A 72,089-nucleotide genomic window follows, 5' to 3' on the forward strand; every position below is an offset into this window, starting at 1 on the left:
GTTGTGCAAGATTGGTCCTGAGCTAACATCCATTGCCAATCTTCCTCTTTTTGCATGAGGAAGATCATCCCTGAGTTAACATCTGTGCCAGTCTTCCTCTGTTTTGTATGTGGGACCCTGTCACAGCATGGCTTAATGAGCGGTGTGTAGGTCTGTGCTCAGGATCCAAACCCACAAACCCTGGGCCACTGAAGTGGAGCATGTGAACTTAACCACTATGCCACTGGAACCCCAGAATTTTATAACATTGGGATAGGGTGGAAAATCAGTAACAGAGGGATGTTAAGATATCCATCTATTCAATAAAAACACCTGAAACTAGATGGAGAATTTATGAGTATACATTTCAGAAAGTTTGGTTTAAAATGGCACTGGATCATGCTAATATCTCAGAGAAGACTATAAATGTCAGTGTATTTTATACTGTCCTCAGTCATGATGGTTCCCCTCATGCTTAAATTATGGCTATTTATTACTTAACAAATTGTAGTTTTTGAATGTCTTCAGTCTTATCTAGAGATGTAACAAGGATCCACCACCGTGAGCTTTTCTTTCAGGCATTTTGGAAACAATCCAAAAATAGACTCTTCGTCTTTGACTACATAGCATGTCTTAATAGGATAGTTATAATGGTAATTATTCATATTTATTGTATTTTCCTTAAAGATGCCTTAAATACATATTTCACATTTCATTGCTCTGTCATAATGCAGCATCATAAACTTAAAAATGAAACCACCCCTTGTTACAGCACAAGTACTGAATATCTCCATAAAATGGGAAATCCTCTTTAAATTGCGCCTTTTAAAGAACTATTTTTCTACATCTCTCTAGGTGCCACATTCTATAACTCTATTCTTTTCAATTTTGACAGCAAATGGCTTTTCATAAAATCTCAAAGTTGGAAGGTATATTAGTGAGAACTACATTCAGTTACCAGCAGCAGAAAACTTGACAAACAGCAGCTTAAACAAGTAAGAGCTTTATCGGGCCCTGACAACTTCTGTTCATCCTCTGAGCAAACGGCCTTTGTCTTCATTATCATTACGTGGCTACTGCACTTCAGGCCCCCGTTTGCATCCCAGGAAGAAAGAGAAGGGATGGGAGAAGGGCAACAGGCAGGAGACCTTACTAGTAGGCCAGCTGTCTGTCTCTTTTTTCTTTTTTAATTGAGATAAAATTCACATGCCAGAAAATTCACCCCTTTAAAGTGTATAATTCAATGGTTTTTAGTATACTTACAAGGTTGTGCAATCATCACCGTCATGTAATTCCAAAACATTTCCATCATTCCAAAGAGACACCGTACCCATGAGCAGCCAGTCCACATTCCCCTCCCTTCCCCTAGCCCCTGGCAACCACTGTCTACTTCATGTCTCTATGGATTTGCCTATTCTGGACATTTCATATAAATGGAACCATACAATACGTGGCCTTTTGTGTCTGACTTCTTTCACTTAGCATAATATTTTCAAGGTTCATTCATTCAATGGAAGTATCAATGCTTCATCCCTTTTTATGACTAAATAATATTCCATTGTATGGTATAACACATTGGTATATGGACATTTGGGTTGTTTCCATTTGGGGGCTTTTATGAATAATGCTACTATGAATATTTTTGTATGAGTTTTTATGTGAACATATGGTAACTCCATGTTTTAACTTTTTGAGGCACTGCCAAACTGTTTTCCATAGTGGCTTCACCGTTTTACGATCTCATCAGCAGTGGAAGAGAGTTTCAGTGAATCTGTATCTTTTAAAACCTTTTCTCAAAAGCCTCCTTCACCGCCTCCCCGGAGACTTCTGCTCACATCTCATTGGCTGAACTGGGTCTCATGGTCACTCCTATCTTCAACTGAGTCTGAGAAAGTGGGCATTCTAGCCTTTATGCCTCTATTGTAGAGAAGGAAAAGGATCTTTGTCTGCTAAAGAAGTGATTCTGATTATCTTTTCTGATAGGAAATCCCCTCTTCAAAACCCCTGACAGAGGGGCCTCCCACCTCTGCATGAACACTGCCAGGGATAAGACCCTTATCTCTTAAGGGAGCCCCACTCCACATTTGAATGGATCTCACTGTTAGTTCTTCCTGTGTACTGAGTAACATATCTGATATTTTCCCTTCAGAAATAATAAAACAAAGAGAATACAGGAATGAAAATGAAATGGAGTCATTAATAATGTAAATGTGATGTTCCAACTATCATTGCCTAGCTCACAGGAGGGTTCAGTAATCGTTTGTCTTTCTCCCTTCCACCCCCCCATCCCACCCTTGTCTTCCCCTTCTTTCTTCTGTAATGGGATGGCAAGGAGGATACATTTTGTTGTTCTGTTAAATTATACATTTCAAGGACATCAGGGATGGTGCTGTCTAATTGACTTTGGTCCACACCTGCTACAACTTCAGCGTATGCGAGCATTAATGATTTTTTTTTCCTGTAGAAGAGAGAGAAGACAATTGGTAATGGAAGAAACCATTTACAGACCTCACCAATGGATTATAAGCATGCTGGGTGCTTAATGAGTTGCTGAATAATATAACACTTCTTCAGTTCTTTGGCTGCCTCATGATTAAATGCCATAAATATTTATGATTTATTACTGATGCTTTGGATAGGATAGGCTTTGGGAGGCTCATGGATCACAGTAATTCGAAAGGAAAATAAGAAAATAAAACTATATAAAGCTGCTTATTTATAATGCTGCTCAAATGGGTTATGTAATTTTTCAGAAGCTGGTGGAGGTAAAGCTATCCAGCAGCAATACCATTTAAACAGCTTCTTTTATAATTGATAATACAGTTCTCATAAGAATATATTTACAATAAATGGGAGTTAAAGTTATCACTTTCTACTCAGAACACACTCACCTTTGAAGGTTTCAGTTAGGCTGAAAAATCAGAGAGCTCAGCGTTGCTTCCTGCAAGCACTTTCTTGCTGTATGTGCCAAGCAGGAACCAACACATGGGGCCCTTTCCACCAAAGTCTGATTATATGTCTCTGGGAACAAGGCACGAAAGTGTCCTCACCACCAAGCCCAGCTGCATGCAATGACCCACTTGCAAAACTTTCTGCTCCCAGTTTCCTTGGTTCCACTGGCTTGGAGGATTAACACCCAAGAAATGAACACTTGCACGAGGCACATGGCAGTACTGCATGGACAGCTGCAGTGTAGACTCTGAATTCAGATAACTGGCTTTGATTCCTAACTCCATGAAACTGCGTGACCCTTAGCCAATTATTAGCCTCTCTGGGCTTCAGTTTGTTCATGGAGTTACTGCGAAGATTAGACGAGTTAATACACGTGAAGCACTTACCAATAGCAAGTGCTCAATTAAATGTTAGGTATTAATCATCTCCATTAAAAGGAATCATAAGCAAGTCTTTTGACTTACAATATGCCTTAGAACAGAGTAGACATCTCTGAACATTGTGCTAGAAAGCTTATTTCTCAAACGTGAAGAAAGTTTAGCATATACAGCAAAAGAGAAGCATAAAATTTTTTTTTCCTGAAACGGGTTCTGTACCCTACTATATTATGGAGAATAAAACGATTGAGTTTGGCCTTTTCACATATCTTATCTCATTGCATCTTTATATCCATCCTTTGAGGTTGTTGTTATTCTCTTCATTTTACTAGAAATATGAGGAAACCGAGACCTTGAGAATGATTTGAAATGGTTTGCCCAGCAGCACAAAACTGCTCAGCAGCAGAGCCAAGATTTGAACCCAGGTCCTCCAGCCAATCAATATGTACACAAAGTGATGGCAGAAATACGTTGCTGTTTTGTTTTGTTGTTGTAAGAAAGGCAAGTTTGGGGATAGGGGAGAGGAAGGATGGAAGAGAGCATGTCTGTATAATTCTCAGTGAAGGAAAAGGATGGGTTCTTCTCGTGAGGGAGTCAACTCGGCCTGCCTGTCATGCAGATATCCATCACATAATTGCAAAACTCCTTTTTCCTGGGTTTCCAAACTTGACTGCTTTTAAATATAAAGCTCCCCTGATTTTGAGTCAGAAAGGTGGGGCACTCAAGCAAAATTATAGTTTCTTTTTAACTGATAGGTATAGCCTGACCAGAGTCTAAGAAACCTTTGCATGATAGACTGAAATATTTTACGATTGCATTTACTCCCACCATTTAAGTGGAGGATAAAAATTTCACAATTTCTAATCTGTTAATGTCAATGAAGAAAGCAAAAGGCTGCTGGAAATTTGTGAGTGACAGCTCAGTGCTCTCAGCCAGCTAACGCAGTCTCTCCCGCACACAGAGCTGCCTCTTGTACCAAGACGGAGGTCAGATATCCATGTCACTGAGGGAACATCATCTATTTCCTTATTTGAAAAAGGATTCTTAATACCTCATCACTCCCATATTTCCCTAGTTTTGCTTCAGACAGAAAAGGAATTAGATAATCATGTCACATACCAAGAAGAGAGTATTTATAATACCCACAAGTAAAACTTTTTCAGAACTGAATGGAAGGTCACTCAGTCTCCCTGAAACATAAAATCGAGACTGGAGGGAACAAAAACACTGGCAAAGCCACCCTAGCCAGCTACATCATGCTAAAAGGCCCCTAGTGAAAGTTGTAACTAGTCTAGTGTGTGAAGTCTATGGCGATGAATAGTAGTTATTAAACATTTCATATCTGCTAGACACGCTACTAAATCCTACATCTGGTTTACTCCTGTAAATAGCACCATGACGTAGAAAATATTATCTCCATCTTAGAGACGTGGAAACTGAGGTTTGGAGAAGATATGGAACCAACCACAGGCCACACAGACACTAAGTGGCGTAGCAGGGACTCATACCCAGGGCACTATGTTATCTCGGCTCACGCTGTTTTTAATTTTCTACAACTTCTTCTTTCTTTGGAATGTGACTCCCCTTTTATCATTGAGGAGTGTAATAGTTATCTATTGCTACATAGCAAATTACCACAAATTTAGTGGCTGAAAACAACACACATTATCTGTGAGTCAGGAATCTGGGCATGACTTAGCTGGACTCTCCACTTCGAAGTCTCTCACAAGATTGCAGTCAGAGTGTCAGCCAGGGTTGGGGTCTCATCTGAGGCTCAGCTGGGGAAGGATCTGCTTCCAAGTTCATATGGTTGTTGGCAGCACTTAGTTCCTTACAGATTGTTAGACAGAAGGCCCCAGCTCCCGAGGCTGCCCTCAGTTCCCTGCTGGATGGGCATCTCCATGTGGCAGCTTACTTGATGGAAGCCATTGAGGGAAAATCAGTAGAGTCTGTTAGCAAGATGGAAATTATAATCTATGTCACATGATCATGACAGTAACATCCCACCACCTTTGCCTTATTCTGCTGCTTAGAATACTCCTGCCTACAGTCAACGGGACAGGATTACACAAGGATGTGGATAACAGGAGGTTTGGGAGGTGCAACTTTGGTTTATCAGCCACAGGGAGTTATGTCAAGTGTTCCATGTTTTCCTTTATATTTCTACCAACTCCAGAAACTTGTCATAAAACTTCTTATCCAGGACCAGAGAAAGCTTTATAATTTTTAAAAAAGCATTAAAATCCCAACTGGGATGTTTATCTCACTCATCCCAACTGGGATGTTTATCAGTTTTAAAAAATATTATTATTTATTATTTCTTAAGATTTGGTTTAATTCTTATTAGTTGCATTATCATCTCGTTTCTGGAAATAAGGTTATTCCTTATAGGGCCTCAGGGAAGTGTGCATTTAGTAAGGTTAATAGGGTCATGAAACAAATATATGGCATCAGTTCTAAACCCTGCGTATGAGCTCTAGTGGCCTTCCAGCCCACACCCTCTTAGGCCACACAGACATTACCTCTGTGGGAAATGCAAAGGGAGAAGTCCTACAAAAACACTCTGGGACAAGGCTTCTAGAGGACTAAAGGTGCAGACGTACAATAAACAGAGAACAGAATACTTACAATGAGAAATCAGTTATAGAGGTTATAATTTTCATTGCTTTTTAGTGTCTCAAACCCCACTGTACCATTGGAACGTAGCCTGCCTGAATTATAGCAGCTTAAAAAAATCTTTTCATCACTATCACCACATACATATGTCTGTGTGTATATATATGTATGCATGACACCCAAAATTTAGCACTGTGAATTCTCACTGCAAAACTGTGTTCCTTCTCAACCCTCTTGACGTACACTGCATCCAAAAGAGGCATTGGAAGTCTTCCAGAGCCCAGTTCTGCTGGGGGGATGCAAACCCACCCATCTTCCATCTCCCTGTAATTTCTTCAATAACTTCGGCATAGAGTGACATTGGTTTACCAAGGAAAAGCTAACAGATTTTTGTCTATAAATAACTGGTTGGCAGGGCTGTGGTGACAATTTATATAATAGAACTCATGCTTAAATAATAAGGTAACAGCTTTGGACTGTGAATTTTAAAATGTTTTATTGAAATGTAGACTGATTAACAGGCAAGATTCTTTTTCTAATTATTTTAATTATAGGCTCTTAATGACAAGAAGCTGTAGAAATAAAAACACGTTAAAATTCCATTATAATGAAGTGGCACCTGGAAGCCCCAACTTCTCCAAAACAAGTAGGGGTAATCTATTGTTACCTAGAAACAATGGGTATGTACATAGAAGTTAAGAAGATATTCATGGGGAGAATAGGATTATTTATGACCCAATTTCTCTGAATGCAAACAGGATAAAGAAGGCATGGAGTGTGGTAAAAAGGACACTGGACTCAGAGTCAAGAGGCTGATTTCTAGTCCTGGCTCTGCTAAACTGCTTAGCTGTGTGTCCATTTCACCTCTCTTGGCCTCAATTTTTCACATGTAAAATGTGGAAGTTGAAGTTAATGAGCTCTAAGCCTTCTTTAAACTTTTATAATTCCATGATTTAATTACTCTATTATAAAGAATTATAAACTTTTAGGGAAAATAGATTGAGCACATCTGTCACTAAATATTAATTTATATGCACCCATAATGATGTCAGCTTTCAGGACATAGACAGGGCTTTGCATGGAATTTATCAAAACTGAATTGGACATTTATCCATGTAGCCAATACTTACTAAGTACTGTGTTCATGGGGATGAGTAAGGAGGCAATAGAGAAAGGATAGTATTCATCCAAATACCTATTTGCTTCTATCAGGGAAGGTCTCAGTAATAAGGTAACATTTGAAGGGAAATTTAAAGAGAAAGAGAACAAGCCATGCAGATTATCTTGGGGAAAAGCATTTCAAACAGAGAAAGAGCAAGTGCAGAGCTGTAAGGTAGGAGTGGGCTTGTTTTGCTCAAGGATTAGCAGGGAGGCCAGTATGGCTAAAGCAAAGTGAGCGAGGAAGAGAGCAATAGGAGACGAAGTCATGACGCTAGGATGCAGCTAGGTCATGTAAGGCATTTAAAAAAATTCATCCTATTCAAGCACTGGTGTGTACATTTCTATCTGTCTTCACATCCAGAAAATGATCAGCCATAGTCTCTGCAAATATGTCTCAATTGCACTCTCTCATTCTCTTTTTCAGGAATTCCTATTACAGCCATGTTGGGGTCACTCCGTCTATTTTCTCTGTTTTCTAGCTGACGCTTCATAGTTTTAATCTCTTTGTCATTCTATGCTACATTGTGGGTGAGTTTCTCAATACTATTTTCCAATTCTTTAACTATCTGTTCAAATATGTCCAGTCTAGACTTTATCCTATTTATTCTGATTTCTACTTCAATGACTGCATTTTATTATTCCTGGGATTTCCAGTTACTTATTTTTTTACATTTACCTGTTCTTGTTTCCTCTGATTTTTGGTTTCAGAATTTCTTGTTCATGTTTTTTATGAGTGCTATTCCTTCCTTTATCTCTTTGAGGATCTTAAACATACTTATTTTAAAGACATTTTCATATTAATCTCTTATTTTCATTTCATCTGGAGTAAATATATCTCCTGGTTATTTATATCTTTTGCCTCAGTTTTCTCCATGTGTTCTGAAATCTTGGTTTGAAGGCTTATCATGGGTGGGAGGTTTTATGTTTTCTCAGGCTCTGACAAATTTGTGGTTGCTTTATCCTGGACCTCCAGGTCCCAGTGTAGATATCAACCTCTTTCTTTGCTTTTACTTTTTCTTTTTTCTTTCTTTTTTTTTTTTTCCTTTTTGCAGTTTAGAAGCTCCTGTCCCGTTGAAATAAGAAAAGATTCAGTTACCAACCCAGTGGGCTGCTTGACCCATGTGCTTGCTTTGGGGTGAGATTCATTATTTCCTATCTTTCAAGATACTCAGCTTCATGTACTACACTGCTCCAGACAGGGGTCCATTGCATCCTTTTTTGGTCCTCTTTTTATGGCTGGAAGAGTCTCCAAATATACTGGTTTCACTCAGTGAAACCGGCCCTCTCTCCTGGCTCTCATAGCGTGCCTTAAGTCCCTGTTACCACACCAGATACTGACATTTCACAGCTATGTCCACTTTTACATCTAGCTGCCCATGGCTTCAGCCTTGCTTACGGTATTGTGTTTTTCTTTTGTTTTTGACCCATGAAAAGATTTCCTTTGCTTTTGAGCATGACCATTTGTGTTTAAATTTCCTTTAAAATATTTTTGTCTACCATCGTTATGTGTTTGGAGCCCTGGAACAGGAAGTGGACTTAAAAGTGTTAACTTACATGCCATGTTCATAGAGACCTCTTCAGGAGGAATTTGAGACACAAGATAGGCCTTAAGAATTAATAGGACCTGAGTAGGCTGGGTGATAGTGTAATGCCAGACCTGAAATGAGGGATATGGAGGACACAGGCAGCACAATGGGAGTAAACCAATCTGGCTGGCAAGAACAATGGCAGTTGAGACCTGGGGAATTCCAAAGTCAGCTCTGGCTGTCCCTTGCATTTCTATCACTTGCTATACCTCCTCTCTCATCACCCTCTTCCTTCCTTTGTAACGCCTGAAGGCAGAATCACGTAGTATATCTTATTCACCACTGTGTCCTCTCTATCTTGTATCTCTATGAGCCAGGGCCTGGCTCATAGAAAATACTCAACAAATATGTGTGGAATAAATGAATAAATATTGGGGAGACAAATTAGGGTGTGAAAAAAATACACTGATCACAGGTAACTTCACCAAACACTGAGCGTTAGTCTTTTTCTCTTCAGCTGATCAAACCCTGCTCCTACTATCTTCTTACCATCAGTGCCTCATAATCTGTCATCCATTCTCGAAACTACAATAAAAATGCTTCCCTTAAAAGTCTCCAACAGTCTCCCAGACACAAAATACAACTGTCTATTTTCAATTTTTGCCTTGTAATCCTCTCCCTCTCTGCAGTGCACCCTCAACCTTGGCTTTGGTGGCCCCACACTGTCCTGTCCTGGAGGATCTGTGACAGCTGCTAGTTTGGACTGCTGAAGACACAAACACCTGGTTATAAGCAAGCATTTGACCAAGAGCCTGAACAGGGAGTGACCTGATGGAAACTGTGTTTTGGAAAATCAGAGCTGACTGTGAGAGACAGGGCCAACTAGAAAAGGACAAGATTGGAGGTGGGGGAGTCTATGAAACAATTGTACCTGACTTATCCTTACAGGGCTGTCCTGTATCTTTCTTCTCCATCAGGCCCTTCCAGATCTGCAGGTCTCCCTGGTGCTCAATTGTTGGGCCTAGGGTTTTAACTCCTCTTCCAAGGACAAGAACCCCATTGATTGACACTTTGTATAGCTCTTGCCAGACCCATTCTCTGGGACTAGGTCTTGTCTCTGAGACCCCAGTCTGCTGTCTGGGGTACTCGTGCATGTCAGTAAAGAACGGCCACCTCCCTATTTGTCTCCCCTATATGGATCTACACACTGCATTCACTGTGACTTCTGAAGCGAGGCCTAAGACATCGACTGGGCCACCAGCACCCTTCTCCACACTCATCCTTACTTCCTCTGTCCAGCCCCCTTCTCACCTGGAGAGGGAGTGTCTGGCAGCAGTTGCTTGGTTCTGCCTCCCTATTGTTCTGTTCCTTGCTGCTTAGGACCATAAAGCCTTGCTCTGCAAGTCTGTTTGGGGCTGGGGAAGAATGGAGTGAGTGGGGCTTGTTAGATTCCAGTCCTAGAAAATCTGGAGTAGCAGTCAGGTTATCTAAATAAGATCTCAGGCAGAAGGTTCCTGAAGCAGAAACCCATTAGCAATCCTGGGGCACAAGGAGTTGATGGGGTATTTTAAATAATACAGAAAACTAGGTATCCAAATAGGGACATGGGGCCAGGGCTGGACTTGTCGTTGGATGACCTGATGGTTTGCTCCATAAGGCCGGGTTGTGGTTCCAGAAATACCTACTGTTTGAGGTCAAGACTGGTCTAAATATTAATGAGCAAGGGCTTAGCTTGTAGGCAGGAATCTAAATGGCTAGCTATCTGGATGGAGACCAGCAGCAAAGTTAGAAACCAGGCACCGCCGGCAGAGTGACTTGTATACACCCATACATGTATAGATACTTAATATAGTAATATAACTCATACATATATAGTAATACAACTCATATATAATTTTATATAGCAAACTGTGTTAAAGGTATAAACATGGTGACTCAGAATCTAAAGATCTGTCTCTCTCTCTCTGTAGGTGCTTTCTTCTTCTAAAATTATTGTCCCGTAGTATTCGTGTTCTTTTTCCAGCTCCCTGAACTACTTGAGAGCTTTCTCCTAAGGGCTGACTGGGGCTGCTAGGACCACCTTTAACAACAAATGACCCATGTAAGGTAAAGACTTTGCTTTCAGCAGCCCATCTGGTGGAAGCCCCAATTCTCTACACTCAAATTTCTCCTTACTGGTTCCATTCCCTCCGTCCTTTTTCGTCCTAGGTTACCTTGTCTAACCCCTGGTAACCTGAGTGACACCTATCCCTTTCTAGGTTATTTGGCAAGGTGCTACCTCTTTTCTTATTTTGATTAATATACTCATGGGTAGCGGGGTACGTGTCATGGCCTAGGCTACAACCTGCTGGGGGTGCTGCTGGGAGTTGGGGGTGGGTGGGGATAGCCTGTAACCCCCGACACCGTCTAGGAGACTAATATCAGGGGACTCGCTCAACCTGCTCTTCAGAAGACACCTGACAGTGTCTTTTTGCTGTTGCTGTTTCCCAATGCATTTGTGGAGTTTGGGCATTTTATTTCATTGAGGTAATTGATTCATCATCTGGTTCACATCCTCGCATTTCTCGAGTTGATGATACAAGCCATTAAAAAGCAGGAAGCTGGCTCTGCTACAAGAAACTGACAGTGATTTCATGTTCTCTTAGATTTATCTCACTGTGTATTCTGAGTCCAAAATCACTTCCACTCTTCCTGGCTCTGGGTTTCACCTGACTCCTTTATTTTCCTTTGAATCTGATTGAGTGAGCTGGATGTGTTAGACACTCCTATAGAAATTTTTCTCCTTGAAATTGGCTTATGTGGCATGAAAAGGAGATGAACTTTTCTCTCCTTCCTCCTTTCCTCTCCCTCCTCACTTGCCACTCCCTGCCCCTCATTGCCAGGTTAGTACAGCCTTCTAAAGACATCCTGGCTATTTCTGGAAGTGCTATTCTTACAAACCAGAATGGTTTGGTTGCTTTAGAAAGGGCAAAAGAGCGATAAAATGATTCATTGACTCTTCTTCAGCTGTTCCCTCCTACGAGTGTGCCAGACACCGGGCTAGGTACTGGAGCTGTTTATAAATGCGCAAGCCTAAATTAATTCCCTTTTTATAACTTGTACAACTTAGGGTGAAATTTTCAAAGCCTCTTGCGCTAACTTTCTCCATTTGGTACTCAGCAACCATTCATTGTAGGTGTAATTAATTAACGAGGGCCACAACAGAACCTTTTATTGGAAACCTGGTATCTGGGACAAGAGGTATGTGGAAAAATCCCACAATGGTACCTGTGTGAAGGCAGCATGGAGCAAAGAATCCATCTGAGCTTTCTACAGTATACTTTTTGAGTAACTAAATTATTCTCCCTAGCTTTTCTGAAGCTCTCTTTACTTCCCTGTTCACTTCTGCTCCTTTATATAATCCGTGAGAAATATTTTTCTTCTGATTTTTCAGGGTTCCTTGCACGCCCATCTTTGTGTCCATCTCAGCTTTGGCTCTTACTATCTGTCTTCCTCTTTGCAGTCTGTAAACGGCCCCATCCTTCCCCAGCCCTGAGGTTTTTTGCGCCTTTCCCGGAATTTTTATTACCTCTAATTATTTTGTGTTCCTTTGTTCATCTCCTGGGTTGCAGCACACAAAACCCTCCAGACGAGGCTGTGTAGGGTTTTCCTGCTTCTTCACATGAGTTTGGGCTTTTGGGTTTGACTTTGTTGGTCAGGCGCCCGGGAACATGGCTGGTTGAATTCCTAAGAGGAATCGGTTGCCAGCTCACCCTTTTCCTCTGTGGGGGCTCCAGCCCTGGAGTTTGCCTTCTTTCTCTGTTTCTTGGGCCATCGTTTTCCCACGAGACCTGGTGACCCTGTATCTCATTCCCACAGGTCACTTGTGTGCTCCAAAATACACAAGAGGACAGTTCCAACTTGAGTAGTGCACCAGCTCGTATTGGTGCCAGGCCCTGCTCTAGGTGTTGGTGATAGGAAGATAAACGGGACTCAGGCCTTAACTTCAGGGGGCTCCCAACCTTGTGTGGAAAATATACACACAGATTCAGCAATCATAGTTCAGTGATGGCTAAGGGTTATGACAGTTGCATGCGTGGGGGCGGTGGGAGCACGTAGGAACACAGATGATTCTCCATTGAAAACATGGGAAACAGAAATCAAGTTTTAAAAAGAATACTCTTAAGCTTTGATGTATCATAAACTGGTGTGTAAGCGGGAATGGAATTGGGGGCAGCAGGAGGGGAAGGAGAGGCCTCCCAGAGAATGTGCTATTTGAACACATTGAAGATTAAATAATGTAAGATTAGATAATGAAGATTACAGCACCCCTAACAAATAGGAATTTTCCAGACCAATGAGGAAAGAAAGGTTGCTATTGGTGGAGGAAAAAACAAATTGCAAAGGCACAGCTGGCGCTTCAGGGTGACGGGGAATGTTGGGGCGTGGAGGGTGATGTGGGCGGAGAGGCTGATGAGGTCAGGTGAGAATGGGCAAGTGGAGAGGGAGAGCTGCCTATGAGGGCCCCTCCTGGGGTAGGGTGGGAACACCAGGTGGATTTGGGGCAGTATTTACTCAGCGTAGCCAGAAGAAGATATGTTCTAAAGTGGTGTATCTTCCAACTTTCCTGCTGTGTTTCATAAAACATGTATATAGCGGCCGGCCGGGTGGCACAGTGGTTCAGTGCACACGTTCTGCTTCAGCAGCCCGGGGTTTGCTGGTTTGGATCCTGGGAGTGGACATGGCACCATGCTATGACAGGCATCCCACATATAAAATGGAGGAAGATGGGCACAGATGTTAGCTCAGGGCCAGTCTTCCTCAGCAAAAAGAGGAAGATTGGCAGCAGATGTTAGCTCAGGGCTAATCTTCCTCAAAAAAAAAAAAAATATATATATATATATATATTTTACATAGCAGACCAATACATACACATTGAAAATTTACTTATACAGAATACACTCTAACATTTTCTACTTTATCCCATTCTATTTTTTTTTTCCTATTTCACCTCAAAAAATTGCTAGTCAGGACTCTCTAAATTTGTCTCATGACCCAATGGGTCATGACTCAAAGTTTGAAAAACACTGATCTAAAGGGTGAGTGTAAGTTATAGTCAAAGAGGGAAGCCAGGATCAACTCAGTTTGAGGGCCAATCAGAGCAGAGGAAGCCAGGAACTTATTAGAAAAGAGAGCAAGGCACAAACCTCAGGAGAGAGTTGGTGAACCAGACAAGGGTGTCGGGAAGCAGCTTTGACAGTGTTAGTTGCATATCACGGGAGTGGGCTGGTTTGCCTAAACATATGGAGCTCAGGAAGATGATGGAAGAATTTCCATGTTATTAAGGTAAGGACTTTTGGCTTTGTTAGGGAAGCAATTAGAGGTATTGAAGAGATTTGAGTGGGTGTATCAGTTAACTATTGCTGAATAACAAAGCACCCCAAAGCTTAGAGACTTAAAACAACAACTTGGGATAGTTTTTCACAAGTCTACTGGTTGTCTAGGCAGTTCTGCTGCTCTACTCTGGGCTTGCTCTGCCTTTGTAGGCAGCTGGCAGGTTGGCTGGGGCCTGGCTCATCTAGGATGGCCTGACTGAGACAACATGGCTTTTCTCCACATGCCTCTCCCGTCCCTCAGCAGGCTAGTATAGGCATGTTCTTGTGGCGTTAGCAAGGGTTCAAGAGAGGAGGAAATGTGCAAGTGCTTTTCTAAGTCTCTGCTCGTGTCAAGTTTGTTATTACAACCTGGGCCAAAGGGAGGCACGTGCCAAGAAAGGAAAGGGGATGAAATCTTGCAGTCTTTGATGGATTGGCTCTACCCAATCGAGAGATTCACCTGTCAACCAAGAGTGAGTGAAGGCTGGAGGGAAAGGCTAGGAACAACATTCTAGTGCCAGGGTCACAAATTTTTCTTGTAAAAGGCCAGAGAGTAAATATTTTACATTTTGTAGGACATTTGGTCTCTGCTGTTACTACTCGGTTCTCTCATGGTAGTATGAAAGCAGCCATGGGCAATACATAAACAAATGAATACGGCTGTGTTCCAATAAAACTTCATTTATGGACACTGAAATTTGAATTTTCATGAATCAGAAAATATTCTTCTTTTGATTTATTTTCAACCATTTAAAAAATGTTAAAAACCATTCTTAGCTCATAGACTGTACAAAAATAGGCAGTGGGCTGGATTTGGTTTGTAGACTCCTGCTCCAGTGGAAGTTCGTCCACAAGAAAATATGAAGTCAAGAGAAAGGACTTCCTCCTTATATTAGTCAGGGTCTCTGCAGGTGACATATTCAAATTGTGTACCTGAGGAAAACTTACAAATGGGATTATTGACAAAGGTGTGGGCAGGGTTTAGGGAAACTAACAAGGGACAGAGTAGTACCCTGGGGGTGGCAACATTGGGAACTGCTACCATTTTCCAACCTGAAGCCTGAATTGACAAGGGAGAGAGAAGAGCCATACTGGAGAAGGATGCCTGGCAGAAGCTATGGCCATTTGGTAGTGGGTCACATATAACCTGTGGTGACCTGGCAAGGAGGAATCCCAGGATATAAATATTCTGGCCTCGCACTTCTTCTGCCTTTTGATCCACTTTGGTGCTTCCCATTAGCCAAACACAACTGGAAACCAGAGGGCAAGGGAGCCAACTGGTGTAATCCATACAAGTGAGCCTCCCAGGCCAGGAAAGACAGTGAAGAAGGATGGAAAGTGGATCTGAAGGGGCAATGGAGACCATCCAGTCCATTCCCTGATGGGAACCAGTAGAGGGATGGTAGGCGGTAAGATTCATAGGGCTACTCCTTCCTCTCAGGGGCCTCAGCTCCTCATTTATAAAATGAGAGGGTAAGACTACATGATCTTTAAGAGCCAATTCTAACTTTTTTTGGCAATGCTCTTGACATTCCTCACTGTGCTAAGGAAAGTGGTCTTGAAAAGGTGAGTCTTTCCTCCTTGGTATCTGACCCCAGACCCATAGACCCCATTTCCTTCTAAGGCCGTCACTCCAAGGTTATATTCCAGTGTAACTGTAGCCTACTGAGGGTAATTTCTCAAGCCAGTATTGTTGCTACATCACAAGAAATGACTTCCATCATGGGAAGTTCAAGTCAAGTCAGAGTGGCGAGGTGAGGGGACTGGGACAAGGGACAGGAAAGGCATCTATTAACATTTATTAGTGTCTCCTCTGCGCAAGACACTTTGTGTATGGTGGTCATCTTTTCCAAAATCATGTCAGGTAGTTTTTATGATTCCCAATTTGCTATTGAGGAAACAGAATTTTGGAGAAGTTAATTAACTTGTCCATGGCCACACTGTGAGTAGGGGCAGAGTTGGTTTTTAAATCTAATGCCCTTTTCCCCAGTACACTGGTATTTTTGTCAAATGAGCCTTCTTTGGTCCCCAGCTCTCACCAGGTAGGAAAATACCTTTCTAGTGAAACTACTCTTCGCAGGACTTTTGCCCTAATCCAGAATGGCCAGAGAATGGTGGAATATTCAAAATATAAGATGTCCACTAGTAAAACTCACACAGGTACTTCAGGCCCCCAAATTCCCCCTCCTTTCTGAATGTTAGCCTTCTTCTCTTCAGAGATGATGGCAAAGATTCCCAAGGAGACGGGGCTCCTCGTTTCTCCTTCTGGGCCTCTTTACAGCACATTTAAAAAAAATTGAGGGAAAATTCACATAACATAAAATTAACCATTCTAAAGTATACGAATCAATGGCCTTTAGTATGTTCACAGTGTTGCACAACCACCTCCTATATCAAATTCCAAACTTACAGCACATTTTGTCTCATATGTGGTACATATTTGTCTACCACACTGAACAGTTCATTTCTTGAGGCCAAGGTTTTGGGCTGTCTCATCTACACGTCCTGAGAGTATCTTGTAAAGTATCTGCCCTGCCGTCCTAGTTGAATGGAATTCCGGATCCCTTCTTCCCTGTTTCTTCTTTGGAGCAGCACTTTAAAGGTTGGATTTGGCATCAGAATCTAGGCCTTCCTCCCGCCTTGTACCTTCGTTGTGTCACTGAGTCACAACGGCAAACTTCATGGTGAAACAGATTCTCTGTTCCATCTTCTTTGAAGACATTCTTTTCATTCCTTTTTCATCTGACTGCACGTTGCCCGTGTGGCTATTAATTTGCACCAAGCAGTGGTTAAATTTTAAATGTGCCTCCAAATTTATATTTTGTTTCTAAGTGAACAGCCACAAATTTGACTATTGAAACCATTAAATAATTAATTTTCCTAGGATGTTCTCCACTCTGGAGAACAGCAAATTTTATAAATACATAAATATGAACTAAGACCTTGGAAATTGAGGCAGACGATACGTGTACATCTTCAGTGCATTAGAACTTAGAACTAGAAAAAAATAGCACATTATTTGTTTTAAATCACAATTTATTAGTCAAGAAGTTTACTTAAAAAAAAAGAAGACCCCAACCTATTTTGTGTTTTCTACACATTATCAAATGGAAAGTAAACCTTTCAGTTATTGTTACAGAATGTTTTAGTCCCTAGAAATAGCTATAAATTAGAGCCATTCACCATCGGAAAGCTCTGAGTTTTCTGCATTATAATTTTATACAATTTACATGTTATGCAAATCATGCTGCACTGAATACCATCTAATACATTTATTCTTCTTCAAAATTAGCTAAACACTGCCTTCTCTTCCACTAAATCAATCCTGCACAGGCAGATGTAAGAACACTTGTCTGACACACGCTGTTGCTTCTTCTCTCCTCTTTGCCAAAAAATATATGACTGGACAATGGCAAAAATCTATGTGGCCTCATTTTTAAAAAACCTAATTTAACATCTAGATGATGCTCAAGGTGTGTTGAAGGAAAGATTACAGAGGCCAAGTTCCCTGGAGGTGGAGGTGGGGACTTGGGAACAGAGCATAGAAGCATAGAGACTAAATTTACTTATGTTACTTATGTTATATGTTAAATTTACTTATGTTGTTACTTGTGTGACTTTTTTTGTGTGTTTATGGGGGAAATTGACTTAATTCCAAAATAGCATTTCTTATCCCTCATCACGTTCTAATCATCATGTGTGCTTATTGGTATTACTGGAATAACTCCATTATTAAGATGGGTTGGAGGGCAGTCATTCTAAATCTCTGAACTTCGATTATACTGTTTGATGGGAAGGTGCTGGCATAAATAGGGGTTTATTTATACCTTTAAGCCCAGATATACTAGGCTCGGCAGCTACGTGACTGAGAAACATGAGGGTTATTGCCTTAGAGCTGGGTACAATGAGAAGTAGATTTGACTTCCCTCGAGTAATAGTTGCAGCAATCTCAAAGTGCTCTCTGTGGGAGCAATTTAACTGGGAAAGGGTCCCAGAGCTCAATTAGGAAGCACTCAACCCCATCATCAACAACTCCTATGCTGTAATAACGATGGAAGCCATCTCCCTCTCACAGGCCCTTCCAGATTCCTTGTTTACGGCTTTGAAGTCCAGGGGAAAGAAACTGGTCCAAGAAGGAGAGCATGCAACAGGACTTTACGTTAGGATCGCTGGGAGAGGTCATTTAATGGACCCCACCCATTGTCCCCTGTGACGGGATAAGTAGCATGACTTAGCATATAGTAACTGAGGCTCCACAGACGGACAGTGTTCAAGTCCCTTCTCTCTTAGCTGTGTGAGCTTGGGTAAGCTTTCTAAACCTCAGTTTCCTCTTTTGTAAAATGGCGATTAGATTACTACCCACCTCCCACAGTTGTTCAAGGCTTAAAGAAAAGAAATCATGCACAGTGCTGAGAATAAGTGCTCAGGAAATGCTAGTTACTCTAAACTGTCAGAATCACCTTACTCTCTCTCTACTTACTGGGACTGGGATGACCAACCTGATTTTTTTAACTCAATAAATGCCTCACCTTTCCTTATACAAGGAGAAGTCATTCTGAAGAGCCTTAAATGCAGTTGCATATCAAACATCTAGGCAGACCCCAGGTACAGGCCTAGCCTCATTTTTGAAATGCACTTCATTTTACAATTGGGGTAATGCTTCAATGCTCCTCCAGTGCTGATAGATTTATAAGAGGTTTATGTCTGTGCTCTGTATCTATAAATCTCTGACAGATTTTCTTCCTGGTAATGGGTTTGCCCTGATGCCTTCCTAGGAATATCTCATTTTTTCAGTTAAAGAAATGATGTAAATGTTTAACTTATGTGATAGATTTTTATAGTAATGGCCCTTGATGGGTCCCACCACCCTGCACTCAGGCCTTCGGGTGGTGCCCTCCCACATTGACTCTAGGCTTGGTCACATGACTGCTCTGGCCAATATGGAACATTAACAAATTTGACACAAGCAGATGACTGAAGAAGGCTTGCACATCTGGCCTGACCTTCTCTTGCTGGGAACTCTTCTGGCACCATGTGAAGAAAGCCCAGCTAGCCTACCGGAGACAATGAGCTAGCCAACAGCCAGCACCAACCCCCATACATATATGTGAGCCCCTGTTAGACTATCCAGCCCTACCTCAGTTGCCAGAAGACTGCAGCCACATGAATGGCCCCAGGCAAAACAATTCCCAGAGGAAACCAGCAGAGACCAGCTGAGCCCAACCTTAATTGCTGACCTAGAGAATGAACAAATAAAATGGTTGTCTTAAGCTGCTAAGCACTGGGGTGGTTTGTGAAAGCAGGAGATAACTGATATAACTTACCTTCAAATTTATAAGTATAGCGACAGGTATTTTTGTCCTCTTTTCTGTGTTTCTAGCAAAAGCAAGACAGAATAAAGCACTTTACTACTTGATAAAAATTGTGATTTGTTTGTGGCAAATCCAAAAAACCCATTTATTCATTTTAGTTGATTTTGGATAAATAAGAATAAAAGTGGGGTCCATGTAATTGTCACAGAGTGTGGCGACAGAACCTTCACCTGAACAAAGGGAGATTATCTGAATGGCAGGAGAGAGATTCGCTGGCAGCAAGGACGTGTCATGCTCCTGGGAATAATTCCCTGACATCGTACTGTGTGTTGCAGCTCCGATTCTTCCTCCCGACAGTTAACACGCACGATTACACAGGCATTTTCAGCAGTTTTTGAAGAACATAGATTTTCATCTGGCAAATGGATGAGATCAAATGGTCAAGTAAAATCTGCAGGACATGGTTGAGGAATATGGCTGCATAATCTATATTTATGATAAGGAAGTGAACGGGGAATTAATGCTAAAAGAGTCTGAAGGACTCAAAATAATGACGAGAATCAAAAGAAATGGATGTATTCAGAGCAGAGAGATAATACTAAATCCTCTGACTTCCATGTGGTTCTGGCTCGAGATCAGGTCAAAAATAAACAACTGTCGATGCTTGGCAACTTTCCCAAACAAAAAACAATGCGCAAGCAACATCAGAAGGGACTGGTGTTCTTAGGTTGAGGCAACACATCAATCTAAATTGTCAGGATTGTGGGCGGGGGGAAGTGGAGGGTGGGAACGTAAACCAAAATTTTTAGGATTCAGTGAATGGAAGCCAAGACTCCATTAACATCCTCACAGGGATCAGAAAGAAGTATTTGCTACTCTGTTCTGAAGAAGACACTGGGGATCTCAGCTGATGCTGGTGGTGCTGGAGGAGAATGGAAGGGTGGAGGGAGAGACAACTGGGGAAAACACTTCAGCTTCATAGAGCTTTCCTCAACCACAAACCATAATTATTTTCTTTTGGGATTCCTCCTTGAAGTGGGGCAGATTTTACCTAGGGGGATTCGAAAGGTTTTTAAAAATTTTAATCTAAATACTACAAATGGTAATAAAGCCACTTATTGTGTCGCCCCTGCCCCAGGACTCACTCTCCCTTCTTACGGCATTGTACCTCAGTTCTGCATTGAGGCAGCTACCCCTCCTCTCTACACTGTCCCTGTGCTGGGAGTGAAACGCTGGCCCCCACACTGGTTCCCTGGGTTGGATATGTGACCTAGGTTAAGCCACGGGCACATTCTAGCTACAAGGATGTGCACATGATCCCACTAGAGCCAAGGAAATGCCATCGAACTCCTGGGATTGAGGCATGCACTTCTGCTTTGCCGGAAGCGGAGGGCTACTGCTGCCATTTTCTACCATGTGCATGGTGGCAGACAGCCATATAAGGGGGACCATTCCTTCAGATCTGAATCCAGCCACATCTGAAACTATGCTTACCCCATGGACATTTCATTTATAGAGGCCAATAAATCCCATTTTTGCTTAAGTCAATTTGTATTAGATTTCTGGTCACTTGCAACCAAGAGAGTACTAACTATGCATCCCTCATCAGATTTTCCATCTATAATATGAGGGAATTCTGCTCGAAGATAACATCTATCTGCAGCTTAGGATTCTGATTTTAAGAGAAGAATGGGAGAGGAGAAGCCTTATAATATTCTGAAACAAAACAGGTATTTCCAGATAAACTGCATTCCGTGCTTGTAATCAATTCAATACAATTTATTGAGTGCCCACTGTACTTTGAGTGCGTGTCATTTCTTCCTTTCTGCATCACCATGGAAGGTAAATGTATATAATCACATTGAATGCCAGTTACATCATGGGTCAAAGTGTACCCTTGAGTATGATATTGCTACGATGGTTAGAATCTAGTAGCAGAAAAAGCAATTAAAGCCAGAAAAGTACATTATCATCTTTTAAATAGCATTTGTTGGGCCTGTGTGACAGTAGTCTATACCTTTTATAAATACTGCCCAATAATATGTTTTTAACTAGAGTTATGCAGGCATAAAATGTTCTTGTCTTGCAAATTTTCTACTAACTTGAACATACTGGGAATGCTCAGCAGCAATGAACTACTGAGAATGCCAAGGAAATTAATGGCTTGTGCTGTGCTACTGAAACACGTCCACTAATATTTAAAATTCCATGTCCTAGGACATCACTCAGATCTGCCGATTTAAGCTGAAAGGCCTGGATCTGCTCGGTGGATCAGGCCATTTCTCAAGTCTCTCTCTGTTGAGCTTTTGTTTCTCTCTTCTACTTCTTTTCTCCTTCCCTCCGCCCTTTCCCCCTACTTCACCCTCTGTTTCCTGGGATTAATTGGGAATGTTATGCATAAGAGATCAGAAAAGGGTCATACATAAAGAACAGGTTATAATTCGTCAGGATATATTTCATATTTCTTAGGTAAAAAAACCCCCAATGTACTAAATATCCTTGTCTCATTTAAAATATTCACATGAAGTCTACATTTATTGGCCTTGAAATCCATTGTTTTCAGTGTTTTTGGTGGAAGCCTCATAGGCCGTGTGCAACGTTCATGCAGTTGTACATCAATGTCACGTTGAGAACTGCAGTCTGAGGCTCCCTCCTTCACGCTGTCCCTCAGATGACATCTGTCCGAGAAGGCTGAGTGTCGGTGCCAACCAGGCCATGCTCTGACCCACTTGACGACCCTCAGTGTGTCTTTTGTGTACTCTCCTATCACTAGAAGCACCAATACATGTTGTACTCTTTGTCACTGAAAGTAACGGCATGGTCTTACATGGGGACCTTACCTGCTACTCAACCTTTTCTTAACCTCTTCTTATCAATGCCCTACAAGTGCCTTTAACTTAAAACTTCTGCCACTATCTCATTACCTTCTCCACCCAAACAAGAAGAATGAAAACAGCAGCAGCAATAGCCAAAACAACTTACTTTTTCGCCTCCCTCTTCTCTACCTACACTAGTCTCTCAAGGTGGAAACCTCAGTCATCATTCTCAGTTCCTCATTCTCTCGCTCACTCGCCACATCTAATGGTCTACCAAGTCCATTTATTTATTCTCCTTCTTCACATACATCAGATCGATAGACAGCTCTATTACCATTATCCTGGGCTTTGCTCAGGCCCTCAAACATCTCTCGGCATCTCTCCCTCAGGTGTCTCCAATTGCAATTTATTCATGTACTGCTGCCAGAGTTAATTTTCTAAAATTCAAATCTGATTACGTTACTGAACCAAAGCGGGTTTGCTTCTTGGTGAGTTGAAATCAAAGCCTTCACCAGAAGTAGTTGTCACGCAAAGTACAATTTATTTGCAGCAAATAAGGAAACCATATAGAATTACTTTCAAAGCTGTGGGTTCCTGAGCAAAGGGAAACTAGGTGACTTTTATTTTTGGTAGGGAATGAATATTCAAAAGGGAAGTTTTGTCATCACGTGTAGAGGTCGTTATTCACTTGCACAGGTGCAGTTTGAAAACATGCTTCCACATACATCACATGTTATGGTAGTAAGGCCTAAGCTCCTCCTGGGGTGGAGATCTTAACATTAAAATGAAGCAAAGGTAACTTTCGGACACTTCTCAGCCCATCTGTGCAGGTGTCGCTCTTGTGGTGGTGTTTGGACCAGTTTGGGGTAGTTGGTGATTGCATCTCTTAATATAACTAAAAAACAACTTTGAGAAACAGTTAAGTGCTTTCCAAGCCTCCTTTGAGTTACTCAGGGCAGTTAGTCACTGACAAACATGTCACTTCCTTGCTTATAAACTTCTCATGGCTCCCTACCGACCTTGTGGGATCAACTCCCATCTTCTTTGCACACCAAGGTCGTTCTAATCTGAATGCTGCCCACTCTTCCAGCCTCTCTCCATGCTGTTCTTTCCCACTTGTTTTGCTCTCTCACCTCACCTGTCCTCACAGAGACAGTGCATGCCTCTGGGCCTTTGATTGTGGTATTCTCTGTTCCTCAAAAGCCCTTCTCTACCTTCTCTGCTTAGACAGCTTCTATTTTCTACTCATCCTTCAAGAGTCAGCTCAAAGGTCACTTTGTGAGCCCTTCCCTGATTTCTCCAGGTAATTGTTAGTGCTCTTCTCTGTACTCCCAGAACCCTTGAGACATATCTTTACTCTAGCTTGTTTCATACCCAGTCGTGATGGTTTGTCTACATGTTGATCTATACTGTTAGCCTGTGAGCTCCTTAGTGTATGTTGCTCCTCTCAGCATTCCCAGTACGCAGCACAGTGCTTGGCTTACAGGAGGTACTCACTTGGTGCTGTGGGAGGTGGAGAAATATAGAGCATGTTTTCTCTCTTCTTTTCTTTCTCTCCTCCAACCAAAAAGTTGCAATAAGACATACATATTCTTTGTGAAAAATTAACTGCAATGTGTGGTAATAAACAGAGGCTGGTGTGTCTTACTGATCTGGAAGAAGAGAGATATTATTTGGGAATGGGAGGTCAAGGAAGAATTTGGTTTGCATCTTGGAGAGTTGTCATTCAGTAGGTAGAGAGGGGGAAGAGGAAGGACATGAAGGGAAAGAGAAACATCATGAGCCAAAGTGTGGAGGCAAGAAAGCACAGGGTATGCCCAGGGTTGGAAGGGGACACAGCTGGAAGCGGGGATGGGGGTGGTAGGTGGGACCAGGCTGTGAGGGGCCATTAACCACAGGCTCAAAGGAATGGACTTTCTCCTGTAGGCAACTGAAAGTTTTTGACCAAGGAAGTACCTGTTGACAATGACATTTTAGGATTAATTAGCAGGTAGTGTGCAGTATGGGCTAAAGCTAGAAAAACAAGTTAGGAAGCTATTGCACAATCCAGGTTTGAGGAGGTGAGGCCTCATCCATGGTAGTGACAAAAGGGATTAGAAGGAAAGGGTGGAGAGGATGGAACTGAATGGCCAGGGTGACTCCTCAGCTGGCAAGGAAGAGACGTAGATGACCCAGAGATTCTAAGCCCAAGAGACAAAAATAGTAACTTTGACAAATAGGAAAGTGAGTGGAAAGACTGTAATTTGAGAGGAGATAGTGAATTTTATTTGAGACTGGTTACATTTGAGAGAACTGCAGGATATCTGAAAAGAAATAGCCAGCAGGTAATTGGAGATTAAAGACGATATCATGTGGTGGTCAAGAGCACAGGCCTAGCCAGACAGAGTTTGTATCCTGGTCACACCAGTTATTAGATGCATGATTTTAAGTCTCAGTTTTCTCGTCTGTAAGAGGGATACAATTATAATACTTGTTTCATAGGGTTGTTGGGAAGATAAATGAGATAATTGTACATAAAAGCACCTCTCACACACAGTGTCTGTCTGGCACATGGTAAGGGGTCAATAAATATTGGCCATTACCATTAATAACTAAAATTGAAAAAAACCTTTAGAGTGAAGAAAATATTTTTATTTTGTTTTCCCAATAATTATGTAACATAGGTATCACCATTATTATCCCATTTTAGTGAGGAAACCATAGCTTAGCAAGGTTAATTGATCACATTACTAGTAGGTAGCAGAGGCAAGGCTCAAATCTGGGTTTTCTAGGCCAAATCCTATGCTATTCTGCTGAATGTGCTAACTCTCATTTAGATGGGGGATAGGCGGGTAGGGGGCCAATCATGCAACCTCCAAGCACCACCAAATTTCAGGACTGGATTTTGATGTAAGGTCCTTATTATCACAGTGAAAATCTTATGTGCACTATACCAAAGCTATCAAGTCCAGGAAAGACTAATACATTCTTAGAAAGGGAGTCCTTAAAGTTATTCAGTCTCTGCCAAGTTCAGCTAAGGTTCTCTAATGCCCACCTCACCTCCACCAACTTTGCAAGGCTCTAGTACATATTTAGAGAGAGGTTTTCTCCTTTAATTTAGAACACAGAATTCTAATAACAGTTTGATACCTGTCAGCAAGAATCTCACCTGGCTGGAACAGCCGCCCATAAATCTCACATTTCAAGTGATTCCTCTAACATTAAAACGATTGAGAAATTGTGTTGAAGATGAAATTGACAATGAGTTTCTGCCTGGTAGCTGTGAAAATGGTTATTGCTGACCCCTTTCTGTCTTTGAATTACTGCTTAGCTTTCTGTCTGGACATATGGAAAGAAGAAATCTTTGGGGACTTGCCAGATAAAGCTGGCTTACCTTGGATTCCTGAACGGACAGTATGTCTAAGAATAGCCTCCAAGGGGAGATGCAAGAGAGCTGAGTGGAACCATAAGAATTGGGCATTTTGTTCACTTTTTCCAATAACTCCTTTAATTTAAGAAGTGAATAAAGTCATGGCATAATGCCATACAGAATGAATTGTAAAAAGCACTGGAGAAATAATAGGCACTTTTGAGAAAGCTCTATTATTAAAAGCATGTAAGGAATGAGATGGCCAAATCATATCCTTCCAGGAAGGCATCAAGGTAGGAGACTAGTCTGTTGGTTTTATGAAAGGTGGAGACAGGAAATTTCAAATTCTAATCCTACCTTGGAATGCTGATTCCGTCACAGCCAAGGGTGTTTTTTATTATTTCCACGCCTCTTTTCCCACATCTATAAAAAGGAGTTAATCAAGGGTGTTGCTGAAATTTAACTTGTTAATACGTCAAGTGCTTTGAAGATGAAAAGAAGATTATAATATCTATAGTTAAGTCCTCTTTTAAGAAATGCAGGTTGAAGTTAAGATTTAACAAATCATATTGTCCCCAAATAGCTTGGGGCAAATGAAGGTGGTTTAGCTTTGATGGGTAACTTTCCCTGACTTTACTCAGACACTGCAGTTGGGTGGAAAATAATTGATGGGCCCCTCTTCTTTGGCTTTTCAGGATTTTGTTGAGAGGAACAGGGAGGAAATAGTTTGTCTCCATCAGGATGAGAAAATCAGGAAATCTAAAGAAAAATAAAAATGGAAACAAGTATTCATGGTGAGTCCTCCACCAACCACGCCCACCCACCCTCGGGATAATCTGGCGGGAACTCAAAGTGAGCCTAGAGAGCGGAGTTGGGCTGGCCAGCCGTGCACGTGTAAAACAGCTCTCCTGGGCTCAGAGTTTTGTGAGTGGTATTGTTAAGCAGATAACGGAGAGGAGGAGACAGAGGCTGTGGGGTTAGCTAGGCCTATTTCCAGGTTTACCTCAACTCTTTCTAGCTGTGTGATGAGCAAGTTACTTTACTTCTTGGAACCTTGGTTTCTTCCTCTGTGAAATGAAGATCACTCCTTCCTCCTAGGATGCTGTGAGGAGAAATTGAAATAATTGGTATGAAGTACTTGGTAAATGACTCCTCTCTGTAATCTGACAGTGATTTTCATCCTATTTCTCTTCTTCCTTCAGTCCAGATTGTCTTTCTCAGAAGCTTCTGAAATACCAAAGTGTTGGATGATCGTTGTCAATTCTGAGCTGTTGGGGTTGTTCTATTTACTTTCCACGTTTTCAAGGGACAATCGTAAGTGCACATTTCCGCCGTGAAACAGCATTCCAGGCAAGGAGACTCTGTTCAGCCAAGGTCGTTTCAGGGGGAAACCCAAGTGAAAAAAAAGATCCTAGATTATTTTTTAAATCCCAGATCTCAGTGCAGCTGTCTTTCTAGTCCACTGTCTTGCAACTGACATCCTGGTATTAAATTCCTGAGAATGAAAGCTCTCTGAAAACATAACTCGCTACAAAGGCGAAAGGCCTGGGACTGCCAGGTACGTGCTTTTTAGACTGTATCTATTATCAGAATGACCAAGGCCCTCTCGTCTGAAGTGAAGGAGCTCAAGTAGGCATTCCTGCAGGGCTTTTGTGAGGTAGCATTGTGTTCCCAACAAATTCCAACCAAAAGTCCTCACTGAGATTCACAGTTACCTAGAATAGTCAGAGCTGAGGGGAGTTTAGAGATGGTGACGTTGCTCCCATACCCTCTATTTCACTGTTGGGGACACTGAGCTCCAGGTTCCCAAGAGATGTAAGTATAAAATAGGTCAGAATCACTCACCGGGAAGGTAAAGATCACTCAGCCCTACTCATTCATGAGCCAATCTATCAATGTGTGATAACAGCTGTAGGAAAAAGTCACCAGGATTTACAGTTACAGCTACCTGGGTGCCTAAAAAGCATAAAAAGAACACCTTAAAAAATTAAACTTCAAATCAGGAACAATGGATTGGGTGAGTCCTAGGGGTTGTAAAATGATGGATGGGACAAGTGTGTCAGGGACAGATTGTGGACTGTAACACCTGGATTGTTGAGAGTTACTTAAGTGAAATAGCCGGAATGGAGTAGCATGGAATAGCCAGTCTCCCCTCTCCTCTCCTGGCTCTCTTCATTAATATGAATGCTGTCAGCACTGGCATCTTTGAGTGCAGAGGAGAAAGATGAAATGACAAGATAGATACTGTATACATGTTATAATTTGAATATACCCTCAGTGTTTGGCCATACACCAATTTTGCCATTTGTGAACATGCTGTAGCTTGATTTATAAAGGAATTAATTTTAGAGGGAAGAGGGCATGCTGACATCCTTGGTACCAGGCTATCTGTTTGAGTTACATACGGGGTATAAGTGGGAAGGAGAGAACAAGGAAGCAATGAAGGTTATACAATGCCACACACCTCTGATGTTCTACCTGACCCCAGAATGCTTAACCTGGAGTGAGGATTGAGACAGCTCAGCTCCTTAAGTCCTTGGCTGTCACCAGAGAAAGAGCACGCCCGCCATTCATCACATCTATGAATATCGACAAAGTCTTGGGATCTTCAGCCTGAGTTAAATGAGGTGCATGGTCAAGAGCAGAGAAGAAACCCATAGCCAAATTCCATTTCACCTTCCCATGATCCATCTTCCAGTCTGTCCCAAATTCTTAACAATGTAAGAGAAACAGAAGGTCATGCAGCAGAGCCTGTTGCTGTGATTTTAGCATGATCTCTTGGGGGTTCCTCAGCCTTGATCCTCCTTGGCCAAGGTGGGGTGTGAGGGTGAGAGCAAGAGTGAGATTGTTCTCAGTCTCCCTAGTAGTTGTTACACTACACATGAAAAACACAGACTCTGACTATATCCTTAATGTAGAATAAGCTATTATGTTGCCCCAATTTCTTTAGTTTCTGTATTTTCAAAAACACAATGAGCTTTCATCATTTCACTTCCCATCTGTGCTCTAGCAACACTGTCCCAACATGCCATTCTCCAAACACTGTGTACCTTCATGACTGTGCACCTTTATGCACACACTCATTCTGCCTGGGACCCCCTCTCCCACCTCTGCACCCAGCCCGTTCCTCCTCATCCTTTCAGGTCCAACTCAAATATCGTCTCCTCTAAGAAGTGAGAGTTCTATGTATTTTCCTCAACTATATCCTTATCAAATTGGCATAGTACAAATATTTATTTACATCTGTATCTTTCTCACTAAACTCTGAATTCCTTGAGGACATTGAAGCTGATATTCAATTTCTAAAAGAAATTCCATTACTAGCACACTTTTTGGCATATGAAACATATCCCATGAATGTTTACAGAATGAAGAAATGAATTAAAAAATCCCACAGCCAAAAATAAAAGAGGACTGACTTAACAGGGAAAAATATTTTCAACAAATAAAAGAAAAAATTATTACTATCCATGACATACAAAGATATTTTTCAAATTAATAAGAAAAATATAAACATAACATCAGAAAACAGGCAAAAGTAGGGCTGGCCCCATGGCCGAGTAGTTAAGTCCACGCGCGCTGCTGCAGATGGCCCAGTGTTTCATCAGTTCGAATCCTGGGCGTGGACATGGCACTGCTCATCAAACCACACTGACGCAGCATCCCACATGCCACAACTAGAAGGACCCACAACTAAGAATATACAACTATGTACCAGGGGGCTTTGGAAAGAAAAAGGAAAACAATAAAAAAGAAATTTAAAAAAAAAAGAAAAGAAAAACAGGCAAAGGGAAAACATTACAATTAATTATCGAAGCAATACAAATAGAAAATAAAACTTATGAACATATTTCAACTTCGTTACAAATGGATACAAAATCCCTTCATTAGCATCAAAGGGAGGCAAATTTAAACAATGAGATCATTTTTTTCCTCTATCAGCTTGTCAAAGATAAAAACATAACATTCAGTGTTGTTGAGGGTCTGGTGAGAGAGGCAGTCTGGTGAGTATGAAATACAATCTTTCTGGAAAGCATTTTGGATGTGTGTACATAGGTACCAAAAGTCTTAAAAGCGTTTCATATACTTTATCCTCATAATCCCAGTTCTAGGCATCTATTTATTTAAAAAAATTAGATATGTAGTAAAAATCCATGTATAAGAATGACATTCAAAGAAATATCTATAATACCAAAAGTTTGAAAATAACATAAATGTCCAAAAATAAAAGAATTATTTTTAAAAGCTCCATACAATGGAATATCATACAGCCATTACAGACACGTTTTCAAAGAATATTTCACAGCATACATAGGAAAATGTGTCTCATATAACATTACGAAAAAGAGTGAGATGCCAAATTGTACCTGTCATATGTTTCCAGTTTTGTAAAATTTAAATAGCTAGACAGATAGACATGTATGAAAAAAAAACCCAGAAGAATATATACCAATATGTAAACTGCAGTTATATCTGGATGGAGAGATTATGGGTGATTTTTATTTTCCTTTCCATAATGTTATAACTTTCTTGTTTTCTACATTTTTCATTATAAGCTTTTATACTTAGATTAAAAATTTTAAAAGAACAGTGAGCTATCACTACACAATTATCAAAATGACTTAAAAAATAGTGGTAACACCAAATGCTGATGAGGATGCAGAGAAAGCGGATCACTCATACATTACTGGTGGAAATGTAAAATGGTACAGCCATATGGAAAAGCATGTGGTAGTTTCTTACAAAACATGTGCTTATCAAACAACCCAGCAACTGCACTCTTGGGCAATTATCCTAGAGAAATAGTAACTTCACACAAAAACCTATACACAAGTGTTCACAGGAGGTTTCTTTGTAATTGACAAAAACTGGAAACAACCCAGATGTCCTTCAGTGTGTGAACGGTTAAACAAACTGTGGCACATCCATTCCTTGGAATACTGCTCAGCAGTAAAAAGGAATGAACTATGGATATACACACAACAACTTGGATGTATCTCAGGGGAATTATGCTGAGTGGAAAAAAAGCTAATCTCAAAAGTTTACCTACTGTGTGATTCCATTTATATGGCATTCTTGAAATGACAAAATTATAGAGATGGGGAACAGATGAATGGTGCCATGGGTTAGGGAGTGGAGGTGGTTGTGCCTATGAAAGTGTAGCACAAGCAATCTTGGTGATGGAACCGTTCTGTATTCTGACTGTGGTGGTGGTCACACAAATCTACACGTGATAAAAATGCATAGAGCCAAATATATACACACACACACTCAAACACACACAAATGGTGTATATAAAAGTGGTGAAATATGACTAAGTTTGGTAGACGGTATCAACATCAGTTTCCTGGTTGTGATATTGTACCATAGTTGTGCAAGACATCATCACTGAGAGAAACCAAGAGTATAGTGATCTCTCTGCACTACTTTTTACAAGTGCATGTGAATCTACAATTATCTCAAAAAAAAGAGTTAAAAAATAAATCAACCAGAACCTAGAAATTAAATGAGATTTAAGATACATATCAACCAATTGAAATGTGTGCTTCCTATTTGGATCCTGATTAGAACAAAGTATAAAAACATGTGACATTTGTGAGATACCGTAAATGTGAACATTGGCTGGATAGTTGATGCCATTAGGAATTATAGGGTTTTTTAGATACAATGATAGTATTGTGGTTATGTTTTAAAAATAACTCCTTATCTTTTAGAGATTCAAACCGAAATATGTAGAGCTGAAGTTGTATGATGTCTGTATGTGCTTCAAAACAATGTGAGGAGGAAGAGGATGATGTGGCAATTGGTTAGGTTTAGCCATAGGTGGATGTGTAAATTGGTATATGTCATAATTGTCTACCTATTTTTGTGTATTTTCAAAATTCTCCATAATAAAACTTTTTTAATGAGGGAAAAATAAAAAGAAGGCCAAATCTCCATGGAAACCATTCAGAGGTACTTATCTGCTCATCAGTAAAGCATGTGGCTTCTATCTAGGCAGCTTGTGTACCAGGCACTGTGCTAGGCTTTAAAGATATGGCCAGATAGAGGCGGCACCTCCCCAGAGCTCAAAAGTTAGCAGGAGCAGAGAGATTGTAAAAACAAATAAGTACATTTCTAGATGGTGAGTGTTAATAAGAACTGACTGTTCTCTGCACAGTGAAATGGTGTCCGGGCCGAGTCTTCAAGGACACGCTGCACCTGAGTCTGTTACAGCAGGAGGAGAGTTCTTTAAACCTAGACTCAAGTCCCAAATAGGACTTAGCATCACCTGTTTTCACATCAATGCTTTTCATTTTAGATCCCTTTCCAACTGAAATTGTATTCCATTCCTATTATCAATGGACTCTGCTGTCACCTTCAAGGAGCAAGCAAAACAAGACTAACGATGTTTACTGAAGTCGCTCCCTTCTTGTAACAGGCTGATCTGAACTCAGATTCAATCTTTTTCATCACCAACCACCACCTCCAAGGTCCTTGAACCTTTCAGCTGTGGCTCCATTATATGGATATTGAGTCAGAGGAAAAATGTTCAACGAGCCTTTTAGAGGGAAGGACATTTGGTTCTGTGTCAGAAAAAAATTTTAAAAACAGGAGATAATTGCATTTGATGAGGAGAGTGATTCATTTCACCTTGATAAAATGGAAACAAATGAGAATAAGTTGTTTCATTCACACACACACACACACGCACACACACACACTATATATGTATAAACTTGCATCATGGCTGCTGCCTAATCAGTTGTAATAATGTAAAGGACGCCATGCGTTAACAGTATTAAGGCCATAAATTACGTTTCACAGAGTGTGGTTTCTCCACAAAGCCACTTGGCAAGGTGCACTGTGATTAATGTCACCCTAGGGAAGGCACGACAAAGGTAAAGATGAGGAAAGGAGGGGTGGCAGCAAATGAGACACAGAGACAATAGTAACAGCCTCTTCAGCACTTGGCCTGTGAGGCCAGTACCCTCAGACTTCATGACTGCTGGACCACGCATACTCAGCTTATTTTTACAAAGACAAACAAACTACCCAACACTTTAGAAAAGCATTAACCTCTGTCCTGGATATCGTTGTTGACATACATTATTTATCAGTGCCGTGTTCCATTATTGCTAAATAGGAAATCAATAGATTAAAACATAAAAGACCTGCAGAAATAACACCACCAGATAAAGGTAAATCTTCTACTGGGACTTAGCAGGAGGCCTGGCCACCGGAGCAAAGCACTTTTTTCTGTCTTCGCCATTTGTCACTATTGACTCTGCCTGTGAGAGAGGAAGAGCTCCAATGCCTTGACAAACAATGTTTTATCCTCCCTCACGGTACAATTTGCAACCTTCAGTCTCATTTGAATTCTTACCTCTAGAGTCTTTATTCTGATAGGAGAAACCATAAAAGAATTAGGTTTTTGTCTCTGAAGTCTGCCTATAATTACTTTTAGTATAAAATGGTTCCAAAACCTGGAACATAATGATTTTGAGGGATACACAGCTTGGCGTTAGGTAATAGGTTTGAATACAGTACATAACCAGCTATTTGCCAGGAAGCAGAGAAAGGAGGATCCGTGGCGGCAAGAATAAGAAAATGCCCTCACTTGGGTCAACCCTTGAGCTTTGTATGTTTCAAGGAGTTGCTCATTTACTACCTCCACATGGTTTAATACCCTCGTCCTCCAGTTATGAAAGACTATTCTTTGGGAGATGGCCTGATGATCCAAGATGTCTTTATTTCGATAATAAGGAATAACAACTCACTCTAGGCAAGTCATAATTGATGAGATAAAAAATGTTTTTCCAGTGTAATTTAACAAACACCTGTAAAGCTTCTTCAAATATCACCACTAGGTATTAGTGGATCCATGTTTGTTCATCAAATATTTACAGAATGCCTGATCTTTGTTAGTCAATAGCCAAGTGCTGGGGACACAGTGATGAGTAAGACAATCCCTTCTATCTTAGTCCATTTGGGCTGCTATAACAAAAATACCATAGATTGGGTGGCTTATAAACAATATAAATTTATTTCTTATAGTTCTGGAGGCTGGAGGTCCAAGATCAAGGCACCAGTAGATTCAGTGCCTGGTGAGAGCCAGCTTCTTGGTTCATAGATGTCGTCTTCTCGTTGTATCCTCACATGGCTGAAGGGAGCTCCCAGAGTCTTTCTATAAGGACACTAATTCCCTTTATGAGGATACCACCTTCATGACCTAATCACTTCCCAAAGGACCCGCCTCCTTCACCATTACATGGGGGGTTAGAATTTCAACAAATGAACTTTGAGGGGACACAAATATTCAATCTATAGCACCTCCCTCATGGATCTTACAGCCTGGGAAGGGAGACAGTCTTACACAAATAATCACACAATTAAGTAGTTCATTGACATTGTGGAATCAATCAATAAATCTCAGGGGTTATAAGAAAGGACGATGAGGGTCTGGTCTGAGCACGTGAGGAAGGCTTCCTTGAGGAAGCGATGTTTAAGTTGAGAATGAAAGGAGTCAGCTAAAGTGAGAAGGGGGGAACACTGGAGGTAGGAAGTAAGTCTTTTTCTCCAAAAGTTCCCAATAGAGCTGGGAGCCAGAAACAGGTAGGAGTAGTTCTGACCACACATAGATTGTTAAGTGTTATATTGGGGATGTAATGTGCTATAGGACCATGGATGGATTCCAGCAGGATGAGCTTTCCTGAGCCTGACCCTGAACCCCTCGCTACAGTGTGGAAGAGAGCAAAAATGAACAAGGCAATGCCATGAAACAGTGTGACCCCATGGGACAAGAACAGGAGAGAGAATTATTTTTCTTGGTTTGTCTGCTGAAGTGCTGTTGATGCTTGATAAAGAGGAAATAATGGGATCATCCTTGTGATTATTTCCTCACTCGGATAAGTACTTCAGCTTTTAATTTCTCTTTTGGAAGATGAAAATAAGGACTTGGGAAAGATGCCACATATTCTAGATCTGAAAAATTAAAAATTCTCCTCCTTTAGCTCAAGTGCAGCAAAATATTCCATGGTAAATATTATTTTTAAAACACATGATAGCTTTGGGGCCAGCCAGGTGGTGTACTGGTTAAGTCCATGTGCTCCGCTTCAGTGGCCTGGGGTTCACAGATTTGGATCCCAGGTGTGGACCTAGCACCTATTGTCAAGCCATGCTGTGGTGGCAGCCCACATAAAATAGAGGAAGGTTGGCACGGGTGTTAGCTCAGCGACAATCTTTCTAGCAAAAAGAGGAAGATTTGCAACAGATGTTAGCTCAGGGCCAAACTTCCTCGCACACACACACACACACAAAAGCATGATGGTTTTATGAGTTGATACACGTGAGAAACTAGGCCAAGAGTGTGTGAACTGATTCTGTGAACTCTTCATTCATTCACTTGATGGGTATTTAATAAGCATCTACTTCATACCTGGCAGACAAAGTCCTTGTCCTCATGGAGCTTGCATTGTAGTAGGAGAGGTAGATGATGAACAGCAGAGGTAGATGATAACTTGGGGTGGTTATAAGTGCTGTAAGAAAACAAAGTGGACTCAGGTAATGGAGAAAGACAGGGATGAGGACAGACAGAACTTATTAGGATAGAGTGGTCCAGAAAGCCCCTTCTGCAGGGCCAGCTTCATGGGTGTGACCAGTGTAACTGCATAGGCCACCACACTCAGAAGGGAACTCTGTGCTTGGAGCTTAATCCTCTGCAACCATCATCTTAAAATTTTTAATAATGTTATTTCTGAGTTTGTGATTTGCAGGTGAAGTCTGATAGGACAGTGGAGCATGTGCCGGGGGCTGGAGGCCTCAATTCCCATGTGGTCTCACCTCCTGCCACGTCCGTTGGATTCTTGGCTTCCTGCTCCCCCAGGTCCTAGGCAACTACAGCCACCCTCTGCCCCAGTGGGGGCCTGGGCACAGGCACAGCCAGAGTCAGGGTGGGCACAGGGTGGGGAAACCTGTGAAAGTCTGCAGTTAACCCAGAGGTATCCCTGTGCACAAAGGAACATGACATTAAATGGCAAATAAAACATACCATGACAGGTCAAGAAAGACCACAGAAGAGAGGAAAAAGCTTTTCTTCCTGCTTTTGAAACAAGAGGCCCTGCCCTGCATTTTCACGGTGCACTGAGCCCTGCAAATTATGTAGCTGGCCCTGCCTCTCTGAGGAGGGCCATTTGAGCAGAGGCCTGAAAGGAGGGAAGATGTGGGTGTGGGCACAGCAACCAGAGGAAACTTTAAGTGCTAAGGCCCTCAGGCTGAAACAGGCTTGACAGGTTGGAGGAACAGCAGAAAGGCTGGTGTGGCCAGGGCATTGCTAGCAAGTAGGAGGGTGGGGGCATGAGGCTGGAGATGTAGCCAGGGGCCGGAGCGTGTGGGCTTTATAGGTCATGACAGGAGTCTAGCTTCCAGTCTAGATGGAAGCTGTGAGAGTGTTTTAGGCAGGAAAATTATACTGTCTGATTTATATTTTTAAAGGCTGTTTTCTGAAGATGGTGAGATTTATCTTATTTTTAGTTCATTAATCTATTAACTCATTCATATTCCATCTTGTTGTTGAAGGGGTCAGATGGCCTTGAATGACAAGGCATGAATGCCAGTGACATGAAAAGGGCAGTGGCAGGAGTGACTTGAGCCCAGGTGGAAGGGAGAGCCCCTGTCCATTGAGACCGTGGGTGAAGCTGGGAGCGTGTGGAAGCAGGAGGAAGTGGGTGGAGGGGAAGAGTCTAAGGCCTTCCTTTCCTTTGTGAAGTGAGAAGCAAAGTCATGTGCTGAGAGTGAGGGGTAGCTGGGGGATGGGATCTGAGGACAGAAGAGAAGGTTTGGGACATCTTTTGAGAGGAACAGGAGAGCTGCAGATGTATTCCTTCTTCATTCCTATCGACTCATCCATGTGAGACACAGACTGTGACGTGACTGCAGGGGTCTAGCATCTGCTTCCTCCTATGACTGGAGTCCTTTCTAATCTTCCCGGCCAATATGATTCAATCATTCGTTCATTCAAATATTTATCGAGTACCTATTATGTGTACTGGGAATATAGTCCTGGATAAAGAAGACAAGGTCCCTACTCTCATAAAGTATGTATTATAGTCAGGCAGAGAGACTAAATAAGTGAACATACGAAATTATTTCAGATAGTAATAACTGGTAGAGAGAAAAGAAGACGCATTGTAATGTAGTAGAAAGTGGCGGCAGAAAAGGTAGGATGGAATTCTTCTCTAAGTTGAGTGGTTGGGGAAGTCCTTTCTGAGAAAGTGACATTTCAGTTCCAATGCAGAGGAACAGAGGAGACAATCATTCCAAGCTTCAGGGTACCCAGGCCGGGGATCTGGTGTGAAGGCCCTTGGGAATGAACCTGGCTTGTTTGGGAAAACAGAAAAGGTTGGTATAGCTTGAGTGCAGTGAGCTAAGAGGAGAACCATAGAAGATGAGTTTTGAGAGGCAGCCATGCCAGGGCTTAAAAGCCACGGGGCTTTTAAGGGTAGGCTGAGGAGCTGGAGCTTTATTCTAAGTTCAAGGTGAAGCCATAGGGGGGTTTTAAGCACAGCAGTGATGTGCTTTGCTTTGCTTTTTTATAAGATCACTTTGGCTACTTACTGTATGGAGAATGGATTGTGAGGCTCATGAGAGGGAGAGCAATTAGGAGGCAGTTGCAGGAGTCCAGCTGACAGATGATGGTGGCCTGGACTGGGTGAGGGCAGCGTAGGTGGAAACAAGTGGACAAATATATGTTAAAAATATTTTGGAGGTAGAAATGTTAGGATTTGCAGGAGGATTGGACATGGGGATAAAGGAAAGGGAAGCATCAAGGATGACTCCTAGGTTTGGGCTCAAGCAATGGGTGGACAGCAATGTCGTTTCCTGAGGTGAGGAAGTCTGGCGTGGGATGGTTGGTGGGTGGAGAGAATCAAATGTCTGTTGCACACCCTAATAATGGGACACTCACGGCAGGAATAGGCTATCACGCTGCTGATATTAGAAAACTCTCATATTGGGTCTGAATCTGTTTCCCTGCAAATTTACTCATTCATCCTAATTCTTCTCCTTCAACAAAAGGAATTGGCCTTCGTCTTCCCTACATCGCAGTCCTTTTCTTTACCTGTGTTGAGGAGAATTACTACGCCCTTCTAAGTTTTCTTTTCTCTGAGCTAAAAGTCCCTAATTTACTCAAATATTTTTCTTATTTCTGGATTACTGCAGATTCAAATTACTCTTCCTTCTACCTTATACCAGTCTATCATGAAAACTTCAGCTAGATCCATCTTCCTAATGCACCAGTTATTAATCACCAAGGGCTAGGCACTGTCCTGGGGAAATATAAGTAACAGGTGCTAAAATTAGATTCTTCTATTTCAATTTGCTAAGGCAAGAAGACAACAGGTGCTATATCTTAAAAACATACCATGCAAAAATTCCAAAGTTAGCCGCCAAGAAGATCCTTAAACTCTGCTCATAAGAGTTGAGAATGGAGATTGAGAGATTTATGCAAAGGACAATGTGTGGCTGTGAATCCCCTTCCTCCCAAGGGGAGGGGGAGGGCTGCTTCCCCTTTCACCTCAGGGCAAGAGAAAAGGGCTTCGGGAGGTCATTTGGTGAGCTTGATGTGTGACACCAGAGTTAGGGGGACATGGGAGACTGGTGTCTGACTCCTGTCTGGAAAATCTAAAAGATAAAGATGGGCTGACTAGGGGCCGGCCCAGTGGTGCAGTGAGTAAGTTCACATGTTTTGCTTCAGCGGCCCGGGTTTCGCCGGTTTGGATCCTGGGTGCAGACATGGCACCACTTGGCAAGCCATGCTGTGGTAGGCGTCCCACATATAAAATGGATGAAGATGGGCATGGATGTTAGCTCAGGGCCGGTCTTCTTCAGCAAAAGGAGGAGGATTGGCAGCAGATGTTAGCTCAGGGCCAATCTTCCTCAAAAAAAAAAAAAAGGTGGACTGACTAGTTGTTCTGATGGCCAAGGTGGAGAAGCAGAGGCTGCACTGGGGAGCCTGCCCATGCAGAAAGTGTGGGGGCAATGAACATGAGGATATTTCTCTTGGAACTCCTGTGGATCATGTGGGGATGTGGACTGACTTGGAGCCATTTTGAGTTCTGCCCTACGGGGCCACCTAGAGGTCTGTGTAGAGAGGGCTGCTGGGAACCTGGGGCTGAGGAGGGTGTCATCTAGAGGAAATGCATCACCTGTGTCAGAGGAAATGCTGTTGGACCTTCCCAGTGAAGACTCTCAAGAACCCACAAAAAAGCCCAAGAGAGAATCAGCTTTCAAACAGGTCCTCTAACAGTGAAGCCCTGTTAAGAGAGTACCAGTCGAGAAAGAGCGTTCCTGCTTCCTTTAGCTGTGATCCCTGTCCCCTGGCAACCATAGAGGCACCAGAAATCACGCTTAGCTAGGGAGAGGTGAAGCAGTAGGTGAGCAAAGGAGAAACTATGCTCCGCCACTCCTTCCTGCCGAGGGACCCAGCTGGGAAATGGGAGGAGGTTCATCTTTGAAATTTTGATCATGACATGGTCCTGCACACTATTGATTATTGAATTAAAACTGCGATTATGACTTAAAGAGATTCTAAGGATGAGAAAGGAAGACCTTGCCCCATTTTTAAGACGCATTGGAAGTTCAGAATAAAGTTTCAAAATAAAATGTCAAGAGTCCTCCCTAATCAACATTCCGGTTATACACAGAAGAAAGTAGTGTTCACTTTGTCTTCTCTTTCTTTAAGAGTTCCTTTCAATGTCTCTCTCTTGCCTTTTAGATTAAATCCAAACCCCTAAGCATAAGGTTGATGCCCTGTATTACCTGATCTTATGTATATTTTTCAACTAACCCTCCGACAATTCCAAACAGAACATTTGACTTCAGTCAGGTGGTCCTTTGTGCTTTGTAATAAGAGTTAACATTTATTGGACATTTATTGTGCTAAGGATTATATCATTTAATCCTCACGACAACCTTTCGAGGTAGAGATTTTTATTATTACCCCCATTTTACAGAAGGATCTGAAACCACTACTAAATGATGAGGCTCGGATTACAACCCAGACAGTCTGACTCAAGAGCCCACAATCCTGATAGCTAAGCATATTGCTGCCTCTCTCGTGCGTATATTCTTTGCTCTCAACCTACCTTTGGCATGTTCCCCTGCCTTCCTCTCCTCTGCTGATGCCATCCCAGATATCTTTTACATCCTAGCTCAAACTCCTCCTCTGTGAAGACTTCCCTAATTGTTTCAGAGTTACTTCTGTTCTCTGAACTTCCAAAACATTTAATCCATATCAAGGACTTTAAAACTTGAACTTGTGCTGTTTGTTTCTCTATCATCATTTCAAGCATGGCATTGAGTAAGCCCCTCTACGTTCCTTCACAGATAAGGCCTGTCTGTGTTCCATGCTGTTCTTGTATTCACCAGGGCAGCGGCTCTCCAACTTTAGTACAGAAAGATATCAACAGACAGTTCACAGAAGAAGAAATGTAAATGACACTTAAATGGATGAAAAGAAGCTGGACCTCATTATAATAAGAGACATGCAAAGTCTCACTGAGTTGCTCTTTATCACCTGTCAGAGAGACAAAAATCCCAAAGTGTGGCAGTGTACTCTGACGACAAGGCTGTAGAGAAATAGAACCTCTCATACATTGCTGGTGGGAATGCAGACTGATATAACTCTCAGAGAACGGAATTTGGCAGTGTCTAGCAATGTTACGTGTGCATTCCTTTTGACCCAGTAATCCTACTTTTGGGAATCTATCCTAAAGATACACAGGCAAAGTCCGAAATGCTGTATGTTCGAAGCTATTCTTTGCGGTACCGTTTGTAAAAGCAAAAGGCAGGAAAAAACCCCAGTGTCAATCAATAGAGGCCTGGTTGAATAACTACAGTACCGCTGTATAAAAGAGTACTGGGCAGGAATGAGGAAGGATTGCTGCAGGCTGCTCTGGATGATTTCCAGGATCTCTTGTTAAGTGAACAAAGCAAAGTGAAGAAAAATGTGTAGAGTATGCTACCACTTACGTAACAAAGATAGGGATATGACTATTTATATATTTCATTATTTTCTCAATAGGAAACAGTAGAAGAATAAGCTAAAACTAATAAAAATTGTTATCTATGATGGGGAGAAGTCAGTGGGGAGGAAACTGGGATGAAGACAGATCTCCCTGAATGGACCTTGCTTTATAGTTTTGACTTTGGAACCAAATATTTTATATAATTCCAAACCAGAATAGCTGGACATAATGTTCATCCACCTGTGGAATATGCTTGCCAAAAAATAGTCAATCTAATCAACCTTCTAACCATGAGCTTATAGAATATAAGAGACATAGGGGAACACATTAAAAACAGCACCATGAGGATACACTCAGTCAAATCCAGAATGTGGGAAATTCTATAGGACAAATGATACAGTTCCCTCAACATAGAAATGGTATTAAAATAATGAAGAAGAGCTGTTATAAATTAAGAGTCACACCAACCAAACACAATGTGTGGATCCTTTTGGATCCTGATTTGAAGAAACCAAATGCAAAAAAACATTTTTGAGACTACTGTGGAAAATTGAACATAGACTGTGGATTTGATAATACTGAGAAATTACAGCTAATGTTGTTGAGTGTGATGACGGCATTGTGGTTATGTTAAAAAAATAAAAAGTCTTTATCTGTTAGAGGAACATACTGAAGAACTGATTGGTGAAAGGATAAGATGTCTGGGACACACTCCAAAAGATTCCAGCCTCACCTCCTCCAAAAGAATGGTACAGGTGGGTGGAGTTGAAACAAGAATAATGGAATGTAGACAGTTACTGAAGCCGAATGATGGATACATGGAGTCCATTATAATATTCTCTCTAATGTTGTATATGTTTAAACATGTTCAAGATAAATGTTAAAAAAATTTTTTTTAATTAAAAGAAAATGATGCAGGTTTTTGGGCACCAAGGAGATTCTGATTCTAGACTGAGGATCTTTTAAACAAGAGCCCAGGTGATTCTGACCCAGATAGCCCAGGACCAGACTGAGAGAATCCACTCTAGTCTAGCGCTGCCCTAGATAGGGAGCTAACCCTCGATAGATATTTATTGATTGAAGATGAAGACTATATTTTGCTTAGGAATTGAAGTTGGACAACTCTTTCCACATGGAAAAAATATAAGAAAGATCAACTGTGATAAGAACTGACAAAGACAAGTATTTCATGGGACAGACCAGAATGCCCAACTCCTGGGGTTGCATAATATCATCATTTCTGTCAGAGTCAATTTCATAACAGGGCATTCCGGATTCTCCAAACTCATTAATGGAAGGATCAGTTGGATTCCCAAAGACTTCCTAAGTGGATGCCAATTCTGCAATTCTCTTTCCTCTGGCTGTTGGGTTGTGCATGCATATGGTTTCTTTAATCTGGTTTGTTGCAGGGTCCAGCAGTCTCCTCTTCTACCCACATGCCAAGAAAAGCATGTTTTCTGAGGCTTGTGACTCTTCCATCCTCTCAATTTGCTTACATGCATATTTTATCTCAGTTACCGAGAGCAGTAAAGAAGGAAATCATCGGAGCCTGGGCTTCTGTACAGCAGTCCCCTAAGATCGCTAAGAAAGCAGATCTGTTTAGGTAAACCAGAAGTGAGAACCCTCCCGAGGCACCTGAGCTGCTGAGTTTAATTGGGTTGCAGCTGCTTCTCCTCCTCCTGCACTCATTCCTGGTTCAGCCTGCAGACAACAGGGATTCACCAGTTAATTGGCTGTTTCTATGATTGTCATTCACTTAGGCACTCTTCTTTATCCTTTTTACTACAAAATGCTTCTTTTAAAATTGTTTGCTTTCCTACAGATCCTGAAGAAAAATGGGCAACACTAAAATCTTCAGAATTTGTTAAAGAGAGGCAAATCTATCTGGGGAGATGGTGTGTGTTGTGGCATTTGGGATGTTGCTGTGAATAGAGCCTAGAGGAGCTGGGACTGGCGTCCCGGGTTATATATTATATAAAGGAGCTGGACGAGTTTCAAGTCTCAGAACCAGTTGCGCCGGTCGAGGGAGTTTCTTTTTATTTCTCACCACTCAGTTAAACAGGTGAATAGTTTACTTGGAATTGTTGGGAAAGTTTAGCAAGCTGAAGCTTAGGTTTCATGGCTCTACCATCCTTTCAGCTAGGCGCCAGACCCCCCGAACAGATCCAAGGCAACAGAACTGAGCAAGAGGTCTGCTCTCAGTTCAATTTTATACCTGGGCTGCCAATGGTTTTTCAACTTGGCTGGCTTACGACATAAAAAAATAATGGGGAACCACAGCTAAAATCAATGTATCGTGTTTGTGCGTCTGCCTGCCATAGGTTGTGTCATGGTATTGGATTTTGGTGGTCACCTCATTGCTTAGCATCAAACTGCTGTCCAACCTTCTTCCAAACTGACCCAGAGCCTCCCTCCCTTCCCTCTTCAGTAGAAAGTTCTGCTGTAATTCTGAGTGTGCCTCTTCAGAGTGCTTTGTAATATATACATATATATATGTATATTTTATGAGAGTCTGGCCATTCAGAAATCCTAATTGGTTCCTAAGAGATGAGATGATTCCTTTGGCTTCTACAGCCTCTACATTTCTGCAAACCATCCTCCATTTACCAAATGAACACACCAGTCCAGGAGCCAAGTAGAGATCTGTTCCAGGCCCTCTCTACTTAAAGAAGAAAAGATTGCTAGATGTTGTGAATTGAAAAGGAAGTCTGAGGGTTAAATTTCAATAAGAGTCTCTTTTAACTCAGGAATTCATCCCAGTGATAGGCAAGGTCAATGGATTAGAGTAATACCTTGCAAATATGTAGTGTGTGCCCTGTGATTCAGTTGACATTTTCCCTCCCTTTGCTACTCAGAGTAGAGAAAAGGAGCATTTAAAAATCCCAATGACCAGATGGCTCCCCAGATCCATTAAATCTCTATCTTTGGGGAAGCTTCTGCTTTTGTTTTTCACTTCAACTCCCCAGGTGATTCCAATGTGCTACAAGGTCAAGAACCACCACCCTACTGGAAGGACCAATGGGCTGGGAATAAAATGATTAACTTTCCAAATCCTGCTTTTGCCATTGATGAGTTTTTTGGCCTATAAAATTATAGGTGATCCTATTCTAAGATTGAATCCTAAAATTTTATGATTCTCTTTCAACTGGTCTCTCTCCTGGAAACAAAGAGGATATCAGGGCCAGCTGTTTTTCCATAACACCTGGAATGTCTCTAAAGCTGTCTATGGTGTAAAAAGATCTGTCTAATCAGGTCAGCATGTTGGTGAGTCTAGATTGCCTCACCAGGCTTAAGTAAACAAGAAGAGTGGTTTACAAAGGAAAAGAGTGTAGTTTACAAGCTACATGGAGTTTCTGATACTTATGGGCCTACCAACTGGTTTCAAATGAGTAGTGGAATTTTCTTAATGCATATTTAAGTCCTCTAGCCATGCTGGTTTCCAATTCCTCTGATATTCAGTTAATTGGAAATATACACGTCCCAAGAATGCCTTAAAATAAAAATGGATCTGGCTCTTTCCCCCACTGGGGGAAATTTAAATACTTAGGAAGCTAAGGAGGCTTTGTTATCCAAAATATGCATTTTTGCCTGGACTGGACTTTAATTAGATGTTACTGTAGTTGCCTAAATGGATAGAGAGAAGCTTTAACTCTTGAACTAAGGCATAATTAGTTGGGCATAAAAGAACTCTAAAGGGATACTAATTGCCTTTAAAAAGATAAATTGAATAGAACTAGAGAAGCAGAAAATTACCTTTGTTGAGAATCATCTTGGTTGTTTAAGAAAGGGAGGTCTTGTTGAAATTGGAACAACTAAATGAGCATGGCTGAGAGGAGGCCCTTACCCCTTTCTCCGGCAAATATAAATCCCAAAGGCAGAAACTTTAGCTTGAATGCCGCCCAGCTAAGGCAAGGCTGTCTTTCCACACTCTGGTAACCTGCATGCATACCTTAAACTCATGCCAGCAATTGTTTTGACATCTTATAGCAAGGATTCCCAATGTTATTTGTAAATGTTATCTCAAAGGGTGCGTCATGAAACTGTCTCAATAAAGACAATTCAAATGCAGTTTAATTTTTAAAATGAACCTTCGGGGCAGAGGCGAGGCGGTGTTCCTCTCTGTGACCTCCACAGCTCTTTAGGGAGCTTTAGACGTAGGCTGAGTTCAGTGTGTGTAGGAACTGTTGCATTTATTGTTCTATGAGTCAAGCAAAATCAGACTAAATGTGGTGTGTCACAGGTACACAAACACTGGCCTAAAGGTGACTCCAAAGATGGTCTTTCGAGGAGGAGGCATTTAGAAAAATCATCCTTCCTGAGCCCAGAAAATCTTATAGAAGGCAGAGGATTTACTCACCACTACATGCAAATGGTCCTTGGTTTTTCTCTCATATAACTGAGCACACAAAATAGCAAAATTTGGAAATATTTATTTAATAAAATCCACTGGGGGCCACTGGCCACTTGTCTGCCCTCATCTTCCGCAATCTCTCAACAGCATTTGCATAGTTAGACAGTCCTGCCTTGTCATTCTCCTCTCTGGGCTTCTCCTCCTACCTCACAGCTTTCCTTTTTTCCAGTCTCCTTTGCTGGCCCTTGGCTCACTGCCTGAAAAATGCTTGAAAGTCCTGAGCTTGGTCCTGGGCCCACATCTTCTCTCCATCACATCCCCCTTGGCGACAACATCCATGGCCAAGGCTTTAAATACCACCCCTACGCTGAGACTGCCCTCATCAATATCTTCAGCTCAGACTTGCCCCTGAGCTGCACACTTACACATCCAACTGTCTGCCCAATATTTCCACTTGGGTGTCTAACAGGCATCTGAATCCTTGACTCCTGCCCTTCCTATGTTCTCGGTTAAGAAAAGTGAGACCACCTAGTTGCTCACACGGAAACCTAGTAGTCATCCTCAATTCCCTTTCCCTCCTCCCCACATCTAATCCATCAGTGAGTTCCGTTCCTAATATATTCCTAATCCTCCCCCTCATCCCCACGTCCACGTTCACCATCCTTTCCCGCCCGGATGACTGTAACAGCCTCCTGGCTGAGCTCCCTGCTTTTGCTCACGCTCCCCTGCAACGCGTTCTCCACACAGCAGCCAGAGTGAACTTCTCAAAATGTAAATCGCTCATGTTAATCACCTGATTAAAACCCTGCACTGTTATCCCAGGAATGCAAGGCTATCTGGTTCTGTAAAACACCATATTAACAGATTAAAGGAGAAAAACTGCATGATCATCTCAGCTGACGCAGAGAAAGCCTTCAATAAAATTCAATTATTTTCATGACAAAAACTCTTGGCAAATTAGAAATAGAAGAGAACTTCCTTAATCTGATAAAATGTGCATGTATTGAAATACTGAAGCAAACATAATCATATTTAATGGTCAAACTTTAAAACCATTTCCACTGGAGTAAGAAAGAAAAAAGATGTATTGCTTCAAGTAAGCGTTGTCTTGGAGATCCTAGACAAGGTAAAAATTCATTTCAATAAATATTTATCAAGTGCCCATTATGTGCCAGGAGCAGTTCTAGGCTCTTAAGATTCACCAATGAATAAAACAGACAAACACAACTCTGGGCATATACTGTAGAGAAGGAAGGCAGAAAATAAACAATAGATATTGTTACTGGCTGAACTGTGTCCCCCCTCAGATTCACATTTTGAAGCCCTAATCCCCAGTACTTTAGAATGTGACTATATTTAGCAATAAGGTCTTTACAGTGGTGATTATGTTAAAATAAGGGTTATGGTGGGCCCTAGTCCAATCTGACTGGTGTCCTTATCGAAAGAGGAAATTTGGACGCACAAGAGACGCCAGGGATGGATGGCCTAGGGGAAAGCCCATGCGAGGACACAGAGAGAGACACTATTTGCAGGCCAAGGAGAGAGACCTTGGGAGAAATCGAACCTGCCAGCACCTTGATCTTGGACTTCTAACCTCCAGAATGTGAGAAAATAAACTTCTACTGTTTAAGCCACTCAGTCTATGGCACTTTGTTATGGCAGTCCTAGCAAACTGATACAGATATAATCAAATAATTATACAGTATGTTAGAAAGTGACAAAATACTATTTCTTTAAAAAAAGCAGAAGAGGGGCTGGCCCCGTGGCCGAGTGGTTAGGTTCGCGCGCTCCGCTGCAGGCGGCCCAGTGTTTCGTTGGTTCGAATCCTGGGCGCGGACATGGCACTGCTCGTCAAACCACGCTGAGGCAGTGTCCCACATGCCACAACTAGAAGGACCCACAACGAAGAATATACAACTATGTACCGGGGGGCTTTGGGGAGAAAAAGGAAAAAATAAAATAAAAAAAAAAAAAGCAGAAGAGATCAAGGGTACTTGGAAGGAGGGGTTAAATTGGGTGTTCAGAGTAGGCCACACTGAGAAGGAAAGATAAGACGTATGAGAACAGGAAAGGAAGAGGTTGGAGGGTGGGGAGCGAGCTAGACATGGTACATAGAGAGCTTTAATTTTATCAGTAATGGTTTGTTCCTTGTGCTCGGTGGTGGGTTCATTACTTTATTATCTCTACCCTTTGGTTTGCTTGTCCTATTTCATCACAATTATTTAAAAAATATTGGATTCGAGAGGTTACTGGTCGTTGGCTGTTTATTGTGACAGAAGTGCAGTGAGAGAGGGTGAGCTAAGCCAGCAGGGGGCGATGGAGTGGGTATGCAGACACCAGCCATAGGGGCGCAGGGGACTCTCAGGATGTTCTGACTGATTGAGTGTGGGAGGTGAAAAAGGGGAGGGTGTTGCGGATATTGCTGGCCACTGCTCGGGCGGGTGGAGGAAGGTGGTGCCATTACCAGGACACAGGAAAGGAGCAGGTATAGGAGTGAGGGGCTGGCGGTGGCACCCTGAGCTCAGTCTTGGACAAGTTGTTTTTGAAGTGCTGGTTGATGTTCAATGGCAGAAAAAGAGGACGGCGATGAAGACTGTCACATCTATGGTTCTATAATGCTCAGACTCAATTCTTGAGGGTAGCCTGCTTTCTGGTCAGACCCCAAGGGCAGGACCGCCAGATCAGGTTGAAATCACACTTCCCTGTAGCTCCTTGGTGCTCAGGCGCTGCTCACATCCTGGATTCCCTGCTCAGAACCTCTGGAGACCAGCCTCTCCCCCAGGCCCAGCCCAGCCAAATTCACAAACTGTTCAGGGAGTGTTAGTGTTGGGGACCATCCCAGAGATCAGCTAGTCAACAGCATCCTCCTTCTTTTTAATAAATATTTAAATTTTAGAACAGATTTAGATTTATGGAAAAGTTGAAAAGATAGTACAGTTTCCATATCCTCATACCAGCTTCCTCTATTATTATCTTACATTAGTGCCTTTGTCACAATTAATGAACCAATATTGATATGTGATTATTAACTGAAGTCCACACCTTATTCAGATTTCCTTAGTTTTTACCTCCTGTCCTTTTCTTTATTCCAGGATCCTATCCAGGGTATCCCATTGTGTTTAGACATCATGTCTCCTTTGTGTCCCCTTGACTGTGACAGTTTCTCAGACTTTCCCTGTTTTGGATGACCTTGAAGATTTTTAGGAGTGCTGGTCAGGTACTTTGTAGAAGTCCCTCAGTTGGGATTGGTCTAAAGTCCCCCACACACACATTTTTTAAGTAGCAGAGATTGCCTCCCTTCCCGTCAAACAAAAGGAGGGAACAGCTCTGGTTAAAGCCTGAGGTGATGGAAGTAAGCCTCAGGGCATCTCTGCAGAATTCTGCAGGGCTCTGGGAAACCCATCTAGAACAATCCCTCATTTATGGACCAGGAAGCAGCTCTGCCCAGCCTCCATCCCCTTTTCTGGGCAGGATCTCCCCCATCACCCACTCACTTCAGTTGTATGCATCCCCTTCCCACATGAACATCCTGTCCCACAGGGATCTACCACCAGACAATCTCTCTTATTGTTCTGACCCTTCCCCCTACACACACTTGAATTTGTCATTGCTGAGCAAATGTATTTACAATCAGATCCTTTAGCTCAGCCACATGGGTCAGTGGGTCAACAACCACTTTAAGAAGTTAGCTAGGACAACACATTTAAAGTCTTGTTCCACCATTTCAAGGGCCTACAAACACTCTGAGAACAAACCATGGGCCCAAGTGAGGAATCCCTGACACAGGGCAACATGTGGAATATATACACTTACTATGGACTGAATGTTTTAGCCCTGCCAAAGTTCATATGTTGAAATCCTAACCTCCCATGTGATGGTATTGGGAGGTAGGGCCTTTGGGAGGTGACTAGGGCGTGAGGGTGGAGCCCTCATGAATGGGATTAGTGCCCTTCTAAAAGAAATCTCAGACAGCTCTCTAGCCCTCTTCCTGCCATGTGAGGATACAGCAAGTTGGCAGTCTGCAACCCAAAAGAGGGTCCAGGGCCCTCACAACCGTTCTGGCATCCTGATCTCAGATTTCCAGCCTCCAGAACTGTGAGAAATAAATTTCTCTTCTCTATAAACCACCCAGTCTATGGTACTTTGTTATAGCCGCCTGAACTGACTAAGACAACACTTTACTACACGAAATGAGAGGTGACAGTTCTCACCAATACCTTTAGATAAGCGGGCACACTCCAAATACGCAGGTTTGTCAACACCTAGGCCCTGGTGGCCAGCAGACCTAATCTAATCCCAGCTTGGCCTCTTACGGTGCTTCCCCTTCGTAGGTCCTCTGAGCTCCCTCTCATACTCTGTAAAATGGACATAATACCTGACTCAGAGGTTGTGGTGAGTATTGAGTGAAACCAAGCCCAGGACAGTCCGTGTCTAGTCAATCTCAATAGATCTTGGTATTACTATTATTACTATTATTATTATTATCATGATTGCTGCTGCTATTGTTGCTGTTCTCAGGCATTAACAGCACAGGCTGCTCCTTTATTCCTGTGCCATTCTCACTCACCAGCAGACCATGGGAGGAACACCACCTAGATCTAACACTTTTCTCAGATCTGTACTATTTGAGGCAATGATCAAAGGGGAGCATTTCCAAGCTGGCTAAAGCCCAGGAAGCAGCTCAAAACTCAAAATAACCCTTTAAGACAAGGGGGCACTTACGGCTTCCTCTGGATCGCCTCGGCCGGAGATGGGTGCTCTCAGGAAAGCTCGCAGCTTGTTCTGCCACTAAGTCATGTTTTTCAAACTTCAGGTTGCAGCCCATTAGTGGATATTGAAATCAATTTAGTGGTCATGACAGGCCAAAAAAGAAAAAGAAAGAATAGACTGGACCAGGATAGAAAACATTAGAGGACCTCATTTGTAGAAAGTGTAATATTTTTTCAGGAAATTAATTTTGTTTGCATGCGTGTGTGCGTGCATGTGTGCCCATGTGTGTGTCTACTGGGTCTTGCTGTAAAATGTCTTTCTATGGTCAGCAGTCAAAAAATTTGTGAGCCACTACTCTAAGGTGTGTGGGAGAATGAGGTCTGGGGACTGTTTATTAAGCCCACCCCAGGGAACAAAAGAGAAAGGGGAGATTTTATGACCAGGAGAGTCAGGGATAGGGGCAGGGACTGTACCTGGAAGGTGCTGGATCCTTAGTCACTCCACCGCAAGCCCCACCCACAACTCAAGCTATTATATTATCCTTTTCTGGCTCCTTTTAGGGATTAGCAGTTTGAAAAAATAAACACCAATTCTTAAACAGTAGGGCTTGTGTGTTTTTCTGCGGGGGCAGCAAGGAGATGGAGGGGACCGTGTTCTGTAGCTGGTGCTGTGGGGGCCAAACCCAAGGGCTGGAGGGGGAGGTGGCAGCGCTAAGGAGACCAGGACAACTGCAGCAAGAGTGCCTGGGCCTGACAGAGGCCGTCTGATCCAGCCCGCTCCTCCGCTTCAGCGGCTTCTCCTGCCCTCAAGGCAGAGTCAGAACACTGGGCGCCTCACAAGGCCCTTCATCTTCCGGGCCCTCAGTATCCCTCCAGCATTTCTCGTCACTCCGTCCAAGGACTCTGGAGTCCAGACATCCTGAATTATTTGCAGTTCCCAGACCATTATGTGTCCTCTTTCTTCCGGCTTCAAATGTTTTCCTCTTTCCTTGGAACATCCGTGGGGCCTTGTCCTTCAGGCCTCATCTTAGAGGTCACTTTCTCCTGCAAACACCAGGCCCGGTTGTGTCTCTGTGGTGTGGCTCCCAGGGTGTGCATTTCTGTGAGTAGTTGCCTGCCTCCCTCTAAGACTGAGCTCCCAGGGCAGGAGCGGGGTCCTGTTCACAGCTGTGTTCTCACTGTCTGCCACAGCACCGGGGACGCCGAGTGATGCCCAATCCATTTTTATTAAATGAACAGGTAGAGAAGAAAAGGGTGAGCACTGTCCTGAGGCCAAATCCCTGTTTGCTCTGGCAGGAATTTCCAGGAATCTGATCCATGAGGGGGTCGGGGAGTAACAGGAAGGGCAAGTCCAAGGGCAGATGTGAGTCAGAAAAGCTGAGAGACAACATCAAGTCAGAAGCTGGCGCTGCCCAGCCAGGAGGGTGGGGCCCGGAAGGCGCTGCAGAACAGGTTGTGGCCGTTCCTCTGCCTTTTATTGCTCTGGCTGTGCGTGGGCTGTGATGGCCCAGCTCCTGTCCCCTGGGCACCTTAAAGGAACTTCAGGACCTCTGACTCCAGGTTCAAAGGTGGGAAAGTACAAGGTGTGTGTGGGGTGTGGGAAAGAGAGCAGTGACTGGAGAAGTCTCACGGCAGAGACCAGATGGAGAAGGGGCAGAGGGGCAGGTGTCGGGAGCCACCTGGGAGTTGTGGGGCAGGTTTTATCCGAGGTCACAGGAGACCACAGAAGGGGAGGGGCTACAACCACTGCTCCCTATGGTTGTTTGCAAACTTTGGTATGTTTTGCTAAGAAGAAGACTTTCCAGACTCTCACAAATGTTGTGACCACAAACAGTCACAAACAAAGGCTGTGCTGGAAGCTTTGGGCAGGTTTTGGGAAGACTGCTCTGGCGCGGTGTGCCGGGAGAAGAGAGTTTCACTGGTTTCCCCGGTGGAAAACATGTTCCATGGCAAGATCGTGTGTAAATATTTGAGATCTGACATTTGGTTCTTTAATAAGATTGGCTGCCTCTCCACATCCGAGTTAGAATTCTTATTTGCTAATAGAGGTAGCCCCAACATGATTTACATGCCTGTTTCATTCACAGGGACCAGCTGTCCAGCTGTGCGCTCTCAGCTGTCTCTAGAAGGGATAGTCTTTCCTTTGTTCCTGACCCCACAGCTAACCTTGACCCTGCCTGGGGCTCCCAGCCTTAGGTCCTGCTTCTCATCTCATTCTAGGCTGGTCCAAGGCTGGGTCATTTATTTGTTCATTCAACAGATGTTTTTTTGCGTGCTATGTGCTAAGCATTGTGCCAGGTAGTGAATAAGTCCTGCTCTTGACTTCACGTAAACCACAGTGTGGTGAGAAAGCTGGCTGGGAGGTCAGGTAATTACAGCACGCGATGAAGGGAATGAGTGTGGGGTTCCACTCCAGCACTGCGGAGGGGGACTAGCTGGCCTCGGTCATCTGAGGCAGGACTAACGACAGCAAGGGTGGAGGGAAAACTGCCAAGGTGAAGCCTCATGTTCTTTCTAAAACAAACTAGCCCCATCGGTGAGTATGCAGATGAGTCTCACCTCAGTCCTCTGTATAGTCTAAGACCAATCACTATTGACTTTTGCATTTTTCTCCCCTTTTTCTTATAGGTTCTAGGAGGTAGGGGGAGAAAGAAGCTGGCCTAAGGAGAAACTCAAAATGTGTTATTAACGTAGTCAAGTTCATTGCCTTTGAGAATGAGGCCATTTGCCCTCCTTTATCCCAGGGCTATCCAGCTGGCAGATGCCTCTTCTCCCACACACACCTCTGCTGACGTCTGTGCCTGGATCTCCTGGGCAGAGGTCTTTTGATAAGGCACCCCTCAGGTGCAGGGGCAGTCCTGGGGGTGATGGCAAGGCAGGCTGCCCTTCCCTTTTCTATTCTGTCCCTTGGTTCTCCACCTACCACCGCGACTGCACCAATGGTTTTTGGTGTGTCAGACTTTGTCTGAATGGTTGGGGATAAAGGGCAGGAATTGTGACATCAGAGGGAAAAACTTCAAACTGTTCATTTCATCTGATTCTCCTCCTGACCCAAGAGTAAGGCATCAGAGAAGTTCAACCCTGCATAAGTGTCCACAGGGACACTTGCTCTCCTAGCCTCATTTCCTCCCCCTTCCAGGCCCACAGTACAATTAGCCACCGTCCCTTTTAGGGAGTCCCTTTCCCTACCCACAGAGTGGGTTTCACCCCAGAACGCATCCTTCTCCTCTCTCTAGATGGACATTGTAATTCCTGGTGATATACTTGGTCCCTCTATACTAATACTAGCACAGGGATGGAGGTGCAGCTGCAGGGGATAGGTGGTGGGTATGGACCTTAGCAGACAGCCCCCACTGGGTCTGAGAGCTCCTGTCCAGTGGCTGGTTCAGACAAGGATTCTTCCTGCTCATTCATTGGGTAACCATCTTTCAGATACAAATACATCTCCTAAAGACAAACTTTAATTCTCAGAAATGGTATGGTCTAGATCCACATTAAGGGAGGCAATCATTGCTCTAAGTGCAACATAATCTGCACAGATCCCTACCCACAATGGATACAGCAATTTCGGGTAGAACAGTGTCCTTCCCTGTGCTGCTCCTCTGCCCTCAACCTGGCTTCTAGGCAGTGCCTCTCGGCCTACAGAAATCAAAATACACTTTGCTATATTATATAATAATATTCAACCTGCTGTAGAAGACAAGAAAAACAAATAGGGTGGATGCAACTCATAAGAAGTCTTAAGCAGACATAGAAAGCAAATAGCTTGTGAACTATGAGCAAACTCATGTGTTAAAAACAGATAGTAAATTAGTAATCCGTAAACATGGAATGAAGAAGAGTGTTCTTTATAGAAAGAAAGGGATGGAAAGACCAAGTCATAAGGTACAAAGCATGTCACCTCCAGGTTGATAGCTAAATCATCCCCCAATTGGCCAATTTGAAGACCCCCATATGGTCCCACTTTGGCCTCCTACATGCTCTACCCTAGAAATGCAGATGAAACCCATGGCCGTAGAGCAGGCTGATCAGCTAGAAGCTTCTATTGTCCAAGTGTCCTTTCCTTGTCCCCATGTCTCTGATAGAGTCTGAGTATGTTGGCTCCAGCCTGAGGCCCATGTCCAACCTTGTATTAGTCAGGGTTCTCCAAAGAAACAGAACCAATAGAGTGTGTGTGTGTTTATGTATACACATCTATCTAGATGAATATAATATGCATATATGATATATGTATATATGTATATGTATAAATGATATATGTATCTATATATACATCTATCTATCGAGAGAGAGAGAGATTTACTTTAAAGAACTGGCTTACATGATTATGGAGGCTAGCAAGTCCAAAATCTGCAGGGTAGGCCGGCAGGCTGGAGACCCGGGCAAAAGTTGCAGTTTGAGTCAGAAGGCAGTCTGCTGGCAGCGTTCCCCCTCTCTCAGGGGAGGTCAGTCTTTCTTAAGGCCTTTAACTGATTGGATGAGGTCCATCCACGTTATGGAGTACAATCGGCTTTACTCAGAGTCTACTGATTTAAATGTTAATCCCATCCAAATGAAATACCTTCACGGAAATAGCTGCAATAGTCTTTGACCAAATATCTGGGTACCGTGGCCTAGCTAAGTTGACACATACAATTAACTACCACAAACCTCAACTCTGGTTCTTGTAACCTCCCCATCATCAGGCAAGGCTGATGTAGCTGAGAAAGAGACAGAAGTCACACAACACAGGATCAGATGGTGTGGCCCTTCCACCCAACTTGTACCCTACCCTAAGTGTGTTAACCTGCCTCATTTCTTTCCCCTTGCTTCTTGTAAGTTTTAAATGGATTTAATAAACCATGCTATTGGAGCATCTTAATTTGATCTGTGAGCCTTTCTCTTCCATGAACCCTGGGATAGCTTACCTGGTAGTGGACTTGGAGGGTACCATTGCATAAAGTAATTTCTCACTCTACAATGCCAAAGACCCGGTATCAGCTTTGCAAGGACACTTTTCTGTACCTTAGGCCACATTCATTCTTATTCTCTGTGGGCAGTGGGATGGGAATGGAGGTAATGAGGATAAAAACCCTCCACCCCATCACCAGGTTAATGGGTCTCACTCTTCTACTTACAACTATCCATAAATATTTGACTTTGTTTTTCAGGAACTGGAAGACTAGGGAGAAACTGTGAAATTACCTTCTGTCTTACAGTAGTTGGTTATTAGGAAGGACAGAAACATTTGTCAGAGGCGCTGATGAAAACCAGAAAATACAAGCAGAAGTCCCCAAATCTGTCCTCTCCCCACCTCCTCCTACAGCAGCTCCAACTTCCGGCCATTACGGAGGTCACCTCCAGGCTGGAAAGGGAGTCTCTGCTCTCTCGATGTGTACAGGGTGTACACAGGAGCAGGGAGTGGCACGGGCAGGGGCTAAGCTCCTTAAAAGCAGTGACTGGTTTTTCTTTGAATCCCCAGCACCTGCATCCTGCCTGGTACGTTACAGCTGCTCAGGGAAAGACTACTGAATTGAAGAGGAGTTGGAGGGAGAGTCTGCTGACTGGCCTGCGATGAGAGGAGATCTGCTTCTGACATCCCCTGTTGGAAACCGGAATGCAGCTTTCCCTAGAAGCGTGTTACACATGGTGATTCTGTGCTTCAGGACTTGGGGTGTGGCACTGAAGGAGTTAAGTAGGCTTTTGTCAACTGATCTGGGGACATAGCCAGCATATATAACACAATTTTCTTATGGGATATGCATTGTAAGTTTCAACTAATACTTTGAGAATTGACTTACTTATAGATAGAGAACTGCCTGTACATGTCACTCCCATTGCCTGCCAACCCTAAATTCAAACATGTCCGTATACTGGTGAGTGTATGGAGAAGGGTTCAGTTTCACCCACTCTGTGTCTCCCTCCACCCGAGGTGCACACAGCGATTTCACACTGCATCCTGCACCTTGTAGCTTAGATGCCATAACACCCCAGGGCGGAAACTGTTCCTTGTTTTCACACCTTCTTCTCAATGTACACTCTCAGCCCCTAGTCAATTGTGAATGCAAGGAATAGAGTAATCACCACATCCTTGCTTAGGTGGGACTCATTTTCCACTCACACCTTCTCCCTGGAAAGAGGGAGGGAGAGATTGTGAAGGGTGGGTGGTGGGGAAGAGTGTGTACAGCTGTGCTCATGGCCCCCTGACCCCCGGCACACCCACTTGTTCTCAAGCAGAGTGAGCTAGGACATTAATATCCTCTTCCGACCTTTGACTGAAATTATTCTGCCTGACTTAATCCTCCAGTATTAGCGGTAGAAGAGGGGTTTCTGCCTTTCAGACTGAATGTTGTTAACAGGGAAAAGACTCAGTTTACTAGCACCTAAGTGTCTTGAATGGATGGAACATGCCAAATGATGGTGAGCTGCAGCGGTTCTTACAGCATACGCCTGAGCAAGCCTTTGAAGGAGGAGCAGCCTGGGAAACAGACTCTGGAGAAGATTTTTGCAGCTCCACACATTCAGTTACATCAGAGGTTCTCAGCTGGGGATGATTTTGGCCCCTAGAGGACATTTGGCAATGTTTGGAGACATTTTTGGTTTTCACGAACTGGGTGGGGAGGGGTAGAGGCCCGAGATGTTGCTAAACATCCTGCAATGTGCAGAACAGCCCTTCACAATAAAGAATTACCTGGCCCAAAATGTCAATGATGCCAAGATTGAGAAACTCGAAGTTAGATGGATATATCTGGTCTGTCAACATGATGATATTACCTAGAGAAACATCTAGACACTATTAGCAAACGTCATATTTGTAAAATTTAAGCTGTATATAAAGGCAGATGACTTTCTTCTGAGTTTATTTCCTTATCATGGGCTGACTGTTCAGGTTTTTATACCATAATTTAAGAATTTTTGTTTTCCTTAAAGTTTGGTCTCTCACTGTTAACCATTTTTCACAAATAAATCAAGTGTTTATTACTCTGGGCAAGTAATTATTGAGGGAACAGAAGAAACTATAAAGTGCATTGAGATGAAGTGGCTAGCTCATTCATCAATGAAGCGACTGTGGCAGATTGTACTTTATGAAAATGAGTGCATCATGTCTCCCATCCTACATACTTTTTATGACTTTGGCATTCCCCCGTCAGGATGTTCCCTCTAGTTGATTCTGGGAGGGTTTATGACTATGACACAAGTTACACTATGTGACTTTTGAAGCTAGGTGATAAAAAAAAATGCAGCTTTCTCTTGGTTCTCTGCGAAACCAGCTACCATGCTGTGAGGAAGCCCGAGCAGCCACATATGTAAATGTTCTGGCCAACAGCTCCAGTCAAGGAGTTGAGGTCCCAGCAGACAGCCAGCATTAATCATCTGACATGTGAGTGAGCAAGTCTTTCGATGGTTTCTGCCCTCAGCAATTGAATCACACTCAGTCTTTGACTCTTCTTAACTAAGGCCCCAGACTTTGTGGAACACAGACCAGCTGTCCCCATCGTACCATTTCCAAATTCCTGACCCAGAGACTCCAGAAATATAATAAAATTGTTGTTTTAAGCCACAGAGGTTTAGAATAATTGTTTTGTAATATGATATAAGTAGAACAGTAATTCTCCCTCAAATATATAAAATTTATCCTGCAATAAAACTTCCAAATTGCTATAAAATCATAGGCTTTTAGGAAAGGTGACAAGTGGCCAAAATTGCAAATCCTAAATTTTCAATGTCAGAGATCTTCTTCCCAAATGGTAAATAAGTAGCAAACATACTCTCATTCTCCTATCCTGTACCTAAGGCAGACATCACTAATTAATCATAGAACTCTTTCTTGATGAGCAGGGATCCAGCCTTAAAACTCTCCAATGAAGCACTCAGCAAGGCACATCAGCAACCAGGTGACTGGGGCTGGCACCCAATTTGAAACCTCATTGCCATCCCCAACGTGTTTTCTAAGAGTTCAGGCTGGTTTCCACTGGCTTATTCCCAGACACAGGATGTATTTATTATTTAATCAGGTGCACACAAAAGGATGTACGGCTTTGCAGCACCTGTTTTCAAAAATTCTATTTTCTTAGTAGATGAATATGGGGGGAATCTTTTTATCATAATTTTTGAGAATTTGGCCGCAAAATAGCAATAGCAATCTATTGATGCCAGGAGCCACTTTTATTAAAAACAAACAAACTCAAATCCCTAGGACATCAAAAAAATGTTTAACCGCTTAAAAAAACAAACAAACAGTGGAAGAGTCCTTAAAAGAGAAAAAAAAAAAAAGACTAAATATAACAAGATGGACCCATATGTCTGGTCTGTGATTGAAGACTGTCAACTTTATGGGATAGTTGAAAGGTGGAGTCTTTCATTTTAGTTTGAGGAGGCAAGCACATGATGAGGGGGCCACCAGGGCATGTATTCCATGGATGTTTGTTCAATGCACATTATTATACCAGGTCTAGGAAAGAGCTTGAAGTGACTATGCCCTCTCTTTTTCAATTTTCTGTTTGTGAATTTGATGTCTTCACCTTATGACTGACAGCGAAATTTCTCTCTCTCATCTATCAGGGATTCTGGGAAGCCAAAAGTTGTTTATTTTTAAAAGGAATGTAATAACGGTTATTTGAAGAAAATGATTGAGGTGATTGCATTCCTGGGCAGGCAGGCAAACCACATGTCTGAGGTACTTTTTAATCCAAGATTTCACGGATTCTGGAGACATCACACTCCCCTTATTCTTTCAAGCTGGCTTTTTATTTATTTATTTATTTTGAGGAATATTAGCCCTGAGCTAACATCCATGCCCATCTTCCTCTACTTTTTTTTTCCAGGAAGATTAGCCCTGAGCTAACTGCTGCCAATCCTCCTCTTTTTGCTGAGGAAGACTGGCCCTGAGCTAACATCCATGCCCATCTTCCTCTGCTTTATATGTGGAACACCTGCCACAGCATGGCTTGCCAAGCAATGCCATGTCCACACCCGGGATCTGAACCAGCAAACCCCGGGCCACCGAAGCGGAACATGCGCACTTAACTGCTGCACCACCAGCTGGCCCCAATCTTCCTCTACTTTATATGTGGAATGCCTGTCACAGCCTGGCTTGATGAGCGGTGGGTAGGTCCGCACCTGGTATCCAAACTAGTGGACCCCGGGCCATGGAAACAGAGCACTCGAATTTAACTGCTGGGCCACCAGGCCAGCCCCTCATGGTGGCTTTGTGAACTTTGAATCAAGTCACATGTAAAAGAGGTGAGGAGTAGGCCCAGAAGGGAAAAGCCGTATCAACTGAAATTCTCTAATTGTCCTTTTGAGAACATTTTAAAAATCATAATTTAACCAAGGCAATAACACTACAAATATTTTTGAGATAATTAAAAATTGTCTTCTGTACTCTCTACCTGCTTTACTGAGGCCCCTTATGACTTCCAAACACCCCACTCTCCCTCTACTCCTTTTCCAAACAAACAAACCCTGTGTCTTCATGTTTCTACTTGGGTACTGGAGCTGTCCTTTTCCTCCTCGGTCCCTTTTAGGGCTTTTTCTGTCCCACCTCTCTGGAAAAATTATGTGACTCCTTGGCTAATCTGATAAACTGATTCAAGCTGAGGTGTGGCAGTCTTTTTCTATTAAGAGTCTTACCGGAAAAAAAAATAATTGAGAATCATATAAATTAAAAGCAACTGAATTTAGTTGCTTTATTTATTTAGAAGACTACATAAAAATTTAAAATTCCATATAAGGAAAAAATGTCTATGGACATTAATTATTAAATTCCCACAATTCTTTGAAATATATATTGCTGTGTCCATTTTGCTGATGTGGAAATGGAGGCTTAGGCATATCGAAAGATTGCTCAAGGTCCTGGATTCAAATCCAGATTAATTGCAAAGCACACGCTCTTAACTGCCATGCCTCAGTGCCTCCTGTTATAGATCCTGGCTCTGAGAGATTTAATAGAATAATCTTTCCTGGGCAGCTTGAAAGAGCAAGGGCATTTTACCATCCTGGTTCTTGACAGCCAACATTAAAACAGCACATGTTTATGACCGTGGCTGTGCGGGAACAGTTAGCAAATGACTTGCTTTTGATAGCTGGTGGTTTACCCATTTAAGCAATTTTTAAATGTGATGGGAATTTTTTCTTAAGTGTATTATGTAATGTCTTGCCTCTTAAGCTGGATATTCTAACCATAACTTAGCCATTAGCCTTTCCTTATATACTCAAGGTTCACCAATGTGAACATTAGCTACAGTTAACGAGACTATAAGACAGCAATGCCCTCAGGACTGTCGAAGTACATAGGGCTGTTTTTAACCTACATTTTAAGTGATCCCAGACTACTGTGCTATTTGAGTTCTTGTGTCTGCTTTTCATAGATTTTTCTGCCACAATGTCAGCCTCTTGGTTACTGATTCTCGATGCTATTAGTACCTGTCTGTATTAGTTCTTCTTTGCTTCCTTAGATTTGCTATTTATAATCTGTGGTGGATGTGAAACCAAGATATTTAGGCATATTTTGTCTGAAAAAAAGAGTAAATATTCACTGAATGGCCAAGGGGGAAGGTGAATTTTAGTGAATGGTATTTATAACATCTATTTTAACTTGCTGATTTTCTGGATCAATAATTGAGATGGCTAGTTAATCAATGTACTAGTATTACCTGTTGGCACCTGCCTGCCCACAACCCCTTTAAGGGAAATGGTCCACTTACCACAGCCCCTGCTTCTTAGGTGGCCATGCTTTGCCCTATTTATTCATGATCCCCCCTCTACCCCCCATATCACACGCACTGCTTGAGACTGGGTGAGTGGAGCACCTGACCCAAGGGCAACCAGACCACAGACTGGCCAATGATCATGAGACAAGAGCTGAGCTTAGCCCATCCCAACTCTGAGGCATCTGAATTGGGAAACGCATTGAAGCAAGTTGATTAGGGGTGATACTTGAAACAGAAAGTTCATGAGGTAGAGTTGTGTTTCATGGGGCCGTGACATATTGTGAGCCATCTAAAGTGATGAAGCAGCAGAACCTCTAAGAACGCTGATTGGAAGAAGGAGGAGAAGGAAGCAAGTGCCTGGAGAGAGGCAGAGATGCTCTGCAGTCAGAGAGAGAGAGAGAGAGAATGATGAGATTACTCCAAACACCATTTTTCTTGAGGCAATTTGAGTGAGTCTCTGTGTCTTTTACTCAAAAGAAGCTAACTATAAAAATCAATTTCTTGAGAGCTGTTAGTGTAACTTCCTATATTTTCTGGACCTTGTGCAAGCAGAAAAACACAAATAATTTAACTATACAAGAGAAATAACAGACTATGACATGGAGACACTTAAGGTCAGAATTAACATAAAAGACATGGATGGGTGAAGACAAAGATGATAGCTAATAATTATGCCAAAACAGAGGACCAGTATCCTATTATAGATTGAATAGTCAACCTGTTAACACAGAAGCAAAAATGAAATATAAAACAATCAGAAGAAAGCCCTTGAGCCCTGCTAAGTTTCCTTTTTAATTAAGCAATTACAACCTGTATTCAACTCCTGGTTACCTCTGTGTGTGTGTGTGTGTGTGTGTGTGTAAGGGGAGCATCATATTGGGGGAGGGGAGGGATGTGACCATTCCCCTGAGGTCCTACAATAGCCTGTGTGAAGAGGCACAGCTGTACAGGAGCTCCCATGGGGGCTCCTTGGGGACGAAAGCAGACTAGAGGCAGACAGTTACAGAAATGAGCCAAACAAGAGGCCAAGACTCATCTCTCACCCATTCTTGGTGGCTCTGGAGAATGTGGCTCAACTGATGCTTTGTCACTTCCGCAGAGGTTAGCAAGGCCCACTGGAGGTCCTCTGAACTCTGTTCTTACACCATACGGCAGCCAACGTAAGGTCAGAAAATGGTGGACACACATCTTCCCGTGCATCACACATTACTCAAAACCTCTGGCCTCCTGGGACTTCTCAGCAATTGTCCTGGCCTCATGCACAAGGCTAGGCAGAGGCAGATGGGGCTTCCATTCCATCCAGGTGATGGCCAGTGTCCCAAGAGAGTGTCTTGCTGGAACAGAGAGGCAGAAGTCAGGCTGAAAGGAGGACAGGGTTGTCACAGAGAATGCAGAGAATGGATCAAACCGAAGGGCTGGGAAAGATGATAATCAAAAATGAGAAGCAAGATGGATAGCTAGGAGAGGTGAGAACAGCACACCAAAGTGCTAGGTACCCAGGGCCCAATTATGCAGGTCTGTATCTGGAAAACAGAAAGGCTCTGCTGGGAGGCAGCCACCTAAAGGAGTCAGGGAGGGAGCAGGCTGAAACTCTGTAACTTCCAGACACCAAATTCTCTGCCTACGGTAGGTAGTGAAGAGAGAGGGATAAAAGAGGAAAGAGAAAGAGAAGGGATGTGGGATGGGGAAAACAAGTTGGGCAGAGAGAGGAGGAGAGAAAGAGAGAGAAGGAGACTATTTAAGACAATATAACTAAAGTTGACAAAATGTGGCCCAGGCAATTAATATCTTCCCCAGAAAATTTCCTTCCTTCTGATAACAACACAAAATCACTACAAAAACCTAAAAAGTGCTTGAAACAAACAAGAGGGGTTTATGAGACCATAATTAACAAGTTATCAACCTTTGGTCTAGATTCTGGAAACTAAACTTGCACTGCTGACGGTGGCTTCACTAATTCCCCCTTGAACCCTGTGTCAACAGATCTTTTAAAACTGAACCCTGATACGACATTAACTGGAGAGGGGGGCAGTGTGACTGACATGCCTGCCTCAGGGACTCCGAGAGTCCTCCTTGCAGGAGGATTGCTAAGTGATTGCTGAGTGAGGAGACTAAGGAAAACCGCTCCCCTGGCAAACACCGACATGAGAGAGGACAGAGGTGTGTGGGCTCCTCCCCCAAGACATGTGGTCACAGGGCTCAGCTCCCGGGACCTTTAGAGGCATCTGGCCCACCTGACCACTCCCTCCTTCCTGAAGCATTTCTTTTCTTGGCTCCTAGGATGTTACACTTCCCCTGCTTTTTCTCTTCTTCCTTCAGTCGTAGCGGCTCTTTCTCAGAGTCCTTTTTCTTTTACTTTTATTAGGCAAAATTTCAAACATGTATAAAAGTAGAGAAAATAGCGCAACGAAGTCCCACATGTTCCATCACTGAGCTTTAGCACTGATCAACTCATGGCCTATCTTGTTTGTCCTAGACCCCACCCACTTTCCTGCTCCCATAGGTTATTTTAAATAAATCCCAGTTATCACATTGACTGTTATGTGCATCTCTGAAGACTCGATTTTTAAAATCATAACCACAATTCCATCAATCACACTCCCCCAAATCAACAATAACTCCTTAATAGCATCAAATATCTAGTCAGTGTTCACATTTCCCTAGTTGTCCATTATATAGTCTTTCTCGTGTATTTGTTTGAATGGAGATCCAAATGAGGTTCATACATTGCTATTAATATGTCTCTTAAGTGTCTTTTAATTTATACTCTCTTTTAATTTATACTTTCTTACAATTTTTCTGTTGAAGAAACTAGGTTGTTTATCCTATAGAATTTCCCACAAGCTGGATTTTGATGATTATATCCCACGGTTTCTTTAACATTTAGTCTGTCCCTTTTATTTTCTATAAATTGGTCATTAGACCGAGAGGTTTAGTCACATTCAAGTTGTACTTTTTGGCAACACTTCATAGGTGGCATTCGAAGTATGTAATGTATGGTCGAATCTTTTTACAATGTCAGAAACCATTGGCGGTCATTGCCTAATGATTAATTCCATTAATTCAGTAGCAAGTCGCAAAATGGTGGTATCATTCCTCTCTCATTTACTGGTTTCAGGAAAGGAAACTTCCTTCGTCAGCTATTTGGTGACCCTGAGGTATAGCTCATATGAGAAAGTCAGCCTGCCTGCTTCTCCCCAGCACCACTGCAGCTAGCTGAGTGACCGTGGGTCAGCTCATCTCTGAACTCGTTTTCCCATTTACAAAATGAGAATGATCACATTACCTAACTCAGAGAATCGCTGTAAAGCTTAAAGGAAATAACACTTGTAAAGTTCCTGACACGCAAGCATTTCACAGATACGAACTGCTATCCTTATTTTCATTGTTAGGATGAGGATTTCCTAACCAGCACTCAGAGAACACAGCACAAGGATGCTGAGCTGGTTTGGCTTTTTATCACTTGTTATTACCACAGGCTATTGCAGCCATCAATAGAGTCGTTCCCAAGAAGGAGATCCATGCCTCCACCCAGCGCTTCTTCCTGATGCTCATGACAGTGCTCAAGTCTGCTCTGCAGAGAGGGCCGGCAGGAGACCCCAGGAGTCGGTGATGGAATCAGAGGAAGGCAAGTACCCAGGTCACTGGGGGCCTGGGCAGTCCTGCCTCTCCCAGAGAAGAGCTGTAGAAGGCAGAAAGGGTTAAATGGGGCCGTTTTAGCAAGATCTCTAGTCTAAGATGCCCATTCTTTGGAAACTTCTATTGGGAGTATATTTATTCTTCCTCTGGTTTTGGCAAGTCAGTAAATTAATTTAACCCTGTTGTCAGAACAGTTGGTTGCTCATTTGTAACGACAGGAATTTTATGAGGCTTTGTAAAAACCACTCAGGCATATTTAGGGTCTAAAAGCATTTGTCTCAAAATTGGCTCTGAGTTTGATTTCCGTATTTCCACGCATATTAAATCTTTATATTGCCACTTACATCCTCTTAACGGTCTCCACTTGGTGGAGGATTCTGGAGTCTTTGGTAGAAGTTATCAAAGTAAGAAGATGTTTGTAAGTCAATCTACGTCTGTTGTAAAGGTGAATCTTATTTTAGCGGCTTAACACCAAAAGTTGAGTTTCTGAGTTTTTAGAAAGAGTCTGTACTCTCCAGCCTTTACTTAGAAGAAGACTGAGACAGCTGGCATGGCCTGTAGGGAGACAATATCCACAAAGGGCACGGCCTATGGCTTTTCTCCCATTGAGGACTAGGAATAAAATGATGTTTCCTCAGTATATGCTTGTGTTAAGAGCTTGGATGCTGGGTCAGTCTAAACTTATTAGCTGTTTAGCCTTGAGAAAGCGACTTAACCTTTCTGAGCCTCAGTTTCCCTGTCTGTAAAATAAGATAATAAAAGTTGTTGTTGTTACGAGGATTAAATGAGATAATGCAGGTGAAACACTGAGCACAGTGCCTGGCAAATTTTAAGGACTTGATAATTGTTGGCTATTATCCTTATTTTAATTATTACCAGACTCTGCCTGGCTGGTCAGATATTATATCACAATTTTTGTTTAAAACAATATTTGGTTGGAATATTACTCAACAATATGAAGGAAGAAACTCTTGGTATATAGAACAACTTAGATGGATCTCAAGGGCATTATGCTGAGCAAACAAAGGGCAAATTCAAGGGCCGTATGATTTCATTTATATAACATTCTCAAAATGATAAAATTACGGAGATAGAGAACATATTAGTGGCTATGGGGTAACATTAGGGATGGTGGGAGGGGGGTATGTGACTATAAAGGAGTAGTAAAAAAACCAATATTTAGTGTTTGCATTATTAAGTCTAAATATAGCTCATAGCTGAGCCACGCAGTGTACTATGATTACATTTCCTTTCTTGTGCGATATTTTTCCTCTAGATTTAAAAATTGCCTTATATCTTACTTGTTTTGGTTTGCCATTTACCTAATACTAATTCTTTCCAAACTCTGTCAGAGCTGTGAAATCCCCCTTAATGCTGTTAGATATATTAGGAAACCAATCAGTTCCATTGTTTTTCTTGGAGACATCCCTCTTGAAACCGTCTGCCAGCTCCAAAATGCACTCACTGTGCTCTAGGCTGTTTGCATAGGAAAATATCTGGTAGTCTATATACCAAAGTCTTAAATTGTTGTTTTTACAGGGTGCTGAGATTTCAGAATATGTAAGTTTTTTTCCTCCCCAAAGCCCCAGTACATAGTTGTATACTCTAGTTGTAGGTCCTTCCGGTTCTTCTATGTGAGCCACCACCATCGCATGGCCACCGACAGATGAGTGGTGTGGTTTTGTGCCTGGAAACTGAACCCGGGCCACCAAAGCATAGTGAGCTGAACTTTAACCACTAGGCGATCAGGGCTGGCTCTATGTAATTTTTTTTTTCTTATCTGTATTTTAAGATTTTGCTGCAAATAACTTGCATTACTTGTGTTATGACATCATTATATCCCTTATCATGGAAAAAGGGAGGAGGGCATACAGTCCAGAAAAAAAATAAATTTCTAACTTTTAGCTATGTGAGCACACACATGGAATCCTGGGGAATATTCAGTCAGGCCTATATTCCTCTCCCACTGATACGGTCTCTACACAGTGGTAATTGAGGGTCTAATAGTGGCTCATCTGTGTCTTAGTCTTGGCCCTCTCTTTGTGCACGAGGGCAGGGCTCTAGTGCTAGACTCTTGGTGGGTACCACAAGATCACCCATCATTCAATAGCAACCACTGACAACAGCCTCTCATTCCCACCCTCTCTCATTTCCCTCCTCCAAATCCTTTAGACATTTTTAGCCCCTTTCTCTCCCACCCCCACCCAGGCTGTACTCCCAGTTGTTGGTCAGTCAGTAAAGTTTAATCCTGCAGCTGGCTGGGGAGGAGAGACGTAAAGGAGCTTCAGATCTCGAAGCTGGGAGAAGGCAGGATAGAGCCTCACAGAGGCCTGGCCTCCGAAGGGAGTGTTTAAAAGATAAGCAGACCTACCCCACTGCTAAGTTTAACCTCATTCTGATTCTCACACCTTCTTAGACCCGAGAGTGTCTTATCTCCTTCCAGGCTTGCATTATTTTTACAAAAGGCGACCTTCTCTTAGGTACCACAAAAAGAGGCAGAGAGGAAAGTCCACCAAACTTAGGTAAAAGGAAGCAAAAAAAAAGTTTGGGGGTGAAAGGGAGGAGGCCTCTCATGTAGGCAGAGGGGCGAGCTCTACAGGGCACCCTTTCTGTCAAAATGGAGCATGACTCTGCGAGCGCTCCCGGGGGACCCACAGGAGGGGCGAGGCACTGCCCCTCCCCCCACATGAGAGGCACCCCCAGCTTCACATTGAAGATGCACTCACTCCTTACAAGCTCATGTGGGTGTGTGTGGAATCAGAAGCATGTGTATGTGCAACAAATTCTAAAGAAAAGAGCTTTAAAATTCAGTGTGTCAGGTGGAATGAAGTCTTGTCGCCTCAGAAATTCTAGGGCAAAACCCACCAAACAAACCATCGAGAACTCTCAGTGATTTCTCTTGTGATTTCTGCAGTCTGCTGCAGATTTGCTGTGTGGATTTGCTGGCTTCCAGTAAAACAAAAATATGTTTAACAGGCCCCCAAATTCCCCTGGCTGGATTTGTTTTACTTTCAGGAGCAAAGTCATTAAATGATATTTCAGGTAAGTCTCACATTTCCTATCTCCTATAATCTCTCAAGGTTCTTGAGTATATTAAAAAACACTTCCCAGGAACATTATAAGAAAAACGATCTAAAGTACAGCTCACCATATAATGGGATTTTTTTTCTATGTCCGTCCCATAGTTCCTTTTAACAAAATATCATTATTCAAGTACAGACGTCCCTGGGAACCCCTTGGCATATGAGAGTGTTTTGAATTTGCTAATTTGATTTAAGAAACAGGTTGGGTAACCTATGTAGAAGACATATCAAACCTTCACTTAATATGTGGTATATTTCCTTAAGTGCGTGAAAGACCTTAGAAGTTCTTAATTTAATCAAGATTATTCACCTTGGCAAGATACGCCTGTACAGAGAGCCAGCAGTGATGAATGAAAGAAGTCTGTGTATTTGCATAAGGCAAGAAGAGCTGAGATTTTACCGTGGAGCCAGAACAAGAGCTGAGGACAGTCCCAAAATCTCGTTATTAGAAGCAGAGACGGAGAGCAAATCTTTTCAGCATAAATTAAAAATTTGGAAAGAGTCTCTGTATTAGGATCATCTCTGTCTCTCTGTCTCTCTCTGCTCTGGCATTTAGCCACTTGCATAGACAAATTGTTAACAACAACAACAACAAAATGGCTCTGCTGAAACATTCAGAGTTTTCATTAAAAATCCCAGTAAATTCGAGCGTTATGGGAAAATATATGAATCACAGGGAAGAGTTGAGCTACTCATTATTTCTTTAGGGGTTTTTTTGTGCCAAAGATGGAACAATGTTGCTAAATAAAGAGACCTTAGGCCCCCCATACCTTGGCGACATCTTTGAAGAGAAGATAAAATTCATTTCCTCTCTCCTTCCCCCCATCCCCCTTCCTCCACGCTCTGGAAACTCTTGGAATCTCTAGGAAAGGCTTAATCTCTATTCTTTTTCTGAATTTTAACAAAACCGAAATCTCCTGGTCTTCACCCTACCTTTTTTTCCTATCTTGCTTTCATGTTAAAACATTCTTTTCTGTGAGGATACAAAAAGCAACGCTAAATTGGGGTTATCTCTGTGGAAGCAGGTGGGGGCAAGACGGGACTTCTACTTTCAACTTTGCTCCCTTTGGCACTATTAAAATTTTGTTTTACTATAAGCATATGCTACTTTTATAATTTTTAAATATTTTTTTTCTGATTACAAGTATGTATGTTTATTGTAGATAATTTGCAAAATAGGGAAAAGCGAAAAGGGAAAACTCAAAGCCATTCCTGCCCTTGGCTGTGCCTGGTAAGCCACGTCTACACTGAGTGGATGCCCCTCAGGATCTCCCAGGAGGGACCCTCCCGGCATCTGTGACGGGGTGGGAAGGAGGAGAAGGATTGGACCCCCGGCTGAGGAAAGGTATCTTTGGGTCTAGATAATTTTTATAATCTCCCAACCAATCCACCTTTTTTCAACTTCCCCCACACTCGTGCCCACCTTCCTTGAGACTTTCTGGGGTTCTGAGGAATAAACTGGATGCTTCCAGTTCCCCCACAGCACCCTGTCCCCTAGGCACTTACCAGGCATCTTTTTGGTGTGTCAAGTCAGTTAATGCTCATCTGTTTCCTTTTGGGCTTCTAAAATTTGTTGACATCTCTAATGTGCTGTTTCTCCTCTCCTGTTCTTTACCCTCATGGGCTTTGGTCTTTTTGATCCTTTTAACGTAATTCTGTAGGGTTTTCCAAGGGAGCAGAGGTAAACGCACGTGTTCAACTTGCCGTCTTTAACTAGGGGTGCCCATACACTGTTCGAGATCTTTTATGATATTTTGAATGACTGCATAATAACTCTTGCATACAAATATACTATAATTCATTTAACCTTATCTTAAGGTACATTTTTGCCTGCATTATTTATTTCCTTAAGATAAAAAATTAAATGTGGACCTGTTGGATGTGGGAATATGAGCCATTTAAGACTCTTTGCAGGCACTCCCCACGTTGGAAGGCCACCCGTTTTCTATTCCACCAGAGGTTTACGGAAGCGCTCCCTTCTCTGTCCTCTCTAGCCCGCCATCTCCCTTGATGCTCCACTTTCTCTTACATCGCTTCTCCTTGAACAGTGGTCCTCAATTCTGTTTGATTTTACTTCTGTTTGGCTGCTGTTCCCTACACAAAGCTCTTCTGGGCCTCAGGGAACCGGCTTCTTGCTCTGAGCTCACCTAACCAGGATCAGAATGTACTGCGGAAACACTCTGCAGGGCTCCCTTCCAGTAATGTTTTGCATTTTGCATTTAGCCTGAATTTCCATTTTGGCTCTTCTGTATAGGAAGCCTCATCAGGATGCTGGTCCTTTGCTTTTCAGCCCCGTTACCTCTGCAGCTTATGCTGTGGTATTCTCTCTGTTCATCTACTTGGTGGTGGAATGAATATGTGTGCCTTCATCTTATTAGCCTGTATCTCAGAATCTCTTAGGCAGTTGCATGACTAAATCTGCCTATGATTTTGTTGGTCTACTCTCAGTAAAAAGAGCTTGCTTGAAAACTAGACGAGATCTGTGTATAGATACAATCTCCCTTGCCAGAAACTTGCTGAGCAAAATGCTCAAGCTGCTACGTTTTTCACTGCCTATTTGAGGGAGTTCACTGGTTTGAGTGTATTTTGGGGCTGGGTGGTGCACAGTCCATGTTGGGCTCGCCCTCTCCTGGTTCCAGACAGCACATGGAATCCCTGAGGACATTCTAGCACATTCTAAAGCCTGACCGTAAACAACCTGAAAGTCTTCCTCAGGGGTGGAGGCCTGTGTTCCTAGTTCCATTTATTCTTCCAGTAAAGAATGTACCCCCAATACTGCATCCATTAATACCTGTAGTCACAGAAACACAGCACTAATTTCAGTTTTGGGTGATAACATCACAAAAGTCAAAAGATGGGGATTAGACTCCACGAAATTCTCTCTATGCCTTTTTCTTGCTCTTTCTTTTTATAAGTCTTTCTGTCATTTCATATTTTCTTTCCCTGCCTATTTTTGGACACGTGTCAGCTTGGCTATTTCTATTGTTCACGCTAAATACCTATTTCATTCGCCTTTTCATTCTTCTCTCTCATTAGTTTTCTACGCTTCTTTCCCTCTTCTTTAACAGTTATAATATAGAATACTTCTACCATTTACATTTTTGCTCTGTATCTTGAATAGTTGTCCATTTCCAGATCTATATTTTCAATAGTTTTCCATTCTCAATTTTAAAGGAAGATGACTGAAGTCTTTTTATGTCTTTCTCTTTAAAATATAAATGACTTTTGAGTCATTTGGTTTTTGGCTGAATTTTTTTCCCCCTGTGGGTCAGTGTCACCTGGTGGCAAGTTTTCTGGATACAGCAAAGCATTCCTTGACTCATGTTTCCAAGATGCTATGAAGATTCTGCTATTTATCCTAGTCTTTTCTAAATGTCCATATATCCTTCTTGGTCATTTGAAAAGTTGTTGTTTTTTTTTTTTCTGCTTTATCTCCCCAAACCCACCCTGTACACAGTTGTATATCTTAGTTGCATGTCCTTCTAGTTGTGGGATGTGGGACGCCGTCTCAACGTGGCCCGACGAGCAGTGCCATGTCCGCGCCCAGGATCCAAACCCTGGGCCGCCGCAGCAGAGCGAGCGAACTTAACCACTCGGCCACGGAGCCGGCCTCCGAAAAGTTTTATTATTAACATAAAAATAAGACATATTTCAAATATAGATCATAAAAATAACAGCCAACATTTATCGAGCACCAGGTACTCTTCTTGGACTTCTTGTAATCACCAACTTTGAGCTTGACTCAAATGTCCCTTCTCAGTGAGGCCTTCTCTGGCCACCCTATCTAAAATGTCTGCCTCCTTGAACTTCCTATCTCTTTCGCTTTATTGTTTCTTCTCAGTCTTCATTCCTAGTTAACATACGTATGCTTTTCATTATTTAGCTTCTTATTTCTCTCTCGCTGGAACATATGCTTCCTGAGGACATAGGCTTTTGTGTTGCTTCGATCATTGCTATTTATCCAAGCACCTAGAACAGTGCCTGGCACATAGTAGGCCCTCAGTGAATACTTGTTGATTGAATACATGAACTCACTTAATCTTCCCCACAACCCCATAGGTATCTGCAATTATTATCCCCATTTTAAAGATGAGAAAACTGAGTCACAGCACAGATAGGTAACTTGTTAAGGTTACACAACTTGGAAGTGGAAGAGTTGGTACCCTAACCCCAGCAGTCTCATTCCTCAGTCCTTATTCTTAACTAACAGTGCTCAGGTACCCACTATCCACATTTATTATTTTTTTTAAATAATTTAAGGAAAAAAAGCTACAGAAACAGTTGAAGCACCCTCTTTACCCTTCCCAGCACTGATCCCTTCCAGCCTCCTCAGACGTAACCACTGTCCTGACGCTGCTGTGTGTCCTTCCCGCCTTCAGGTGTCCACTTTACTGTTGGAACCATCTTCCCAGTGGCTTCCGAGGCGCTGGAGAGAGCAGTGCGTGGAGGCAGAGAGGATCCACATAACTGAAAACTCCCCAAATCCATCCTCAAGTAAAGGATTGACTGCTTTTGTTCCTTTCACTTGCCTATTATTATTTTTTTCCTTTTGTACTTACAGACACTCATTTTCCTAGCTGAAAATAGAAAACCTTATCAGATTGGAATAACAGTCCTTCTTGCTGTAGTTTTTTTCCCCAAAGACGGGATGAATTTGAGCCTCGTCAGAAAGCCATCTGCTGTGTACGCACAGACCTATTCAGAGCCAGAAAAAGAAAATGAAGGAGGGGGAAAGCCCTGGCTCACTCATTTAAACCCAAGAGCTGTGGCCTTGAACTCTATGCCTTTGACAAAGGCTGACCATGGGGCAGCATGCACTGACGGGGAACACAGGGCGTGAGGAGTGATGCATTGTGCACAGTGATCTTGTAGAACTTTGCTGCCGACAAAGAAAAGACGCTTAATGAACACAGAAGGCTCCAAGCCCGGCCCTCTGAGTCTGTGCCAGTTTTCCGTGGAAAATGGCCATTGGACTTGTGGTCTGCAGCCCATCTCATCGTTGCCATCGCCTCTACTGGTTATATTTAACTCGTTGTTATCCTGTTGGGTCAGACCTCGCCATCTTGGTTCAGGACTGTCGTGGAAAGAGGCTGCAAGGTATTCAGGGGACGCTTCGTTCAATCCGCAGAGCTCCTCTTGCAGCCCTAGGGAACACTCACATTTGCTGTT

The 72,089-nt window shown here is 42.5% G+C and overlaps 2 long non-coding RNA genes across 6 annotated transcripts; one reads left to right on the top strand and one right to left on the bottom strand.

Moving 5' to 3' along the window:
• Positions 1 to 22,603: 22,603 nt before the first annotated feature.
• LOC139081624 (uncharacterized) lies at positions 22,604 to 50,928 on the bottom strand. Of its 4 annotated transcripts, XR_011536771.1 has the most exons (5): positions 49,982 to 50,928; positions 49,521 to 49,605; positions 34,861 to 34,960; positions 26,446 to 26,544; positions 22,622 to 26,201 (listed from the first exon to the last, which is right to left on the bottom strand). It is a non-coding gene; the product is annotated as an uncharacterized lncRNA (long non-coding RNA). The 4 variants fall into 4 exon arrangements; XR_011536773.1 differs by lacking the exon at positions 49,982 to 50,928 and having other exon boundaries at positions 22,604 to 26,201; positions 26,446 to 33,609; positions 49,521 to 49,971; XR_011536772.1 differs by lacking the exon at positions 49,982 to 50,928 and having other exon boundaries at positions 22,604 to 26,201; positions 26,446 to 33,620; positions 49,521 to 49,971.
• LOC103562090 (uncharacterized) lies at positions 50,883 to 56,467 on the top strand. Of its 2 annotated transcripts, none has more exons than XR_011536774.1 (2): positions 50,883 to 51,090; positions 54,969 to 56,467. It is a non-coding gene; the product is annotated as an uncharacterized lncRNA (long non-coding RNA). The 2 variants fall into 2 exon arrangements; XR_547619.2 differs by having other exon boundaries at positions 50,941 to 51,075.
• The last annotated feature ends 15,622 nt before the right edge of the window (positions 56,468 to 72,089 follow it).

The sequence above is a fragment of the Equus przewalskii genome, unplaced genomic scaffold (assembly GCF_037783145.1).
Source record: "Equus przewalskii isolate Varuska unplaced genomic scaffold, EquPr2 ChrUn-13, whole genome shotgun sequence".
Classification (NCBI taxonomy): domain Eukaryota; kingdom Metazoa; phylum Chordata; class Mammalia; order Perissodactyla; family Equidae; genus Equus; species Equus przewalskii.